We start from the raw sequence: 72,089 nt of genomic DNA on the forward strand, positions 1-72,089 counted from the left end.
TTAAGGAACCTTCATACTGTTCTCCATAGTAGCTGCACAAATTTACATTCCCACCAACAGTGCAGGAGGGGAACTTCTCTTTTTTGACCTGAAGGCTTAGAGGCCTTCAAATGTCAGATTCATCACCTGAATATGGGAGCAAGGAGAGAAGCAGAAGTGTCAATCAACCCTAGCATTTTACTCATTTGCTGATTACTGGTGCACATGAACATGTTCAAACTGTAGTCTATGGATGATTAGAATACAGATTATTTGCTGATTACTGGTGCACATGAACATGTTCAAACTGTAGTCTATGGATGATTAGAATACAGATTTGCAAAGACACTTGGAATTAAGTCCAGACTCACCCTCTTTTCAGGAATGCCCTCTATGTGATCCTTCATAGATGAATCTTGCATTAGTCAGTGTTTCTGTAGTGATAATCCCAAAACATATGTTTCATATTCATTTTGATGTTGGTGCCTCTGGCTCTGCACATGTCTTCTCATTGCAGGACTGAGGCTGAAAAAGTTCCCAAATTCAGGACACGCTGGCTTTGTGGCCAAGGGGAAAAAGCAAGAGAGACACAGGAAACTCATAATGCCTCTTCAAGGTGAGGTGCTGCATAAAGCCTTGCTACTCAAAGTTTGGTCTGACTACCAGCAGCTGTGACGTCACTTGGGTGTTCGTTAGAAATACAGTATCTCAGAACCCCTCTAGACCTACTGAATATAAACCTTCATTTTGACAGGATCTTCAGGATCTTCACCTATTTTTAGACACATTAAAGTGTGAGAAATACTGGGGTGCATCACACCCCCTCACAATCATTGACAAAACCTCAACGTAGATCAGGGAAGTGCACACCCACAAGAAGATACTGCTGGTCACATGGCAGTGAACAGGGATAAATAATCTTTCAGGAAGCAAAAACTTGAAAAATAAGACAGTCTACAGTCCTTAAAGCAGCCATGTAAAACCAGTGAGACTTACTATTTCTTGAGGCAGCCCATTTCAACAGCTGAATGTGTCTACTCATCTGGTTTTCATCCATTGATTCTGCTCTTGTCCTCTGCAATGAAGAAAGCACCTACTCCCTATTCTGTATAACTTTAATTCAATGAGTTAAATGCACTGCCTGTGTCTTGCCCTCTCCTGAGTATCATCCAGTGGAAACAGACCTCCTCTCCTCAGCATTTTCCTTGGGTTGTCCAGCCCACTATCCTGGGATCCCTGTTTGGTAGCCAAGCTATTCAGGTCAGGAAACTAGAATTGAATCTGATCCTTTAGTATCTGCCCAACACATAGAAGAGTGAGGCTACTTAATCCTTTTTTATCAGGACATAATATTTCTATAATATGAGTTTGCATTAGGTTTACAGTGGTTGTGTCATTCTTGTGGACTCCTAGTGTGTTTATGCCACCATCTTAGAGGTTTTCATATCTCTTTCCTTTTCCATTCTGCATCCAAGCAATTGATTATTTGTAGTTAATACCAGGACATTGCCTTAATTCTGAAAAATTAATCTTGGGATGTTGACTCATTCTTTTAGAGCCTGAAGATTTAAAAATTCCTGATTCCATCATACTGTAAATTAAATAGCCTACCCAGTTTCAATTTATCTATGGATTTATTAAGCTAGCATGCATGTGGCGTTGAAACACATCCTGGTTTGGGGATCCTGAAGCTTAATATAATTCTAGGAATTCTTTTTAAAGAAAAAGAACGCTAAAATACATTAGTTTTCCTAATTTCACAAAATGAATGCTAGGGCTCCTCCAAAGGCTTTGAAAATGACCTATGGGAGTGAGCGCCTCTAAAAGTTAAGCATCATTAATTTCACAGTAATTCTGCCACTGAACTTGGGATATGATGTATGAAAAATTGAACAGTTGAAGTGTCACACAGTGTCAATATGCTTATTTAAAAAGGTATTGATAGCTCTAGAATGGTAATACAGAAAGAAGAAAAAGAATATGGGTAGAGAGGATTGAAAAATAGTTATCTATAAGCTGAAATCAGGAGCTTGAATGAAATGAGCGGTTAAAGCTGGATTAATACCCTGTCTTTCCTTCCTTCTATATCTTACAGATTATTAATAAAAATCATAAACCAGACAGGGCCATTAGAAAATTCAATAAAGTGCTAATTAAGAAAACCAATAAAAATGTATTTGTGTGAATGTGTGTATATATATATATTATATATATATAATATATATATTATATATATATATATATATATATATATATATATATATATTATTCCCTCTTCTCTTTTATCCATTTAGGGTTCTCTAATTGAGGCCAATAAATTTCCTGTGGATCATGTATTAATTGTACTTTATGTGATACAATCCATCCCTTGACAAAAGTCCATCATTCTGATGCCATATATTTTTATCAAAGACACACATACAGTTGACCCTCAAGCAACAGGAGTTTGAAATATGCAAGGTCCACATAACCATGGAATTTTTTTCAATAATTACATACCACAGTACTACACAATCTGCAGTTGGTTGAATCCAAGGATGTGGAACCACGGAAACAGAGGACTGACTCTAAAATTGTATGCGAAGGGTTGGCACCCCTAACCCCTGTATTGTTTGAGGGTCAACTGTATTCTATTTTTACTTCATTATAATATAATTTTTCTTTTTTTTACTGTATTTGTCAGGGCTCTCCCCAGAGGAATAGAGTGAATAGGATTTGAATATATAGAGAGTTTTTTTTTTTTAAGGAATTGCCTTACAGGATTATGGAGGCTGTCAAGTCCAAAATCTGCAAAGTAGTCTGGCAGGTTAGAGACCCAAGGAAGAGCCATTGCTGCAGTTCAAGTCCAAAGGCTGTACGCTTGCAGAATTCTTTGCTCAGGGGAGGTCAGTTTTTGTTGTATTCAGGCCTTCAACTGATTGGATAAACTCCACCTACATTATGGAGGGCAATCTGTTTTAGTCAAAGTCCATCCACCAATTTAAATGTTAATCTTACCTAAAATACATCCTCACAGAAATATCCAGTATAATATTTGGCCAAATATTTGGGCACCATGGCCCAGACAAGTTGACACATAAAATTAACCATCTCATTTACTATCATCACCATCAACTGGAAGAAGACTTGAAAAATCTTATTTGTGCCCCCAATTGTTGTTTGCCACTCATGTCTTTGAAGTCTTGAGAATTATGTTCCTTGTCCCTTACAAGATTTTCCCATTTCCTCATTATGGAAATGAACCCAAGCTGTCCCAGAGAGTTTGACAAGACTCCTGAAGCCCATATCATGAACCATTTCTATTGATTCATGAAGGTACAATTTTATTGCCTGAAGGAACCAAAAATTCTTTGCTGATACAGAAATCTGAAAAGAGATGAGGCTGATGAACCAAGAGATGAGCTTTATGAGTTTTGTCAAACTCCGGGACAGTTTGGGTTCATTCTTTTAATAGGGGGAAGAGGCGTCTGGGAGAATCTTTTCTAGGAGCTCAGACCACCCTACATAGAAAACCATGTAAGGAATGGGAGAGACCCTGAGCACTGAGGCTACTGTGGTATAACATAGCAATCCTTTGTCCCTATTGTTTTGAGAGGTTGAAGCATCAGTGTGTGAGGTTACCAAGGTGGGTGGGAAGAGCTACAAGAATAGACTTCAAAAGAACACTTGCAAAGTCTGAAAGGCATAAAATTCCATAAAATACAGAGAATAAGACACAAATTATTTTTAGACTACGTAGTGGGTAGGAAAAGGAACAATAGAAAGATTTTAACTCACGTTTTGTTCTCCACCTTGAATTTTATGGAATCTCCTGACCATTTGATTTTTAAAAATCTATGTGTATCCACCAATAAAGTTTGCATAACATCTGAATACCTTCGTTATAATTTCCACACGCCCTTTTTAAAAAAATAGATTTATTTTTTAGAGTAGTTTTCAGTTCACAGCAAAACTGAGCATAAAGTACCTTTGCCCCCTGTCCCCACACATGCACAGCCTCCCCCATCAGCAGTTCCCTGATTTCATATTTTTTTAAATATAAAAATGTGCCACTCTCCAAGAACAGTAAAACAGCCACCCTCGTGAGCAGCGAGGTTCCTCATGGATGGTCCCAGGGCGCTCCCTCGCTGCCAGGTAAGTTTTCCACTGAACTTTGAGTCTACAATTAGTCAATGAATCTTCCCAATTCTGTGAAGGAGACTGTCATCCATGGGCATTGTTGAGCATCAGGGGGACGGTTTGAGACTTCACTGCAAGTAGCCTCTCCTTTTGCCAATATTCACATCCATAAGAGTCTAGGAGGTGTCAAGACATTGGTCCATACACAGCCATTTGAGGTAAACAGGAATCACTTTGCTTCCTCCAAGACGATGTCTCAGGAAGATGGCGCACTTCATAGTTACCCCTCTGGAGAGTTTCTAACTACCTTGATTTTGCTCTTCCTTCCAGGAGTGGCAATGGGACGCTCCAGCTAGTGCCTAGGTGTTTCATTAAACACTGTTTCCTAATAATTTTTCAGAAGGGGGATATTTACCCTCCATGGGTCAAGACTCATACTTGTTTTTAATTTGTGATCGTTTTTCTTCAGAATCCCATTCTTTTACTCTCTAACTTCTTTGCACAGCCTGTGATTCCCTCCACTCCCACAAAATCATTTTCTTCCTGGTTTCCTTCTCTCAACTGGCAGGTCCTCATGGTTCTGTGGTGCACATGATAATCGATGATGTAATTATTATTACTAATTATTGGGCTGGATTATAGTAAGTGTACATAGATGTACATACAATTTACTAGGTGTTTACTCTGTGCGAGGCACTGTACAAAGGACCTATGAAATGTTATCTCACTATCTCATTTAAATCCTTACATCAACCCTGAGGAGTAGGTACTATTATCTCCCTTGACAGATGAGGCAACCAAGGCACACAGAAGCTTTGTAAAAATTTAGTGATTTTAACAACAATAAAAGACACAACACACAACATAAGAAAAAAAATCTTTTCATGATGACTGGACAGCATCATTTGGTCTCCTCACTGTAATATCTTATTTTTGACATGACTGCACAGGTACATGTCATGAGAGGAATACCCATGTCTCCAGCCGATGTGTACCTGCTTCAAGGCCACCCATACTGCTCTGTGAAGGGACTTCTGGTTACTGCCCCGGCCCGGATTTCAGACCTCGAAGGTGACAATTTCTGTACAACAATGAATTACATATCGAAGAGAGCTGCTCTGTTTAACAGCCCCAAATCACTTTCTTTCAACTGCAGGGGACAGTCTCCATTCAAAGAGAAGCTTCAGAGAGTTCACATTGCTTTAGACGGGGTGGAAAATGCAGTTGGATGGAAATGCTCACATGGTGCCCTCCTTTCTGTCACTGCTTGGTTTAGTCTCTGAAGATGCCCACTGGGAAGGACTGGTCTCTGTCGTGGGGCTTCGGTGGGTGGGCTCTTGAGTTAGTCCGGCTCACCCTGTACATCATCACTGCCCATGAAACGTGAGCAGATTGCTGAAGCTGGGTCTCAGTGTCGTCCTCTGTCAAGTGGGTTTCATGACTGACCGACCTGGTAAAATTGTTATATGGACTAAATAAAATATGTAAAGCATTTAGTGCAGTGCCTGGCACACAGGAAGCACTCAGTCTATATAAGAAGCTATCATCAACAGTATTATTAATAACTATTACGTTAGTGAACAACAATAGTATTAATAATAATAAATCTATGTCTACACTCCTTTATATGCAACCCAGTAGTTAAGAGTCTGGGCTCTAGAGCTGGGTCCACATTTGCTAGCTGTGTGTTCCGAGGAAAGCTCCTTCACCACCTGACCCTCAGCTTCCTCACCTGTATAATGGAGATAATAAGAGCACATACTTTATAAGGGAGTGAGAAATTATTTGAATCAATAATATACATAAAGCACTTGCTTAAAAACTGAATTGCTATTGTCATTCTTATCATGAAGCTGTCCTTTTTGGATTTACCTACCTGTGATGGTTTCCTCAGGTAAATATAGAAAATAGGGACTTCCCTGGCAGTCCAGTGGTTAGGACTTTGCCTTCCAATGCAGGGGGTGCGGGTTCAATCCCTGGTCAGGGAGCTAAGATCCCACATGCCTCGCGGTCACAAAACCAAAACATAAAACAGAAGCAATATTGTAACAAATTCAATAAAGACTTTAAAAATGGTCCACATCAAAAAAATCTTTAAAAATATATAGAAAATATATTAAATATATATATACATACATGTGTACATACACACACACACACACACACACATACATATATATATATATATATATATCTCATTCATTTCATCAAATAGCACATGCTGAGTGGCATGGCTTATCTTGTTTTGGATTATCCTTCCCCCATTGAGGATGTAAGTCCCTGCCCAAAAGGTTCATGTTAACATTGCCATGCACACAAACTGACCCACACATACCTCCATTTAATCCATATTTGCATCTGATTGACTGCAGGGTGCATATACCCTATGAATGCTCAGGGAGATCAAGTTATTTTGAGTGATTTGCAAATCATTCATTATTTTAACACACATATTGAGAATCCACTGTGCGCTAGCACTGTTGTAGGTTCTGGGGCTACCACAGTACATAAAGGGGATCCCTTTCAAAGAAGGGGGTTTTGTGTATCTCACTCTGTGGCAATTTGGGGTTGAGAGCATACTGGTGAAATATGAACGTGGAAAGAGGCGGCTGGAAAATGTTTGGTGACAAGACGCTGAGACGGATCGTATGGGAAGTGGAGATGTTGATGATGTTGCAGGGATGCCTGAGGGTCGTCCTCCTGAGTCATAACTGCTGCCCGGACTCCCTTTGCAGCGCGGTTTCTGCTTCCCTGTCTTGTTGCTGCAGTTCCGCCCCAGCCCCTGCCTGGGTCCCTGTCCATTTCTCATGACATGGCACTTGCTGGAATTCTCACTGACTCAGATGTTTGCTAAATTGTGTCTCTCCTCTGATATTTGTCTGATATTTTCATGTGGGACAGAGAGAGAGGACACCATTCTTAAGGCTCGTAATTACTGATTAATCTATAAAAGAAAGGAGAGGCTAAGATAATCAAATCCACTTTCTATGCTGTTTTTGTTTATATAATAACCATCTGACTAGTTTATAAGGATTAATCTGTGCTTAAAGTGCCCAGTAAAGCGCCCAGGACTACATGTAGATCATTTGTATTCTCTTGTTTTGTAGGGAATGGGGGTGGAGAGGAGAGACTACAAGGTAATGAGAGATTCATCTGAGAGCAGATATGTACTTAAGCTTCTGGCAAGTCAGGGAGTAAAGAGGACTTTTCTTCTTGTTGCAGTTATAAGAAACCCAGGATCAGCGAAAAGCCTGCGCAGAGATGCTCTGTTTTACTCATAAGATTTTTGGGTAAACTATGGTCTATCATCCTCCGATCTTATCATATTCATTCCCTCATCCAGCAGCGTCTGTTTCCCAAATTATTTTTCATTCATTTCTTTATACCCTAGAGCACTGGGATACAATGTTAAAAGATACACTTAATACTTAATGGGATAGTTAATAGTGCTGAATGGCATTTCTGTTTGTTACTCAGATATGTTTAATGGCAGAGACAATAATACTGGGTCAGAGTTTTTTCTCAATTCTGACCTATTCAGCCCCTGTACTTCCTACTGACCCATCACAAAAGGGATAAATCTCAAAAAGGCTTCTCTGTTTTTCCTAATCAATCTCCACTCCTTCTGAACCTGAATAATATTCTAAAAGGAAAAATCCAATGTTTTTATGTATGTGTATCTTTCTTGCCTCAATGTAAGCCCTCCTAATTGAATATGGTACCATTTCCAAATATACAACATGTCTTCATAAAGTTAACTCTGCCTTATCTATAATCTTGAAATTGTTCCATGCAACTCACAGAAATCTCACAGGAAGTAATCAAGCCAAGCAGCTTAATTTAACAACAAAAATAAAATAAAAATGCAGTTGAGTGACTGTATATTAAACATATACTACAGCCAAGTCTAGCCTGCTGTCAGTCATCAGATATTTTCAGCATGGCCAAGTCTACCAGTTCTGAAAGTTTTGTAAAAAAAAAAATTCAATAAACTTAAGGTCTTGGGCTTGGGGTTGGATGGAGTGGGTGCAATCTTGGGAAGTACAGGATTCTTCCCTTGTTCTATTGCTGGCTTTGAGGGGTCAAGGCTGGAGATGTTCCATCAGAACTGTAAAAACACAGTTGGTTCTCAGATTAAGATTTTGAGGGATCAAATTACTCAGCAAAATGATTTATTTGGGGCCTTGGCTGAGCGAATTGGTTGATAACAAAAATATCTGTCTAAAAACTGATTTTTAAAACCTTCACTTGTGACTAATATTTGTATATTTTTATGTTACTTTTAGGGCCATGGTTGAGAACTTTTTTTTTAATATTAGAGGACATAAGTTTTAAAAGCAGAAATTTAAGTGGAACTTCAAGCTATCAGCAAAGCACTGTTCTGCCTGATGTTTGGTCTCCACCGCTTCACCCCAGGGATCTGTAGACATGGTTTGAAAGCCACTGTACTAGGACTTAAATTTCTAACAGCCTACGTAGACCAGTGGTCAAGAGGACAGGTTCTGAAGACAGATGAATTTAGGGTCTAATTTTAGCCCTGAGATTTATTAGTCTTGTGAACTTGGGAAAGTCATTCGACTTTCCATGCTTCACTTTCCTTAGTTCTAAAATAAAGATGATAATATTATCAATGTCATAAGGTTATAAGAATTAAATGAGACATTTTAGGGGTCCTTAACCTTTTAGGTGCCATGGAACCCTTTGGTGTAATTGAAGATAACATTTTTCAATTCATAAAGTAAAATACATAGAATTAAAAGAAAACAAATCATTTTGAAATACAGTTATCAAACTATTAAAAATTGTGTGCCACACTAGTATACATGGTTCTTTACACATGAAATAATAAGATCTGAGGACAAGTCAAATAACTCATAATTTCAATGTAGTAATAAGCATAAACAAGTATTTCAAGGTGTCTGTCGTAAGTGTAATGTGTGATGAAAATATTTGTGATTTCTATTAAAAGAAATGCTAAATTTCTGTTGAAAGAAGTGCTAAATTTATGTTAAAGGCTAGGGAAAATTAAGATGTATTTTTTCCCTTTCAAATTTATGGATCCCTGGATTTTATTGGATTTTTACTCAAGAACCCTTGTATTAGAAGGTTCTAGCACAGTATCTTATAGATTAGGGGTTTAAGGTATATTTGTTGTTACAGTTAGTACCACCATCATCATTGTCACCATTGTCATCCTTTCAGAAGGCAGGAATATGTATTTGGAATTATTAATTTAGCAATAATGTTTGAAGCTTCTTAGGAGCTACTAAAAAATAGACTAAAAGTTGAATATTCACTAACAATATGGAATAAAATATGACAGTATCAATTTGGATATTTTCTTAAAACCAAAACGCAGGGGCTTAGAAATGTCAATAATTAGGTGCCTTGCTATCTCTAAAGTTTTTTCCATTTATATCTGTTGGAAAAGTTTTCTTTCTTTTCAATTATAATGCTATGTTGTTCCCATCTCATCACTAATTTCCACGTTGTCACATTGAATAGATAAATAATTTGGCTTTAAAAACCATTGAAATTCATATAAATCTCTTCAGAAGCTTCTTTTTTTGGGGGGGGATGTATTTGAAGCATGTATTTATTCAACACTACAATTTTTCCGTGGTTTATGTGCATTAAATCATCAGAACACTGAGGTACAGACTCCCACCTCACCTCATCAGTAGGTGCACTCTCCACTCTGAGGTTTACAGTTTGCCATAGCCCTCTAGGCGCTTATCCCTATTTTTAAAGCTCACAGCCTGAGAATGTACTGTTTTCCCAGAACCATTTTTACTCCACAGGAAGCCTTCTCTTTGTTCACTAAACTTTGAGTTTATGATTCATCACTCAAACTCCACAATACATTCTTTGCCACCTTCTTTTATAAGACAGCTACTGATAAAGTATTTAATCTGAATACCATGAGCCATTATTTATTTCCAGGATAAATGCACAGTGTGTATTTATCTTAGAAATTCGCACTGTGTATTTCTAAGAGGAGACTAGATGCTCCATGTTCATATGAGACACAGTAATCCATCTAGGAAAACCGGAAGTTGCCCTGAGATCAGGACTCACTCACTGGTCCCAAGAGGACAGAAGCTTCTTGAAGGGGCAGCAGTGGGAGAATTCTATGACCGATATCCAGTAAACCTTCCTAAAATTTTTTCTTAACCATCTTAACCCTCAAAGACCCATTTATGGGTGTTGCTCTCACCAGTGATCCTTTCTTCCTGTGGTTCACATGTCATAAGCATACAGCTCAATAAATTCTTACAAACTGAACTCACTGGCACCTGGATCAAGACATAAAACCTTATCAGGAAAACCCCTCATGCTCTCCTGAGGTACTGCAAGCCTCCAAAAGGGTAGCATGACCTGACCCTTAACATCTTACATTAATTTTGCCTGTTGTGCTTTTAGAAACACACAGAACTCTTTGAGTCTGGTTTAATTCAGTCAACATCACTTTTCTGAGATCCATCCATACTAACTCATGTAGTTGAATTTATTAGTTGCTGAATAACATTTCATTGTGTGAACATACCACAGTTTGTCCATTTTTCTGTATAGGCATTTGGATATTTTATAGGCATTTTGGATTAAGAATAGTCCTAATATGAATATAACACCCCTGGGCCTTAGCTGAACATCTGAATGACTTCTGTTTGGCATTCATCTATGAGTGTAGTTATCGTGTCTGATTGTATAAATTAACACACAGGAAGGAATTATCAAATCAGACTCACATGAGCCACAGAGATCTTATCCCTCAGCAAGCTTTACTAAATAATTTCAATTTGAAGGCGATTGACAATTTCAGAAAGAGCAGAGAGGGTTCAGGGCATCAAGGGTGGCTTCCCCGGTCTTGTCTTTCCTTGCCCAACATGTCCTGCTGGCCCAGAATAATAGATGAGATCTCTATTACATTTGCGGGGTCGCCTCACAAGTCAGGAGCATTTAAATACGTGAAGCCACGGAGCTGTGTAGCTTAGGTGAGGTTCTCCAGAGGGCCATTTCTCACGTATCCTGGGTTCTTTTTCTATGGGTAATCCTTAACTAGGACATCCTGCCAAGGGCATTTCAGATTTAAGGTCACTTCTCCCAAATATCATTAGTCTGTTTATCTGGAGGTCTAGTTATAGAGCAGATTACACTGGATGACCCCAAGAGCCTTTCTCCCAAGAGCTCCCCTTGGTAAGGGCAGTGAATGGATCAAAACCCAGTTGCTTTAACTCCCTCCTCCCAGCACGGGCAGTTTTAATAGAGAATGCCAACGAGATTGACAAAGTGGTTATACAAATTTACACTTGCAACAGTATTGTCCGAACATTCCGGTTTCTCTACTTCCCCACCAATGCTTATTTTCCACTATCATTTGCTTGTTTATTTTCCTTTTCACCATCATTGTAGGTGTGTGGTGAAATCTATTTGTGGTTTTTTTTTTTAAACATCTTTATTGAAGTATAATTGCCTTACAATGGTGTGTTAGCTTCTGCTTTATAACAAAGTGAATCAGTTATACACATACAATATGTTCCCATATCTCTTCCCTCTTGCATCTCCCTCCCTCCCACCCTCCCCATCCCACCCCTCTAGGTGGTCACAAAGCACCGAGCTGAGCTCCCTGTGCTATGTGGCTGCTTCCCACTAGCTATCTATTTTACATTTGGTAGTGTATATATGTCCAGGACACTCTCTTACCCTGTCACATCTCACCCCACCCCCTCCTCATATCCTCAAGTCCATTCTCTAGTAGGTCTGTGTCTTTATTCCCGTCTTGCCACTAGGTTCTTCATGGCCTTTTTTTTTTTTTCCCTTAGATTCTGTATATATGTGTTAGCATACTGTATTTGTTTTTCTCTTTCTGACTTACTTCACTCTGTATGACAGACTCTAACTCCATCCACCTCATTACAAATACCTCCATTTCATTTCTTTTTATGGCTGAGTAATATTCCATTGTATATATGTGCCACATCTTCTTTATCCATTCATCTGTTGATGGACATTTAGGTTGCTTCCATGTCCTGGCTACTGTAAATAGAGCTGCAATGAACATTTTGGTACATGACTCTTTTTGAACTATGGTTTTCTCAGGGTATATGCCCAGTAGTGGGATTGCTGGGTTGTATGGTAGTTCTATTTGTAGTTTTTTAAGGAACCTCCATACCGTTCTCCATAGTGGCTGTATCAATTTACATTCCCACCAAGAGTGCAAGAGTGTTCCCTTTCCTCCACACCCTCTCCAGCATTTATTGTTTCTAGATTTTTTGATGACGGCCATTCTGACCGGTGTGAGGTGATATCTCATTGTAGTTTTGATTTGCATTTCTCTAATGATTAATGATGTTGAGCATTCTTTCATGTGTCTGTTGGCAACCTGTATATCTTCTTTGGAGAAATGTCTATTTAGGTCTTCTGCCCATTTTTGGATTGGGTTGTTCGTTTTTTTGTTATTGAGCTGCATGAGCTGCTTGTAGATCTTGGAGATTAATCCTTTGTCAGTTGCTTCATTTGCAAATATTTTCTCCCATTCTGAGGGTTGTCTTTTGGTCTTGTTTATGGTTTCCTTTGCTGTGCAAAAGCTTTTAAGTTTCATTAGGTCCCATTTGTTTATTTGTGTTCTTATTTCCATTTCTCTGGGAGCTGGGTCAAAAAGAATCTTGCTGTGATGTATGTCATAGAGTGTTCTGCCGATGTTTTCCTCTAAAAGTTTGATAGTGTCTGGCCTTACACTTAGGTCTTTAATCCATTTTGAGTTTATTTTTGTGCATGGTGTCAGGGAGTGTTCTAATTTCATACTTTTACATATATCTGTCCAATTTTCCCAGCACCACTTATTGAAGAGGCTGTCTTTTCTCCACTGTATATGCTTGCCTCCTTTATCAAAGATAAGGTGACCATATGTGTGTGGGTTTATCTCTGGGCTTTCTATCCTGTTCCATTGATCTATATTTCTGTTTTTGTGCCAGTACCAAACTGTCTTGATTACTGAAGCTTTGTAATATAGTCTGAAGTCAGGGAGCCTGATTCCCCCAGCTCCATTTTTCGTTCTCAAGATTGCTTTGGCTATTCGGGGTCTTTTGTGTTTCCATACAAATTGTGAAATTTTTTGTTCTAGTTCTGTGAAAAATGCCAGTGGTAGTTTGATAGGGATTGCATTGAATCTGTAGATTGCTTTGGGTAGTAGAGTCATTTTCACAATGTTGATTCTTCCAATCCAGGAACATGGTATATCTCTCCATCTATTTGTATCATCTTTAATTTCTTTCATCAGTGTCTTATAATTTTCTGCATACAGGTCTTTTGTCTCCTTAGGTAGGTTTATTCCTAGATATTTTATTCTTTTTGTTGCAATGGTAAACGGGAGTGTTTTCTTAATTTCACTTTCAGATTTTTTGTCATTAATGTATAGAAATGCAAGAGATTTCTGTGCATTAATTTTGTATCCTGCTACTTTACCAAATTCATTGATTAGCTCTAGGAGTTTTCTGGTAGCATCTTTAGGATTCTCTATGTATAGTATCATGTCATCTGCAAATAGTGACAGCTTTACTTCTTCTTTTCTGATTTGGATTCCTTTTATTTCTTTGTCTTCTCTGATTGCTGTGGCTAACACTTCCAAAACTATGTTGAATAATAGTGGTGAGAGTGGGCAACCTTGTCTTGTTCCTGATCTTAGTGGAAATGGTTTCAGTTTTTCACCATTGAGGACAATGTTGGCTGTGGGTTTGTCATATATGGCCTTTATTATGTTGAGGAAAGTTCCGTCTATTCCTACTTTCTGCAGGGCTTTTATCATAAATGGGTGCTGAATTTTGTCGAAAGCTTTCTCTGCATCTATTGAGATGATCATATGCTTTTTCTCCTTCAATTTGTTAATATGGTGTATCACATTGATTGATTTGCGTTTATTGAAGAATCCTTGCATTCCTGGGATAAACCCCACTTGATCATGGTGTATGATCCTTTTAATGTGCTGCTGAATTCTGTTTGCTAGTATTTTGTTCAGGATTTTTGCATCTATGTTCATCAGTGATATTGGCCTGTAGTTTTCTTTCTTTGTGACATCTTTGTCTGGTTTTGGTATCAGGGTGATGGTGGCCTCGTAGAATGAGTTTGGGAGTGTTCCTCCCTCTGCAATACTTTGGAAGAGTTTGAGAAGGATAGGTGTTAGCTCTTCTCTAAATGTTTGATAGAATTCTCCTGTGAAGCCATCTGGTCCTGGGCTTTTGTTTGTTGGAAGGTTTTTAATCACAGTTTCAATTTCAGTGCTTGTGATTGGTCTGTTCATATTTTCTATTTCTTCCTGGTTCAGTCTCGGCAGTTTGTGCATTTCTAAGAATCTGTCCATTTCTTCCAGGTTGTCCATTTTATTGGCATAGAGTTGCTTGTAGTAATCTCTCATGATCTTTTGTATTTCTGCAGTGTCAGTGGTTACTTCTCCTTTTTCATTTCTAATTCTATTGATCTGAGTCTTCTCCCTTTTTCTCTTGATGAGTCTGGCTAATGGTTTATCAATTTTGTTTATCTTCTCAAAGAACCAGCTTTTAGTTTCATTGATTTTTGCTATTGTTTCCTTCCTTTCTTTTTCATTTATTTCTGACCTGATCTTTATAATTTCTTTCCTTCTGCTGGCTTTGGGGTTTTTTTGTTCTTCTTTCTCTAATTGCTTTAGGTGCAAGGTTAGGTTGTTTATTCGAGATGTTTCCTGTTTCTTGAGGTAGGCTTGTATTGCTATAAACTTCCCTCTTAGCACTGCTTTTGCTGCGTCCCATAGGTTTTGGGTCGTCGTATCTCCATTGTCATTTGTTTCTAGGTATATTTTGATTTCCCCTTTGATTTCTTCAGTAATCACTTCGTTATTAAGTAATGTATTGTGTAGCCTCCATGTGTTTGTATTTTTTACAGATCTTTTCCTGTAATTGATATCTAGTCTCATAGCATTGTGGTCAGAAAAGATACTTGATATGATTTCAATTTTCTTAAATTTACCAAGGCTTGATTTGTGACCCAAGATATGATCTATCCTGGAGAATGTTCCATGAGCACTTGAGAAAAATGTGTATTCTGTTGTTTTTGGGTGGAATGTCCTATAAATATCAATTAAGTCCATCTTGTTTAATGTATCATTTAAAGCTTGTGTTTCCTTATTTATTTTCATTTTGGATGATCTGTCCATTGGTGAAAGTGGGGTGTTAAAGTCCCCTACTATGGTTGTGTTGCTGTCGATTTCCCCTTTTATGGCTGTTAGTATTTGCCTTATGTATTGAGGTGCTCCTATGTTGGGTGCATAAATATTTACAATTGTTATACCTTCCTCTTGGATCGATCCCTTGATCATTATATAGTGTCCTTCTTTGTCTCTTGTAATAGTCTTTATTTTAAAATCTGTTTTGTCTGATATGAGAATTGCTACTCCAGCTTCCTTTTGATTTCCATTTGCATGGAATATCTTTTTCCATCCCCTCACTTTCAGTCTGTATGTGTCTCTAGGTCTGAAGTGGGTCTCTTGTAGACAGCATATATATGGGTCTTGTTTTTGTATCCATTCAGCCAGCCTGTGTCTTTTGGTGGGAGCATTTAATCCATTTACATTTAAGGTAATTATCGATATGTATGTTCCTATTCCCATTTTCTTAGATATTTTGTGTTTGTTATTGTAGGTGTTTTCCATCTCTTGTGTTTCTTGCCTAGAGAAGTTCCTTTAGCATTTGTTGTAAAGCTGGTTTGGTGGTGCTGAACTCTCTCAGCTTTTGCTTGTCTGTAAAGGTTTTAATTTCTCCATCACATCTGAATGAGATCCTTGCTGGGTAGAGTAATCTTGTTGTAGGTTTTTCTCCTCCATCACTTTAAGAATATCCTGCCACTCCCTTCTGGCTTGCAGAGTTTCTGCTGAAAGATCAGATGTTAACCTTATGGGGATTCCCTTGTGTGTTATTTTTTGTTTTTCCCTTGCTGCCTTTAATATGTTTTCCTTATATTTAATTTTTGACAGTTTGATTAATATGTGTCTTGGCGTGTTTCTCCTTTGGTTTATCCTGTATGGGACTCTCTGTGCTTCCAGGACTTGATTAACTATTTCCTTTCCCATATTAGGGAAGTTTTCAAGTATAATCTCTTCAAATATTTTCTCAGTCCCTTTCTTTTTCTCTTCTTCTTCTGGGACCCCTATAATTCGAATGTTGGTGCATTTAATGTTGTCCTAGAGGTCTCTGAGACTGTCCTCAGTTCTTTTCATTCTTTTTTCTTTATCCTGCTCTGTAGTAGTTATTTCCACCATTTTATCTTCCAGGTCACTTATCCTTTCTTCTGCCTCAGTTATTCTGCTATTGATCCCATCTAGAGTATTTTTAATTTCATTTATTGTGTTTTTCATCATTGCTTGGTTCCTCTTTAGTTCTTCTACGTCCTTGTTAAATGTTTCTTGCATTTTGTCTATTCTATTTCCAAGATTTTGGATCATCCTTACTATCATTATTCTGAATTCTTTTTCAGGTAGACTGCCTATTTCCTCTTCATTTGTTTGGTCGGGTGGGTTTTTACCTTGCTTCTTCATCTGCTGTGTGTTTCTCTGTCTTCTCAATTTGCTTAACTTACTGTTTTGGGGGTCTCCTTTTCGCAGGCTGCAGGTTCATAGTTCCCGTTGTTTTTGGTGTCTGCCCCCAGTGGCTAAGGTTGGTTCAGTGAGTTTTGTAGGCTTCCTGGTGGAGGGGACTAGTGCCTGTGTTCTGGTGGATGAGGCTGGATCTTGTCTTTCTGGTGGGCAGGTCCACGTCTGGTGGTGTGCTTTGGGGTGTCTGTGTCCTTATTATGATTTTGGCAGCTTCTCTGCTAATGGATGGGGCTGTGTTCCTGTCTTGCTAGTTGTTTGGCATAGGGTGTCCAGCCCTGTAGCTTGCTGGTCATTGAGTGAAGCTGGGTCTTGATGTTGAGATGGAGATCTCTGAGAGATTTTTGCTGTTTGGTATTACGTGGAGCTGGGAGGTCTCTTGTGGACCAGTGTCCTGAAGTTGGCTCTCCCACCTCAGAGGCACGGCCCTGATGCCTGGCTGGAGCACCAAGAGCCTTTCGTCCACACGGCTCAGAGTAAAAGGGAGAAAAAATAGAATGAAAGAAAGAAAGAGGCTATAATATAGTGAAGTAAAATAAAGCTATTATAAAGCAAAGCTATACAGACAAAATCTCACCCAGAAGCATATACATATACACTCACAAAAAAAAGGAAAAGGGGAAAAATTAATATATCCTGCTCCCAAAGTCCACCTCCTGAATTTGGGATGATTCATTGTCTATTCGGGTATTCAACAGATGCAGGTACATCAAGTTGTTTGTGGAGCTTTAATCCGCTGCTTCTGAGGCTGCTGGGAGAGATTTCCCCTTCTCTTCCCTGTTCGCACAGCTCCTGGGGTTCAGCTTTGGATTTGGACCCACCTCTGCGTGTAGGTCGCCTGAGGGCGTCTGTTCCCCGCCCAGACAGGACGGGGTTAAAGGAGCAGCTGCTTCGGGGGCTCTGGCTCACCCAGGCCGCGGGGAGGGAGCGGTACGGAGGAGGCGGGGCGAGCCTGCGGCGGCCGAGGCCGGCGTGACGTTGCACCAGCCTGAGACGCGCAGTGCGTTCTCCCGGGGAAGTTGTCCCCGGATCCCGGGACCCTGGCAGTGGCGGGCTGCACAGGCTACCGGGAGGGGCGGTGTGGAGAGTGACCTGTGCTCGCACACAGGCTTTTTGGAGGTGGCAGCAGCAGCCCCAGCGTCTCACACCCGTCTCTGGGGTCCACGCTGATAGCCGCGGCTCTCGCCCTTCTCTGGAGTTCGTTTAGGCGGCGCTCTGAATCCCCTCTCCTTGCCCGCCGCGAAACAAAGAGGCAAGAAAAAGTCTCTTGCCTCTTCGGCAGCTGCAGACCTTTTCACGGTCTCCCTCCCAGCCAGCTGTGGTGCGCTAACCCCTTCAGGCTGTGTTCACGCCACCAGCCCCAGTCCTCTCCCTGCAATCTGACCGAAGCCGAGCCTCAGCTCCCAGCCCCGCCCGCCCCGGTGGGTGAGCAGACAAGCCTCTCGGGCTGGTGAGCGCTGCTCGGCGCCGAGCCTCTGTGCGGGAATCTCTCCGCTTTTTCCTCTGCGCCCCTGTTGCTGTGGGGTCTGCGCTGATAGCTGCGGCTCGCGCCCGTCTCTGAAGTTCGTTTAGGCGGCGCTCTGAATCCCCTCTCCTCGCGCACCAGGAAACAAAGAGGGAAGAAAAAGTCTCTTGCCTCTTTGGCAGCTGCAGACTTTTTCCCCCGGACTCCCTCCCAGCTAGCTGTGGTGCACTAACCCCTTCAGGCTGTGTTCACGCCGCCAACCCCAGTCCTCTCCCTGCGATCCGACCAAAGCCCGAGCCTCAGCTCTCATCCCCGCCCGCCCCGGCGGGGGAGCAGACAAGCCTCTCGGGCTGGTGAGTGCTGGTCGGCACCGCTCCTCCGTGCAGGAATCTCTCCGCTTTGCCCTCCACACCCCTGTGGCTGCGCTCTCCTCTGTGGCTCCGAAGCTTCCCCCCTCCGCCACCCGCAGTCTCTGCCCGCGAAGGGGCTTCCTAGTGCGTGGAAACCTTTCCTCCTTCACAGCTCCCTCCCACTGGTGCAGGTGCCGTCCCTATTCTTTTGTCTCTGTTATTTCTTTTTTCTTTTGCCCTACCCAAGTACGGGGGGAGTTTCTTGCCTTTTTGGAGGTCAGACGTTTTCTGCCAGCGTTCAGTGGGTGTTCTGTAGGAGCAGTTCCACGTGTAGATGTATTTCTACTGTATCTGTGGGAAGGAAGGTGATCTCCGCGTCTTACTCTTCCGCCATCTTCTCTCCTCCCCTGTGGTTTTAACTTGTGTTTCTGTGATGACTGAAGAAGTTGAACACCTTTTCATACATTCATTGGCTTTTTGGATATACCCTTTTGTAAAATATTTGTTTGGGAATTTTTGTCCATTTTCGATTGGGTTTGTGTGTTCTTTCCCTATTGAACTGTAGGAGTTCTTTGTACATTCAGGATAGATTTCTTGAGATATACGTGTTATGAATATCTTTTTCCACTGCATGTGCTGCCTTTATACTCTCTTATTAGTGTTTTTTGATGAACAGAAATTCTTAATTTTATTATCCAGTTTTCCATGTCTTTTAAAAATGTAAAGCCACCTGCTAATGACCTTCCCGTTTTCTCTGCCTATCAGTACTAATTTGGGAAATAAAGGAACCAGGGAATTCTGAACAAAGATGACGCCTTAGGAGGGAAGGGAACAGGGAAGATGAGTTTTGCTACTTTGTACATTTCACACAACCATGTAATTCATGTTGTCACATCTTATGCTCTGAATGGCTGGCCCTGTTGCTGTCTGACAGCTTTGGTGTTAGCAAGCCTGAGAATTTTGGCTTGTTTTGTGGCTCAGCAGTATCTATTTGCTATTTTTGGCTCAAAAAATATTACCTAATCCCCACTTTCCACATCAGACATTCAGACATGCAGAAACTCTGTGTATGTGTGTCCTCTACCCGACACTATAACTAAGTACATTCCATATCTGCTTTTGTTCCCAAGATACAAAGGATTTTCGAAAGCCTTCAGAGGAAAATGGACTTTATCACCAAGCACTTTCTTCAGCCCCTTCTTAATGATTCACTCGTTTGAACAGGGCAATTGTAAGAAATTTGTCTATAGTTTCTTAAATCTAAATATGTAACTTTGTGCATTTGCTATTGTCAGGTTTTTGGATTTTATCCATTCTAATAGTAGTGATATATCACTGTTGTTCTAATTTGCAATTTTCTAATAACAAATGATGTTGAGCATGTTTTCATATGCTTATTTGTCATCTGTATATCTCCTTTAGTGAGGTGTCCAGATCTTTTGCCCATTTTCCAAATGGGTTGTTTGTGTTCTTATTGTTGAGTTTTAAGAGTTCTTTGTATATTGTAGATACCAGTCCTTTAGCAGACATGTGTTTTGCCAGTATTATCACCCAGTCTGCAGCTTGTCTTTTCATTCTCTTAGTAGTGTCTTCCACAGAGCAGAAGTTTTAAATTTTAATAGAGTCCAACATTTTTCTTTCATGGATGTGCTTTTGTACTGCATTTAAAAATTCTTGTCAAACACAAGAACGCCTAGATTTTCTTCTCTGTTTCCTTCTAGAATTCTTATAGTTTTGCACTTTACATTTAGGTCTATGATCCCTTTTAGTATGATTTTTGTGAAAGGTACAAAGACTGTGTCTAGATGCATTTTTTCAAATGTGGATGTCTAGTTGTTCCAGTACGATTTGTTGAAAAGACTCTCCTTTCTCCATTGAATTGCCTTTACTCCTTTGTCAAAGATCATTTGACTATATCTGTGTAGGTATATTTCTGGGCCCCCTATTCTATTCCATTGATCTACATTCTTTCACCAATAACTACACTGTTCTGATTACTGTAGATTATATGTCTTGAATCAGATAGTGTCAGACCTTCAACTTTATTCTTCTTCAGTGGTATATTGGTTACTCCAGGTCTTTTGCATTTCCATATAAACATTAGAATCAAATCAGTTATACATAAAATAGCTAGCTGGGATATTGATGAGGATTACTTTGAATCTATAGGTCAAGTTGGGAAGAATTAACATCTTAACAATATTGAGTTTTCCAATCAATGACTATGAAATACCTCTTCATTTATATAGATATTCCTTTTATTTTATCTTATTTTTTTATTGAAGTATAGTTGATTTACAATGTTGTGTTAGTTTCAGGTGTATAGCAAAGTAATTTAGTTATATATCTATATATATATAAAAGTTATATATATTCTTTTTCAAATTCTTTTCCATTATAGGTTATTACAAGATATTGAATATAGTTCCCTCTGCTATACAGTAGGTTTGTCTATTTTCTTTTATTTTATTTAAAATTTTAAAATTTTAAAATTTATTTTGGTTTTGCTGGGTCTTAGTGGCAGCACACAATATCTTCGTTGCCGCATGCGGGATATTTTTAGCTGCAGCATGCGGACTTCTTAGCTGTGGCATGTGGACTCTTAGTTGTGGTATGCATGTGGGATCAAGTTCCCCAACAAGGGATCAAACCCTGGCTCCCTGCATTGGGAGCATGGAGTCTTACCCACTGGACCACCAGGGAAGTCCCTATCTATTTTATATATAGTAGTGTGTATCTGTTAATCTGAAACTCCAGATTTATCCCCTGTCCCCTTCCTCTTTGGTAATCATAAGTTTTCTATGTCTGTGAGTCTGTTTCTGTTTTGTACGTAAGTTTATTTGTATCATTTTTTTAGATTTCACATATAAATGATATCATATGATATTTGTCTTTGTCTGCCATACTTCACTTAGTATGATAACCTCTGAGTCCATCCATACTGTTGCAAATGGCATTATTTCATTCGTTTTTATGGCTGAATAATATTCCATTGTATATATAGACCACATCTTCTTTATCCATTCATCTGTCAATGGACACTTAGGTTGCTTCCATGTCTTAACTATTGTAAATAGTACTGCTATGAACATTGGGGAGCGTGTATAATTTTGAATTTGTTTTCCTCTTTTCTGGATATATGCCCAGGAGTGGGATTGCTGGATCATATGACAACTCTATTTTTAGTTTTTTAAGGAACCTCCGTACTGTTCTCCATAGTGGCTGCACCAGTTTACATTCCCACCAACAGTGTAGGAAGGTTTTCTTTTCTCCACACCCTTTCCAGCATCAATTATTTGTAGATTTTTTTTTTTTTTTTTTTAAAGATTTATTTTTTTATTGATTAATTGATTGATTGATTGCTATGTTGGGTCTTCGTTTCTGTGCTAGGGCTTTCTCCAGTTGCGGCAAGTGGGGGCCACTCTTCATCGCGGTGCGGGGACCGCTCTTCATCGCGGTGCGCGGGCCTTTCACTATCGCGGCCCCTCCCGTTGCGGGGCACAGGCTCCAGACGCGCAGGCTCAGTAATTGTGGCTCACGGGCCCAGCCGCTCTGCGGCATGTGGGATCTTCCCAGACCAGGGCTCGAACCCGTGTCCCCTGCATTATTGGCAGGCAGATTCTCAACCACTGCGCCACCAGGGAAGCCCTATTTGTAGATTTTTTGATGCTGACCATTCTAACCAGTGTGAGGTGATACCTCATTGTAGTTTTGATTTGCATTTCTCTGACAATATACAAATTCTGTTTTGCTAGATTTAGTCTTATGTACTTCATTTTTTTTGGTGCTATTGTAAATGGTAGTATTGTATTTTTAATTTCAAATTACAATTGTTCATGTCTGATATATAGGAAAGCAATCAACTTTCATTGATAAATCTTGTATCCAGCAACCTTTCTATAATTACATATATTAGTTCCAAGGGTTCTGTTTTCAATTATTTGGGATTTTCTACATAGACAATCATGTCATTTGAAAAAAAGGCAGTGTTTTTCTCCCTTCCTGGTCTGTATACATTGTATTTCCTTGTCTTGTCTTATTCATTGGCTAGGACTTTCAGCACAGTGTTGAATAGGAATGGTGAGAGAGGACATCCTTTCCTTCTCCCCAGTTTAGGGAAATGGCATCCAATTTCTCACTGTAAGTAACGATGTTACCTGTAGGGTTTTTTGGTAGGCGTTTTTAATTTGAGTTGAAGAAATTCCCCTCTATTCTTAGTTTGTCGAGAGTTTTTATTGTGACTGAGTGTTGGATTTTGTCATATGCATTTTTGCTTCAGTTGATATGATCTTATGTTTTTTCTTCCTTAACCTGTTCATGTGGTAGATTATATCGATTGATGTTTGAATGTTGACCCAGTCATGCCTGCCTGGAATAAATCTCACTTGGTCCACGGTGTATAATTCTTTTTATACATTGTTGGATGTTATTTGCTAATGTTTTGTTTTGGATTTTTGCATCTATGTTCATGGAAGATACTGGTTTGCAGTTTTCCTTTCTTTTAATGACTATCTGGTTTTGGTTTTAGAGTAATGCTGGCCTTATAGAATGAGTTAGGAAGTATTTCTTCTGCTTCTATTTTCTGGAAGAGACTGTGGTGAATTAGTATTATTTCTTCCTTAAATGTTTATAAAATTTATCAGTGAAACCATCTGGGTCTGGTATTTGATACAACTTCTTTAATAGATATGGAACTATTGAGGTTTTTCTCTTTCTCCTTATGTGTTCTGCTAATTTGTATCTTTCAAGGAATTGGTCTATTTCATCTGAGTTATCAAATTTAGGGGCATGGTGTTGTTCACAATATTTTATTATCACTTTAATGTCCATGAGATCAGTAGTGATGAGCCTTTTTTATTTATATTATTAGTAATTTATGTCTTTTCTCTTTCTCTTCTTGGCTACCCTGGCTAGAGGCTTATTAATTTTATTGCGTTTCCAAAGAACCAGCTTTTGATTTTGATTTTGAAAACTAATTTTTCTGCTTTAAGTTTTACCAATTTCTACTCTAATTATTTCTTTTCTTCTGCATGTTTTTGGTTTAAATTCTTCTTCTCTCTCTCTCTCTCACCCAAGTTTCCTAAGATTATAAATTTTTAGATCATTCTTCTTTTCTAATATTTACATTTATTACAATAAATTTTCCTCTAAACACTCTTTTGCTGCATTTCACAAATTTTGAGGTTGTATTTTGTCATTTAAATTCAAAATATTTTAAAATTTATTTTGAGACTTTTCTTTGCCCTATATGTTATTTATAAGTGTATTATTTAATCTACAAACATTTTTAAGCTGCCTTTCTATTATTGATTTCTAATTTGATTACATTGAGGTCTGAGAACATATCTGTATGATTTCTATTCTTTTAAATTTCTTAAGGTATTTTTATGGCCCAGAACATCGTCTGTCTTGGGCCATATTTCATGTCAGCTTGAGAAGAATGTATATTCTTGTTGGATGGAATATTCTATAAATGCCAATTACATCTATAGATAGAAAGTGCTATTCAGTTCAACTATATCCCTACTGATTTTTTGCCTGCTTGATCTATTGATTACTGAAATCTCCAATTGTAATAGTTGATTTGTCTATTTTTCCTTGAAGTTCTATTAGGTATTTTCTCATGTATTTTGATGCTCTGTTGTTAGGTTCATCCACATTTAGGATCATTAGGTCTTCCTAAAAATTAACCCCCTTATTATTATGTTATGCCCCTCTATATTCCTGATAATTTTCCTTGTCTGAGGTTTGCTTAGTCTGAAGTTAACATAGCTACTCAACCTTTCTTTTGACTAGTGTTAGCATGGTTTATCTATTACTTTACTTTCAACCTATTGCTTTATATAAGTGGTTTTCTTGTAGACAACATATAGTTGGGTCATTTTTAAAAGGTCTGCTCTGCCAGTCTCTGTCTTTTAATTGGTATATTTAGACTATTCACATTTTATGTTTAGACAGATCACACTTTGATTATTGGTATAATTAAATCAATATTTACCATATTTGTAACTGTTTTCTATTTGTTATACTAGTTTTCTTTCTTTCTTTCTTTCTTTCCTTCTTTTCTGCCTTATCTCGTTTGGATTGAGCATTTTATATGATTCCATTTTTCTCCTCTCTTACCACATCAATTACATTTCTTTTTTTAAAAAAATTTATTGGTTGCCCTACAGTTTGCAATATACATATACAACTAATCTAAGTCAACTCTCACTTAAAACTGTATCACCTCAATTAGCACAGGTACCTTATAACAGAATATTCCCAACTTCTCCCTCCCACCCCATATTACATTGTTGTCCATTTCACTTACCCATATGCTATCATCACCCAATACTATTATTTTGAACAGTTACCTATTAGATCAATTAAGAATAAGAAAAATAAAAAATCTAAAAGATTTTTACCATCTTTGATGCTCTTCCTTTCTTTATGTAGATCCCTATTTCTGACCTATATCATTTTCTTCATCCAGGAAGAACTTCTTTTAACATTTTTCACAGGCAGTTTTTATTTGTTTCAGAAAGGCTTTATTTCTCTTTCACTTTTTAAGGATAAATTCACTGGTACACAATTCTAGGTTAGTGATTTTTTTCCTTCAACCCTGTAAATATTTCATTCTACTTTCCTCTTGCTTGAATATTTTCTGATAAGAAGTTCAATATAATTCATATCCTTGCTTCACTATGGTTAAGTATTTCACCCAACATCCTGACTTTTGACTTGTTTCAAGATTTTCTCTTTGTCTTTGGTTTCCTGCAGTTTGAATATGATAAATCTACGTTTGTTTATTTTACTTTGTTTCATGTTCTCTGAGCTTGCTGGATGTGTGGTTTGGTGTTTGTTATTAATTTTGGAAAATTCTCAGCTATTGGTACCTTAAATATTTCCTCTGCTTCTTTCTTTTCCTTCTGGTATTCCAAGTTAGTGTATGTTACACCTTTTGAAATTGTCCCACAGTTCTTGAATATTCTGTTCTGTTTTTTAATTCTTTTTTATCTTTGTATTTCAGTTTTGGAAGTTTCTATTGACATATTTTCAAGCTCACAGATTCTTTCCTCTGCTGTATACAATCTACCGATGAGTCCATTAAAAGCATTCTTCATTCCTATTACAGAGCTTCTGATTTTTGGTATTTCCTTTTGATAAATTCTTAGAGTTTCCATCTCCCTGCTTATATTGCCTGTGTGTTCTTGCATATTTTCTATTATTTTTCTAGTAGAGCCCTTAACATAGTAATTATCCTGACTTTAAATAACTTATCTGATATCCCAAAATCTGTCATATTTGAGTTTGCTTCTGATCTTTGTCTCTTCAGACTGTGGGTTTTTTTTTTTTTTTTTTTTTTTTGCCTTTTAGCATGCCTTGTAATTTTTTGCTGACAGTCAAATATGATGTATCAGGTAACTTACTATGAGGTTTTATGTTACCTGGGGCTTTGTTTAATATTTGCTATAGTTGTAGGTGCCAAAGTCTTCGGTTTCCTCTAGTGTCCTTGTTTTTGCTCCTCCCCCTCCCTCTTTTGGCTGTTTCCCTAAGAAATTCTCTTAAATAGAGTCTGTTGCTAGCAGCACTTTCAGCTGTGGTCCACTGTTTGCTGGAGCTCTGCCGTGCTGGTAGGTGTGGGAGAGGTGAGAGGGTCTATAATATTGTGATTAAACCTCAGTCTTTCACTGGGCTCACGACCCTGAACTATGACTTTCACAAGTGTTCTTGAGCCTTTTTTTCTCCCCTTAAGTGAGACAGGAGAGTAGAGGAGGCTGGAGTTGGGTAGTTGCCCTTCTCCCAAGTAGGATAAGGAGCTTATAAAGTCTTTTTCTTGGAAAGTAGCCCTTCATTATAGGGAAAAACTCAGAATGTATTTCAGAATGGTTACTTTCCTCCTCCCCCTCCCAGAAATGTAAGGGGTTTCTCCTGGAATCTTCCCTGTGAGAACCTGGTGGGGTTCCTGGAAGTAAAGTTCATGAAAATGTGTCAGGTATCCTCCTTCTCAAGTTAGTCCACACTCAGCCTCCAGCAATTCACCAAAATTACCATTTAACTGCTTCTACCAGTTTATGGCTCCAGCTGCTTCTGTTCCAAGTAAACTGGTCTCCTCTGTGATTCTCTGTATTCTCTTATCTCTCCAGAGATATCTCACCACCTTATCTCTCCAGATCTTGAGGTGGTGGTTTGCCCTGTGACCTCAAGTCTCTAATGGGTCCAAGAAAAGTCAGATTTTCAGTTTGTTTGACTTTTTTTCTTGTAAGAATCAGAGCAACAACTTCCAAGCTCTTTACATGTCAGAGCTGAAACTGGAAGTTGAATATCTTTTTTATAAATAAAAATATATGAAACTTTGTATTTTTTTCAACCGTAGGACCAATATAAAATTTTCACAGAGTTTCTTAGTTAAGATAATTTTAAAATAAATAAAATTGAATATACTTAAAATTAAAGTAGTCAAATCTCAGTTATCCAAAGGCTGGTTGTACTTACAGATTGTCAGTAGCTATGCCTTCTCACATTTCGCCCAAGCGTCTCTGATTTGGAGCAATGCTCTTACTCAAATAAGACTTCCTAAAGTGGTTGGGAGTGGGGAAAAAAGAGGAAGGAAAAAATCCAAGACCATTTTTTCTCTGTTAGAAACATCAGGGTAAGAAGTGAGGGATGAGATTGAGACTAATAGATAAAGTGAAGTGTCAGGATCGTGGAAATGAGTTAGACTCTACCCCAGGCCTGCGTTATTATACCTAATTGAGTAGATAATATAGAATATAGGACTGGAAAGAGTTTGGTGAATGTTATTAAGGGAAGACCTTGCAAAGTATGAGATTCATCCTCTTCACCTTGTAAAATTTTTCACTCCGTTCACAGTGGCTAGCAGAGTTTTCAAAGCCTTTAAATCATTTTCATCATCAGAGAAGGTTATCCTATTCAAGATTTGACAGTCTTCTAAAGACCCACTTCTGTGACAATATGCCTCCACCAAAGAAGAAGGGTTATACATTAGCATTTGTGATGTGATCTGTCAGTTCCTATGAGTTATATCATGAGGTCTTTAAATTTTTTCCTGCAGATGATCAGGTGACATCCTTGGAGCTTTATTTCTGAAGAGCATAGTATAAACTATGTTGGAAGGCAAATAAAATGCTTCTACAAGCATTAACACTTAATTGGCAAAGTATAGCCCTATGAATTGTATTTAGAAGTTAGTTTCTTATTGCTACTTTCAAAAACACCCCAAAATTTAGTGACATAAAATGACAATAATTGTTACCAAGCCCAAGCTCATACTGATCGCCGCACGACAGGCCAATAAATCGAGAGACGAGTTGTCGGGACAAGGAATAGAGACTTTATTCAGAAAACCACCAAACGGAGAAGATGGTGGACCCGTGCCCCAAAGAAACATCTTGCCTGAGTTAGAATTCGGGTTTCTTTTGTACTGAAAGGGGAGGGTGTAAAGTCAAACATTTCTTAGTTCCTGTCAGACTCCAGAGGGGATGTGTTAGTATCTTCCTTCCTGCAGCCATTCACAGGTGGGCCTGGTCAGGATGTTTCCTGTGGGCTAAACAAAGGTATTTTAGCTGAATGCTCATCACCTGTGAGGCAGGGTTCTCAGAGATGGGCCATTGTGTACACCTTAAGGTTATAGGCAACTTTCCTTCAGTGATGAACTTGTAATAGAACACAAAGATTCTTCCCTATTATGTAATTGTTTATCTTTCATTGTTTTTGTAGGTCAGTGGTTTGGGAAGGGCTTGCCGGGGCAGGTCCTCTCTGGAGGGTCTCAAGCAGTTGCCGTCAGATGTCAGCAGAAGCTGCAGCATCATCAAAGTATGCCTGGGGCTGGGGCCCCTGCTGTAAGGTGGCTCACTTAGCTGGCAGTTTAATGCTGGCTTCTGGCACCCAGGTCTCTCCAGTGGGTAGCTTGAGTGTCCTCACTGCACAACCACTGGCTTCCCCCAGAGTAAGCAACCATCTGAGAACCCAAACGTCCAAGGTGGAAGTTGCGGTGTTTGTTATAACCTCACCTTGAAATTTACAGCCACTCCCGCTGTGTTAATGGTCACCAGTAGTGTGATTCATCATGGGAGGGTGCTGAGTGGAGCATAAATAGCAAAAGGTATGGCTCCTTAGGATGTCTTGGAGGCTTGCTGCTGCTCAAACTTCCATTTCTTATTTTTAGAAATATGTAATAATTGATTTTATTACTTCCCCGCAACAACTGGTCCTTAGAAGCAAACCCATCATTATTATTCAATTTTCTTATACTTCTACAATTATTTCATTTTTATATCATTGCAATAGCCTAATGGACTAAATATTCTTCTTTTTCTCTCTTCAATATTATTCTTAAAAACTGAAGTAGAAAAATATTTCTCTATAATAGCAATATGAAAAACTAGTCAGAGCCATCAACTAAAATCCAGTTCTGTGTCTACAAGAAATCAGCCCATATCTGTATTTCCCAAGAGGTATTCTGTGTGCAATAAGTTTCAATGTTAGATACAATTGTGATATTCTGGGTTTTGCAAAGTTAAACATGCCTTGTTTTTTTTTTTTTTTCTAGCTGGATTCTTTCACAGCACTAGCCTTTAATATGCTATATTCACTGCAGATTTCTAAGAGGGGGATATAATATGCAACACTTCCCAAAGTTCCTGGATCATGGAACAGTTTCCCCTTAGGACATTTTGCATTGGTGTTTTATGAAATATATTTTAGGAAGTGCTTAAATATCTTATTTCACCCACGTGTTCCTCCAGTTTAAAACTTAACATTGCCAGCAGTATTTGGGTTTAAACCCCTCCCCATGCTTTCCTGCAATTCATTTCCCCTTGCTACAGCCAGCATGTTCTTTTAAAATGCAACTATCACCCAGCTGCATCCAAAAAGTCAAATGATATTCCAGTTTTTCTTATGATTAAGCCCAATCTCCTTCACAAGAGCTTGCACGGTCTGGCTCCTCCACGTGCACACCCCCTCTCTGCACTGAGTCACACTGACCTCACCTCAGTGTTTACTGTTTGCTGTGCTTTTCCCATCACAGGACTTTTCATTGCCTGTATCTTCTACCTAGAACCTTCTTACCAACCCTGCCTATCTGATTAATTCCAGCTGATCCTCCAGATCTATGCTCAAGGTTTAATTGAAATTTCTCTCACTAATCTTACTCTGTCAAGGCTCCCAGCATGTTCTACCCTTTGAAGTACTTATAGTATTTACAATTTTGTAATCATTTGTGTTATTATTTGATTACAGTCTGTCTCCCACAATAAATTATAAGCCCTCTTAGGGCAAAGACTTTTGACCACCGTATTTGATATTCCAAAAATATTTGTAAGTAACTAAATTGACTGCCTTCAGGAATTCCCCTGTCCTTTCTCACCATTACCATGCTGGTTCAGACCTTTATCATGCCATCCTTAAATTGCTATTGTCACCTGCTAGTAGATTTCCTTCATTCCAGTTTATCTACGTTCTGGTTCTTATTGAACACCGCAGCCAGGCTCCTCTTCTGAAACTACTAATTCCCATATGTTACTCTTTTATGAAAATGCTTTAAATGGTGCTCTGCTCTTCAGAGCAGGATTTGCAAACCCAAAAGCCATCAGGTGAGGTCAAGTGGAAAACATTTGCTGCTGTTAAAGCCCATGGACCACCAGTTTATGACCCTGATTTATAAGTATCTAAATATGATGTCTAAATTCCTTAGCTTTGTACTCAGGACTCAGATTTGGATTTAACCTGAGTTTCCAGTTCTAATCTGTTCAACTATTACATCAATCACAGTTTCAGTCAAAATGGCCTCTCTGGGCTTCCCTGGTGGCTCAGTGGTTAAGAACCCGCCTAAGATTCCCTCCACTGTCACTGAACTGCCCCGGAATCCAAGGGGAGGGCGGCCTCACTGAGGCTGCTGGCTCTGGAGGGGCCCCAGCAGCCGAAGCCACGACAGTCCTGGGGACTGTGGGCTGGTTGTTTCAACAAGTAACTTAAAGACACAATGGAAAAACAAGGAGGTTTGTGCCTGAGATCATGTTGATGTGAAACCAGGGATGGCCACCTTGTGCCACCCGTGTGGATGACAGGCTCTTGGTGCTCCAGCCAGGTGTCAGGGCTGTGCCTCTGAGGTGGGAGAGCCAAGTTCAGGACACTGGTCCACAAGAGACCTCCCAGCTCCACGTAATATCAAACGGCAAAAATCTCCCAGAGATTTCCATCTCAAAGCCAAGACCCAGCTCCACTCAATGAGCAGCAAGCTACAGTGCTGGACACCCTATGCCAAACAACTAGAAGGACAGGAACACAACCCCATCCATTGGCAGAGAGGCTGCCTAAAATCATAAAAAGGCCACAGACACCCCGAAACACACCACCAGACTTGGATCTGCCCACCAGAAAGACAAGATCCAGCCTCATTCACCAGAACACAGGCACTCGTCCCCTCCACCAGGAAGCCTACACAACCCACTGAAACAACCTTAGCCACTGGAGACAAACAAAAACACTGGGAACTACGAACCTGCAGCCTGCAAAAAGGAGAACCCAAACACAGTAAGTTAAGCAAAATGAGAAGACAGAGAAACACACAGCAGATGAAGCAGCAAGGCAAAAACCCACCAGACCTAACAAATGAAGAGGAAATAGGCAGTCTACCTGAAAAATAATTCAGAATAATGAGAGTAAAGATGACCCAAAATCTTGGAAATAGAATGGAGAAAATACAAGAAACGTTTAACAAGGACCTAAAAGAACTAAAGAGCAAACAAACAGTGATGAACAACACAATAAATGAAATTAAAAATTCTCTAGAAGGGATCAATAGCAGAATAACTGAGGCAGAAGAACAGCTAAGTGACCTGGAAGATAAAATAGTGGAAATAACTACTGCAGAGCAGAATAAAGAGAAAAGAATGAAAAGAAGAGAGAACAGTCTGAGAGACTGCTGGGACAATTTTAAACCCATCAATATTCAAATTATAGGGGTCCCAGAAGAAGAAGAGAAAAAGAAAGGGACTGAGAAAATATTTGAAGAGATTATAGTTGAAAACTTGCCTAATATGGGAAAGGAAATAGTTAATCAAGTCCAGGAAGCACAGAGAGTCCCCTACAGGATAAATCCAAGAAGAAACACGCCAAGACACATATTAATCAAACTATCAAAAACTAAATACAAAGAACAAATATTAAAAGCAGCAAGGGAAAAACAACAAATAACACACAAGGTAATCCCCATAAGGTTAAAAGCTGATCTTTCAGCAGAAACTCTAGAAGCCAGAAGGGAGTGGCAGGACATATTTAAAGTGATGAAAGGGAAAAAGCTACAACCAAGATTACTCTACCCAGCAAGGATCTCATTCAGATTTGATGGAGAAATTAAAACTTTTACAGACAAGCAAAAGCTAAGAGAATTCAGCACCACCAAACCAGCTTTACAACAAATGCTAAAGGAAATTCTGTAGGCAGGAAACACAAGAAAAGGAAAAGACCTAAAATAACAACCCAAAACAGTTAAGAAAATGGTGATAGAAACATACATATTGATAACTACCTTAAATGTAAATAGATTAATTGCTCCAACCAAAACACATAGACTGGCTGAATGGAAAAAAAAAAACAAGACCCATATATATGCTCTCTATAAGAGACCCACTTCAGACCTAGGGACACATACAGACTGAAAGTGAGGGGATGGAAAAAGATATTCCATGCAAATGGAAATCAAAAGAACACTGGAGTAGCAATACTCATATCAGATAAAATAGACTTTAAAATAAAGAATGTTACAAGAGACAAGGAAGGACACTACATAATGATCAAAGGCTCAATCCAAGAAGAAGATATAACAATTATAAATATATATGCACCCAACATCAGAGAACCACAATACATTAAAAAAATGCTAACAGCTATAAAAGAGGAAATCGACAGTAACACAAAAATAGTGGGAGACTTTAACCCCACAGTTACACCAATGGACAGATATCCAGAGAGAAAATTAATAAGGAAACACAAGCTTTAAATGACACAATACACCAGATAGATTTAATTGATATTTATAGGACATTCCATCCAAAAACAGCAGATTACACTTTCTTCTCCCATGCACATGGAACATTCTCCAGGACAGATCACATCTTGGGTCACAAATCAAGCCTTGATAAATTTAAGGAAATTGAAATCATATCAAGCATCTTTTCCAACCACAATGCTATGAGATTAGAAATAAATTACAGGGAAATAAACTTTAAAAACACAAACACATGGAGACTAAACAATACGGTACATAATAACCAACAAATCACTGAAGAAATCAAAGAGGAAATAAAAAAAATACCTAGAAACAAAAGACAATGAAAACACGATGACCCAAAACCTATGGGATGCAGCAAAAGCAGTTCTAAGAGGGAACTTTATAGCAATACAATCGTGCCTTAAGAAACAAGAAACATCTCAAATAAACAAGCTAACCTTACACGTAAAGCAATTAGAGAAAGAACAAAAACCCCCAAAGTTAGCAGAAGGAAAGAAATCATAAAGATAAGATCAGAAATAAATGAAAAAGAAATGAAGGAAACTATAGCAAAGATCAATAAAACTAAAAGCTGGTTCTTTGAGAAGATAAACCAAATTGATAAACCATTAGCCAGACTCATCAAGAAAAAAAGGGAGAAGACGCAAATCAATAGAATTAGAAATGAAAAAGGAGAAGTAACAACTGACACTGCAGAAATACAAAGGATCATGAGAGATTACTACAAGCAACTCTTTGACAATAAAATGGACAACCTGGAAGAAATGGACAAATTCTTAGAAATGCACAACCTTCTGAGACTGAACCAGGAAGAAATAGAAAATATGAACAGACCAATCACAAGCACTGAAATTGAAACTGTGATTTAAAATCTTCCAACAAACAAAAGCCCAGGACCAGATGGCTTCACAGGCAAATTCTATCAAACATTTAGAGAAGAGCTAAATCTATCCTTCTCAAACTCTTCCAAAATATTGCGGAGGGAGGAACACTCCCAAACTCATTCTACGAGGCTACTATCACCCTGATAGCAAAACCAGACAAAGATGTCACAAAGAAAGAAAACTACAGGCCAATATCACTGATGAACATAGATGCAAAAATCCTCAACAAAATACTAGCAAACAGAATCCAACAGCACGTTAAAAGGATCATACACCATGATCAAGTGGGGTTTATCCCAGGAGTGCAAGGATTCTTCAATATATGCAAATCAATCAATGTGATACACCATATTAACAAATTGAAAGAGGAAAACGATATGATCTTCTCAATAGATGCAGAGAAAGCTTTTGACAAAATACAACAACCATTTATGATAAAAACCCTCCAGATAGTAGGCATAGAGGGAACTTTATTGAACATAATAAAGGCCATATATGACAAACCCACAGCCGACACTGTCCTCAATGGTGAAAAACTGAAACCATTTCCACTAAGATCAGGAACAAGACAATGTCGCCCACTCTCACCACTATTATTCAACATAGTTTTGGAAGATTTAGCCACTGCAATCAGAGAAGAACAAGAAATAAAAGGAATCCAAATGGAAAAAGAAGAAGTAAAACTGTCACTCTTTGCAGATGACATGATACTATACATAGAGAATCCTAAAGAGGCTACCAGAAAACTCCTAGAGCTAATCAATGAATTTGGTAAAGTTGCAGGATACAAAATTAATGCACAGAAATCTCTTGCATTCCTATACACTAATGATGAAAAATCTGAAAGTGAAATTAAGAAAACACTCCCATTTACCATTGGAACAAAAAGAATAAAATATCTAGGAATAAACCTACCTAAGGAGACAAAAGACCTGTATGCAGAAAATTTTAAGACACTGATGAAAGAAATTAAAGGTGATACAGATAGATGGAGAGATATACCATGTTCTTGGATTGGAAGAATCAACATTGTGAAAATGACTCTACTACCCAAAGCAATCTACAGTTTCAATGCAATCCCTATCAAACTACCACTCGCATTTTTCACAGAACTAGAACAAAAAATTTCACAATTTGTATGGAAACACAAAAGACCCCGAATAGCCAAAGAAATCTTGAGAATGAAAAATGGAGCTGAAGGAATCAGGCTCCCTGACTTCAGACTATATTACAAAACTATAGTAATCAAGACAGTTTGGTACTGGCACAAAAACAGAAATATAGATCAAAGGAACAGGATAGAAAGCCCAGAGATAAACCCACATACATATGGTCACCTTATCTTTGATAAAGGAGGCAAGAATATACAGTGGAGAAAAGACGTCCTCTTCAATAGTGGTGCTGGGAAAACTGGACAGCTACATGCACAAGAATGAAATTAGAACACTCCCTAACAGCATACACAAAAATAAACTCAAAATGGATTAAAAACCTAAATGTAAGGCCAGACACTATAAAACTCTTAGAGGAAAACATAGGCAGAACACTCTATGACATAAATCACAGCAAGATCCTTTTTGACCCACCTCCTAGAGAAATGGAAAGAAAAACAAAAATAAACAAATGGGACCTAATGAAACTTAAAAGCTTTTGCACAGCAAAGGAAACCATAAACAAGACCAAAAGACAACCCTCAGAATGGGAGAAAATATTTGCAAATTAAGCAACTAACAAACGATTAATCTCTAAAATTTACAAGCAGCTCATGCAGCTCAATATCGAAAAACCAAACAATCCCATCCAAAAATGGGCAGAAGACCTAAATAGACATTTCTCCATAGAAGATATACAGATTGCCAGCAAACACATGAAAGGATGCTCAACATCAGTAATCATTAGAGCAAAGCAAATCAAAACTACAATGAGATATCATCTCACACTGGTCAGAATGTCCATCATCAAAAAATCTACAAACAGTAAATGCTGGAGAGGGTGTGGAGAAAAGGGAACCCTCTTGCACTGTTGGTGGGAATGTAAATTGATACAGCCACTATGGAGAACAGTATGGAGGTTCCTTAAAAAACTACAAATAGAAGTACCATACGACCCAGCAATCCCACTACTGGGCATATACCCTGAGAAAACCATAATTCAAAAAGAGTCATGTACCAAAATGTTCATTGCAGCTCTATTTACAATAGCCAGGACATGGAAGCAACCTAAGTGCCCATCAACAGATGAATGGATAAAGAAGATGTGGCACATATATACAATGGAATATTACTCAGCCATAAAAAGAAATGAAACTGAGTTATCTGTAGTGAGGTGGATGGACCTAGAGACTGTCATACAGAGTGAAGTAAGTCAGAAAGAGAAAAACAAATACCATATGCTAACACATATATATGGAATCTAAAAAAAAAAAAATGGTCGTGAAGAACCTAGTGGCAAGATGGGAATTAAAAGCAGACCTACTAGAGAATGGACTTGAGGATACGGTGAGGGGGAAGGGTAAGCTGGGACAAAGTGAGAGAGTGGCATGGACATATATACACTACCAAACGTAAAATAGATAGCTAGTGTGAAGCAGCCACATAGCACAGGGAGATCAGCTCAGTGCTTTGTGACCGAGGGATGGGATGGGGAGGGTGGGAAGGAGGGAGACGCAAGAAGGAAGAGATATGGGGACATATGTGTATGTATAACTGATTCACTTTGTTATAAAGCAGAAACTAACACACCATTGTAAAGCAATTATACTCCAATAAAGATGTTTAAAAAAAAAAAAGAATCCGCTTGCCAATGCACGGGACACGGGTTTGAGCCCTGGTCCAGGAAGATCCTACATGCCGCGGAGCTACTAAGCCCATGCGCCACAACTACTTAGCCTGCAATCTAGAGCCCTCGTGCCACAACTACTGAAACCCGTGCGCCTAGAGCCTGTGCTTCCCAGCAAGAGAAGCCCTCGCTCTCTGCAACTAGAGAAAGCCCACGCACAGCTACGAAGACCCAACACAGAAAAATAAATAAATTAAATAAATAAATAAATAAATTTATATTAAAAAAAATGACCTCTCTGCTTATTAACTCCCGAACAACTTTCACCCTAACTTCCAGGCAAGTCTCTGGTCACCACATTCCATTGACTTAGAATCCTCTTCTTCCAGGTCTATACTTTTTAGATCCCCCAAAGGCAGGAATGTTTCCTATATCCCAAATCAGTGCCCCAGCCGGGATTGATCTCTATCCCCTAGTGGTTAGTTAGCACTAAGATATTAAGGTGCCATGTTATCTTCTTTATATTTAAAATTTACAACAAAATATTACTATTATTTGCATTTCCTTATCCAAAATGTTCTTCTTATTTAGTAAATGCGTAATAAACGTTTATCAATTGCTTTTTAAAAACAATCGTCAGCAGCTGTTGTCAACAGGTGAAAATGTAGCAAAAGCTCCTTGAAGCATTACTTGTTAGGCTGAGAACTTATCATTTTCATTTATCTCCTTCAGTAAAGCCATCAAAGCAAGTTTCTTCAATTTCCCCATTATTAACACCAATATGTATTCATTCAACTATGCAGAAGAAATTATACGTGTTATAAAAATAAAATAGCTTTTTAGGAAGAAAGTACAGCAGTAGCTTCTGCCATCCTATCCCTTAGAAATCAATGGAGAAATTTAAGTTAAATTATTTTTGCTGGTCCCACGAAAAAGAATGTATGAAATAAATTTGAGATAGAGCATTGTGATTGATGATGGTTTGGAAGGTGTAGAAAATATTGAACAGAGCCACAAACCTACTTTCAAGGAAAGTGCCACGAGAATCCTGGAAATAATCCAGTAGTAAGGCATTTTTGAGCTGGGTTGGCAGTTCCATCGGTGACTGAGGGGAATCTGAAAGAACCTGTGTGGTGGTGTGGAAGAAATGCAGCCATTGCAGAAAGTAATAGCAAGTCAGGACTTTGATGTTACTGTTAGATCCTAGAATTACTGAACTATTAAGCTTGCCATGAAGAAATGACTAATATATATTGTCCACTTTCATTTAATATGCTCTCCTTGTGCTTTATTTTGAACAATCACAATCTCTTCACTTAAAGCAGAATCAAATATTGTCTTATGAATAGAGACACCAAGTTCTTGGAATTTATCTCTGGCTGGGCACGTGACATTGAGCCAGTCATTATGAATCTTTGTTTCCCACCTGGAAGTAAGCCCATTAAAAAATCTCACCAGAGAAGGTTCTTAAAATTCTGTGAGATTTTGAAATGGAAATTTTATATATCACTTCTGTAAATGGTGAGATAGCATATATATTTTATAAAGGACCTGTTAAGTCTAGCACTCTGTTTGCATAGTTCATGTAAGATTTATCTATGATACTATTCAAATTATCATGTGTAATTAATGTTATTGTTTTTAATGTAAGTATGCTACTTTATTGATTTTGTGCCCAAAGGCAACCTCTCTATTTTCTTGCACTGATGTAGCCTAAATTATGACTAATTTCCACTACCTTTTCTCTCCACTAACCCCTAGTTATTATTGCATTCCTGTGGCACATTAACCGGATTGGTACACAGTACCATTCCATCCCCTGCTATACTACAGAAACTAGCTGGCTACAAATCACACCTGGAGACTCCCTTGCAGCTGGGCTTCTGCACGTCTTTGGGTGCCTCCAAGCAGATACATCCACAGAAAACTGGAGGCAGAAATGAGCGATCAGAAGGGAGTGGCACCACAGAGAGAGAGGGGTTCTTCCGGGAATACGTTTGGGAAAAACTGTAAGGCCCATATGCTGGAGCAGAACAGCTGAGGGGAGTGTCTCAGGGAACAGAATTGCAGAATTGGCGATCACATCCTGCAGGTCCTTGTAAGAGATTTTAAAGCCTTTGGTTTTACATTGAGCGAGATTGGAAACAACTGGAAGAGCCTGAACAGAGAGACATCATCTGACTTCGGTTTAAAGGGAGTGCTCTGGCTGATGTTGAAAAGAGATTGTAATGCTGCAGGGGTGGAAACAGAACGACCAGTTAGGAGGTCATCACAAACATCCAAGAGGGAGGTGATGGTGGCTCCAGTTGGGTGTCAGCAGTGGAGGTGGAAGAACAGTCAGATCCTGGGTGTATTCTGAAAGAATGCCTAGGGGTTTCCTGGGTTTTCTCATCCCAGGTGACAGATGACTCTTCCACTGGAGAGTGGAGTTGCCAAGTGTATCCAGGAGGGGGCGCACTCACCCACGTCAAATGCTGCCCATAGACTGAGGAGGGGGAGGATTGAGAGATGAAAACTGGTAACGTGGTTGTTATAGGTGACCGAGACAAGAGTGATTTTGGTGAGGCTGGGCATAAAAGACACATTGGAATGTATTAAGAGAGAATAGGAGGGCGGTTGGAGACAGTGTAGATAGTGCTTTCAAGGAATTTTGCTCTAGGAAAGCAAAGCAATATAGTGCTACCTGGCAGCAGAGAGACAAAGGAAAGTTTGTTTGTTTGTTTGTTTGTTTTTTATAGTACCGGAGAAATAACAGTGCATTTTCGTGGTAATAGACTAGCAGAGAAAATAAATGTGTTGATGTGGGAGAGATAGAAGAGAATTGCTAGAACGATGCCCTTAAGGAGGAAAGAAGAGATGGGGTCCTATGTTTATGTGGATGGCCTGGTTTCAGATAGATGCAGCGGTAGTTCACTCTTAGTTACAAATAAGAAGGCAGAGCATGTAGGTGGAGATGCAGGTAGGGGTCTGGAAGTTCTCTTCTAGTTGCTTCAATTTTATCAGTGAAAGAGGACTCAAGGGTAACAGCTGCACGTGAGCTCGAGATGATTATTGGGTCAATTAATGAGTAGTCAGGTGAGTGGTGATGTATCACTCTCAGGTTAATTCAGGGTTAATCACATCTTTGCCCAGTGCCTTGGCATGGCTGGATGGAGAGTAGGGGGAGGTGAGTAAGAGAATGGAGTCTGAACTTTGTTAGGAGGAAACTAGGCAGGAAGTGGGGCAGGGCATCCGGGCCCAATTCAAGAAAACTTGGGGCTCAGAAGAGGTACTGACTGCAGCAGGGGGTAGGATCTGGGAAACACTCTGAAAGTCAAGGCAAACGGTGAGGAGGTACAGCATCGTGTGTACGGGATGGGGAGAACACCTTGGGTGCACGGGGTGCACAGACCCCATCCCAGGGACAGCTAGATCCTAGCAGAAACCCTGGCTCCTATCCCACTTCTAACAGGCTGTTCAGGTGCTAGGACGGCTGAACTGACACATGGAAGCCCTTTGTCGCCTGGAGCTTGAGAATCCTGTTGAAACAAACAGAAAATTGCAGAATTCAGTTTATTTTTGGTCTATCTACGTAATGGTGGAATCCTATCCATTGCATTAACGTTTTGTCCACACAAGCGTGTAAATTTAAGCAAATAGTTGAACACTGGGCTTGTTCCAACACCGTCTCTGATATCTCAGAATAAGAGTAATTTCTAAGTGAAGCAGATTGTAAAATGTATGTTCCCTTTAAGCAATTCAAATGTTCGTATACACTGTAACATGTTATTCTGAGAGGCATACAACACTGTGAATGAGAAAGCTGTGTGTTAGAGAGCAAAACATCCAAGATCACAAGTGGTGATTGACAGGTCCCGACCCCCAATTCTGATTTTGATTCAATGAACACTCACTAAGTTGCTATGTGCCAGACACCCTGCTGGGTGGTTTGTTTCAGCCTCTTTATTTCCAGCCCTCTGCTTTTTGCTCCCCCCCCCCCCCCACCAAATAACATCATCTCAAGAAAGCTGCATCACCAAAAGGACTATTGTTTTTAGACTAAATAATGTGAAATAATGGTCACATCTTGTATTGATCAATATCCTCCCATTATTTTCACTAATAAGTGATTTCAACTTAAATCTGCAATTATTTTCACAAGGAGGAGCTATAGCCATTTCTCCTGCAGAATTGTAATTGCCCATGTTCCAATATTTTGTTGTTGTTGTTTAAAATATCATCTTCTGAAAGAATCTTATAAAATGAAGACTATTTTCAATTTGTTAGTCAAGGGAGAAAAGTGTTGGTGTTTTTGGTGGTAAGGCAATTAATGGCACTGAGTTCATGTCCTGCCATTTCTCCAATGAATACTGTTTTTGACTTCAGACTAGTGTGCATAACAGAAAAATAAGAGGCAGTAAGAAAACTGTGGCTCTCTTGCACCTGTATTCATCTTGGAGGCAGGTGTTTATAGCTACTTTAAATGGGTGTTCAGATAATATGGTGAATTTTGTCATCACTATGCCAGAGCAAGTAATCAGACTCAAGAAAGAGATCTATATGCTTAAAGAAATCTGTCTAAGCGGACAGAGTTGATCTCTATAAAGAGCTAATGGATTTGGCTGTTCAAGTGCTTGCCTGGGAGAGCATTATGAAGACAAAACTAACAATGCCACTGGCAGTGCAGGCTAACGCTTCAATTATTTACTGTACTGGTATTTTAAGATCAATATTCCTTTAATTTATACAGTTTGGAGACAGGATAGGACTTTATGTCTCAGAATTTCACTCTACCATCCAGGGGAGGTTGTTTTTTAAGAACATACGCAACTATTTGAAAATTCCAACATGATGTGTGAGACTTGGCACGCCTGATAATAAAATACATATATTATAGCTACTTTATTTATTTATTTCTTTCTTTATTTTTGGCTGTGTTGGGTCTTCAGTTCTTGCGAGGGCTTTCTCTAGTTATGGCAAGTGGGGGCCACTCTTCATCGCGGTGCACGGACCGCTCTTCATCGCGGTGCGCGGGCCTCTCACTATCGCGGCCCCTCCCGTTGCGGGGCACAGGCTCCAGACGCGCAGGCTCAGTAGTTGTGGCTCACGGGCCCAGCTGCTCCGTGGCATGTGGGATCTTCCCAGACCAGGGCTCGAACCCGTGTCCCCTGCATTAGCAGGCAGATTCTCAACCACTGCGCCACCAGGGAAGCCCTAAAATACATATATTAAAGGTCTTTCTTTAGGAAACACGGGGCCAGAAATTGGTACACTTGTTATGTTCTAAGTGTATTGATTAAGTTCTCTGATTTTCCTCTGCCTAACCTTGTTGCTTATCTGAAACAGGAATGGGCTTCTTAATAGAGCAGTGCAAATAGAAATGGGGCATAGTTACTTTAATAAAGAGCTAACACATTAGAGAAAATCCCAAAGGAATTTTCAGAAACCTGTATTTAAAAGCTGATCTTTCAAAAATCTAAACAAACTAGAATTGAGTGACCACTTGGTTCTCTTTTTAAAGAAAATAATTTTTATTGTTTAAAAAAATCTAGTACTTTCCCTAGGGCTGTTCACACCATTCCTACCACGTTCCTTTAAATTTTTTATACTATTTTTTACCTTAACTTTATTTAGGTTTTGAATGAATAATACTTTCATATGTTTCAAAAATAAAAATAATATAAAAATATATACACAGAGAAGTTTTGCTACCACCCCTGTTTTCCTCCATCTCCAATAAGGAAGAGCTGTGAAGAAACATTTATTTATTTTCTTGATACTATTTGTTGAGAATCTCTAAGCTCTCTGGGGATGCAGCTGTCCTTCTCAAAGCAAGATCCATCCCAAGCGAAGCCAAGTGAAGTGTACTCTTGATCGTTGTTTCACTGAATAAATACTATGCAGACAAAAAAACTATAGAAACATCAGTTTCTCTTTCCCCTTTTGGTCTGCATAAACACATGGGCATATCATCCCTAAATGTGGATAAGTCCATCCCTCCATGGGTTGTAAGTACAACAAAATCACAATATATACACGGTACATAGGAAATGATTCACTAGTTCAAAAGGAGAAGTCAAGGCAGACAAAATGGCCCCTGAGGAACTGACTTCTTCAAGAAAAAGGACCAAGTTTTAAAAAAATCTAATGTGTCTACTCGACAGGACTCAAGTGCTCTTGCATTTATATAAACAGAAGAATCAGAAACTGGGACACTTTTATTTCAGGTGACTTGTGAGTACTGAATTTGAAAAATCAGTCATTGAACAGCAAAGTAGATACCACAGAAAACTGGATCAGTGAACTAGGAAAGCAGCTCAAGAAAGTCTCAGAGAAGATAAAGGAAAAAAAATAAAGGACTAAGGTACAAAGGACACAGAGGATAGATGCAGAAAAGTCAAATATAGGCATAAAGAAAAATACAAAAACGTTTCCCTAATGTTTATGAGTGTGATAGCCACCTGGACACATTTAAAATGCTGCGTCCTGAGCCCCATCCTCAGAGATGCTAGTTGAGTATGTTGGGGATTCGACTAAGGTTTACCTATTTTTCAAAATATGAACATGGAGTGATTTTAATGATATGAAAATTTGGGAAAACACTGCCGCAAATGAAGAAAAAGTACCCAGACAAACAAGCCAAAAAATTTAAAATATTCATAGATATAATATTATTTCCAGGAGTTTTAAAAAGATTTGGTCTTCTTAATAAAGGGGTCATAAAATCCAAATAAAATTAATGATGAGACATAGTCTACTAAATTGAATTTCAGAAGCAAAGGGGAAATCGTTCAAATATCTAGTCAGAAAATCTTATAGAAGGCAAAAAATCCATTTTGTCATACTTCTATGAGACTAAACACTAAAAGAGGAGGAAGAAATGTCAGCAGTTGTGGCATAAAAGCTATACTGCCTGAAAAGCCATTGTTCACTGCAGTAGCAGGAAAGACATTTGCAGATAAACAACAGCTCAAAAAATGCTTTATTTGCTTACCTCTCCTGAAGTTATTGCACATAGAGGAATGTTAATCATAAATTAGAAATGGAAAAAGTGTAAGTCTAAAATTGTTAACATAGCTTAAAATGCCAAAAACATAATGTATTGAATTAGAATATATGTACCATCTGAAAAGAAAAAAAATAATCATGATAATCTGGAGGTTTCTTTTTATTTATTTTTTAAAAAACATTTTATTTTCAAATAATTTCCAACTCTCAAGTGTTGCATGAATAACATGACAAATTCCTGAATATCCTTGTCCCAAATTCAAGTTTTGCCCATTGTCAATGCCCTCATAACAAAAGATCTAATTCAGGACCAGACATTGTACCCAATTGTCATATCTCCCTGGCTTCCTTCAGTCTAGAAGAATCCCTCAGTCTAATTGACTTTAATGACCTTGACATTTTTGAAGGTCAGTTATTCTGTAGAAACTTTCTAAATTTCTGTTTGATATTTTCTCTTGTGTATAACCAGGTTATGATTTTATTTGCTGAAATAATAGAGAAGTGATGCTGTATTCTTCTCATTGTTGGATTTTTCTTTTTTTAGAGACAGATTATTTCAACAAAAACTTGGCGATGGGAAGAAGAGGAGGTAGAAATATACTAACCTTTCACGTTATGTGTGGCTATCAATAAGCGTAGTTTATTTTATTTTATTTTATTTTATTATTATTTTTTTTCACACACACACACTGTATTTTATTTTTACAAAAGATAAATAGACTGACACCAAGCATTGTACATGGATGACCACAACAAAAGCAACAATGATTGCAATTACCAAACATGAAACACACTCATACTATGTCATAATATTGACATTCAGTCCAGTAATCCTCCACTGTAACAGCTCCTTTACTTTGCAGTGAAAATTGATTTGTATATTCTTTGCCTCTGAGTCCTTGTGGAATTTTTTTTTTTTTAATTCAGACACAAAGTCACAAAAATTATACTCATCCTCATCAGTTCACTCAGTCCCATGTAATTAATTTTTTTTTTCATCTTGATCTTTTGTTAGCACTTTTATGAGTTCATCAGTTTTTCATTAGAGTTCTGAAAATGCTTATTCATTCAGTTCAGCAGTACAGTCAGTTATCAGAAACCTGTACTTGTCAGAGTCTTTTCCATGACTTTCTTGAAGATGAAACCCTTTTATAGGAACATATTTGCAAAATCATCAGACTACACCCAGAACTGTCTGTAAATGACAAAAGACTTAAAAATGACCACGGTTAAAGATTTGATGAAAGTTCATAATAATGCAGTTGACAAGAAAATTAGTTATTTCTGAGATATACATTTTAAAGTAATAACTAGGATTATTACTTATAACATTATACCAGAACATATAAGATTTTTAGAAATTTCATGTAATGTCTGAAACATTTATATTAACATATTTCCATACATATTTCCATACAAATACAAATATAAGATTTTTAGAAATTTCATGTAATGTCTGAAACATTTATATTAACATATTTCCATACAAATAGCCCAATGAAAGTTTAGTATTAGTTGTTTTGTTTGTTTTTTTATACTGCAGGTTCTTATTAGGCATCAATTTTATACACATCAGTGTATACATTTCAATCCCAATCGCCCAATTCAGCACACCACCATCCCCACCCCACCGCAGTTTTCCCCCCCTTGGTGTCCATATGTCCGTTCTCTACATCTGTGTCTCAACTTCTGCCCTGCAAACTGGCTCATCCGTACCATTTTTCTAGGTTCCACATACATGCATTAATATACGATATTTGTTTTTCTCTTTCTGACTTACTTCACTCTGTATGACAGTCTCTAGATCCATCCACGTCTCAACAAATGACTCAATTTCGTTCCTTTTTATGGCTGAGTAATATTCCATTGTATATATGTGCCACAACTTCTTGATCCATTCGTCTGTTGATGGGCATTTAGGTTGCTTCCATTACCTGGCTATTGTAAATAGTGCTGCAATGAACATTCGGGTGCATGTGTCTTTTTGAATTACGGTTTTCTCTGGGTATATGCCCAGTAGTGGGATTGCTGGGTTATATGGTAATTCTATTTTTAGGTTTTAAGGAACCTCCATATTGTTCTCCATAGTGGCTGTATCAATTTACATTCCCACCAACAGTGCAAGAGGTTTCCCTTTTCTCCACACCCTCTCCAGCATTTGTTGTTTGTAGATTTTCTGATGATGCCCATTCTAACAGGAGTGAGGTGATACCTCATTGTAGTTTTGATTTGCATTTCTCTAATAGTTAGTGATGTTGAGCATCTTTTCATGTGCTTCGTGGCCGTCTGTATGTCTTCTTTGGAGAAATGTCTATTTAGGTCTTCTGCCCATTTTTGGATTGGGGTGTTTGTTTCTTTAATATTGAGCTGAATGACCTGTTTATATATTTTGGAGATTAAACCTTTGTCCGTTGATTAATTTGCAAATATTTTCTCCCATTCTGAGGGTTGTCTTTTCGTCTTGTTTATGGTTTCCTTTGCTGTGCAAAAGCTTTGAAGTTTCATTAGGTCCCACTTGTTTATTTTTGTTTTTATTTCCATTACTCTAGGAGGTGGATCAAAAAAGATCTTGCTGTGATTTATGTCAAAGAGTGTTCTTCCTATGTTTTCCTCTAAGAGTTTTATAGTGTCCAGTCTTATATTTAGGTCTCTAATCCATTTTGAGTTTATTTTTGTGTATGGTGTTAGGGAGTATTCTAATTTCATTCTTTTACATGTAGCTGTCCAGTTTTCCCAGCACCACTTATTGAAGAGCCTGTCTTTTCTCCATTGTATATCTTTGCCTCCTTTGTCATAGATTAGTTGACCATAGGTGCGTGGGTTAATCTCTGGGCTTTCTATCTTGTTCCATTGATCTATGTTTCTGTTTTTGTGCCAGTACCATATTGTCTTGATTACTGTAGCTTTGTAGTATAGTCTGAAGTCAGGGAGTCTGATTCCTCCAGCTCCATTTTTTTCCCTCAAGACTGCTTTGGCTATTCGGGATCTTTTGTGTCTCCACACAAATTTTAAGATGATTTGTTCTAGCTCCGTAAAAAATGCCATTGGTAATTTGATAGGGATTGCATTGAATCTGTAGATTGCTTTGGGTAGTATACTCATTTTCACAATGTTGATTCTTCCAATCCAAGAACATGGTATATCTCTCTATCTGTTGGTATCATCTTTAATTTCTTTCATCAGTGTCTTATAGTTTTCTGCATACAGGTCTTTTGTCTCCCTAGGTAGGTTTATTCCTAGGTATTTTATTCTTTTTGTTGCAATGGTAAATGGGAGTGTTTCCATAATTTCTCTTTCAGATTTTTCATCATTAGTGTATAGGAATGCAAGAGATTTCTGTGCATTAATTTTGTATCCTGCAACTTTACCATATTCATTAATTAACTCTAGCAGTTTTCTGGTGGCAGTTTTAGGATTCTCTATATATAGTATCATGTCATCCGCAAACAGTGACAGTTTTACTTCTTCTTTTCCAATTTGTATTCCTTTTATTTCTTTTTCTTCTCTGATTGCCGTGGCTAGGACTTCCAGAACTATGTTGAATAATAGTGGTGAAAGTGGACATCCTTGTCTCGTTCCTGATCTTAGAGGAAATGCTTTCAGTTTTTCACCATTGAGAATGATGTTTGCTGTGGGTTTGTCATATATGGCCTTTAGTATGTTGAGGTAGGTTCCCTCTATGCCCACTTTCTGGAGAGTTTTTATCAGAAATGGGTGTTGAATTTTGTCAAAAGCTTTTTCTGCATCTATTGAGATGATCATATGGTTTTTCTTCTTCAATTTGTTAATATGGTGTATCACATTGATTGATTTGCGTATATTGAAGAATCCTTGCATCCCTGGGATAAATCCCACTTGATCGTGGTGTATGATCCTTTTAATGTGTTGTTGGATTCTGTTTGCTAGTATTTTGTTGAGGATTTTTGCATCTATATTCATCAGTGATATTGGTCTGTAATTTTCTTTTTTTGTAGTGTCTTTGTCTGGTTTTGGTATCAGGGTGATGGTGGCCTCATAGAATGAGTTTGGGAGTGTTCCTTCCTCTGCAATTTTTTGGAAGAGTTTGAGAAGGATGGGTGTTAGCTCTTCTCTAAATGTTTGATAGAATTCACCTGTGAAGCCATCTGGTCCTGGACTTTTGTTTGTTGGAAGATTTTTAATCACAGTTTCAATTTCATTACTTGTGGTTGGTCTGTTCATATTTTCTGTTTCTTCCTGATTCAGTCTTGGAAGGTTATACCTTTCTAAGAATTTGTCCATTTCTTCCAGGTTGTCCATTTTATTGGCATAAAGTTGCTTGTAGTAGTCTCTTAGGATGCTTTGTATTTCTGCGGTGTCTGTTGTAACTTCTCCTTTTTCATTTCTGATTTTATTGATTTGAGTCCTCTCCCTCTTTTTCTTGATGAGTGTGGCTAATGGTTTATCAATTTTGTTTATCTTCTCAAAGAACCAACTTTTAGTTTTATTGATCTTTGCTATTGTTTTCTTTGTTTCTATTTCATTTATTTCTGCTCTGATCTTTATGATTTCTTTCCTTCTGCTAACTTTGGGTTTTGTTTGTTCTTCTTTCTCTAGTTTCTTTAGGTGTAAGGTTAGATTGTTTACTTGAGATTTTTCTTGTTTCTTTAGGTAGGCTTGTATAGCTATAAACTTCCCTCTTAGAACTGCTTTTGCTGCATCCCATAGGTTTTGGGTTGTCGTGTTTTCATTGTCATTTGTCTCTAGGTATTTTTTTATTTCCTGTTTGATTTCTTCAGTGATCTCTTGGTTATTTAGTAACGTATTGTTTAGCCTCCATGTGTTTGTCTTTTTTACGTTTTTTTCCCTGTAATTCATTTCTAATCTCATAGCGTTGTGGTCAGAAAAGATGCTTGATATGATTTCAATTTTCTTAAATTTACTGAGGCTTGATTTGTGACCCAAGATGTGGTCTATCCTGGAGAATGTTCCGTGCACACTTGAGAAGAACGTGTAATCTGCTGTTTCTGGATGGAATGTCCTATATATATCAATTAAATCTATCTGGTATATTGTGTCATTTAAAGCTTCTGTTTCCTTATTTATTTTCATTTTGGATGATCTGTCCATTGGTGTAAGTGAGATGTTAAAGTCCCCCACTATGATTGTGTTACTGTCGATTTCCTCTTTTATAGCTGTTAGCAGTTGCCTTATGTATTGAGGTGCTCCTATGTTGGGTGCATATATATTTATAATTGTTATATCTTCTTCTTGGATTGATCCCTGGATCATTATGTAGTGTCCTTCCTTGTCTCTTGTAACATTCTTTATTTTAAAGTCTATTTTATCTGATATGAGTATAGCTACTCCAGCTTTCTTTTGATTTCCATTTTCATGGAATATCTTTTTCCATCCCCTCACTTTCAGTCTGTATGTGTCCCTAGGTCTGAAGTGGGTCTCTTGTAGGCAGCATATATATGGGTCTTGTTTTTGAGTCCATTCAGCAAGCCTGTGTCTTTTGGTTGGAGCATTTAATCCATTCACGTTTAAGGTAATTATCGATACGTATGTTCCTATGACCATTTTCTTAATTGTTTTGGGTTTGTTTTTGTATGTCTTCTTCTTCTCTTGTGTTTCCCACTTAGAGAAGTTCTTTAGCATTTTTTGTAGAGCTGGTTTGGTGGTGCTGAATTCTCTTAGCTTTTGCTTGTCTGTAAAGCTTTTGATTTCTCCATCAAATCTATATGAGATCCTTGCTGGGTAGAGTAATCTTGGTTGTAGGTTCTTCCCTTTCATCACTTTCAGTATATCATGCCACTCCCTTCTGGCTTGCAGAGTTTCTGCTGAGAAATCAGCTGTTAACCTTATGGGAGTTCCCTTGTATGTTATTTGTCGTTTTTCCCTTGCTGCTTTCAATAATTTTTCTTTGTCTTTAATTTTTGCCACTTTGATTACTATGTGTCTCGGCGTGTTTCTCCTTGGGTTTATTCTGTATGGGACTCTCTGTGCTTCTTGGACTTGGGTGGCTATTTCCTTTCCCATGTTAGGGAAGTTTTCGACTATAATCTCTTCAAATATTTTCTTGGGTCCTTTCTCTCTCTCTTCTCCTTCTGGGACGGCTATAATGCGAATGTTGTTGCGTTTAATGTTGTCCCAGAGGTCTCTTAGGCTGTCTTCATTTCTTTTCATTCTTTTTTCTTTAGTCTGTTCCACAGCAGTGAATTCCAGCATTCTGTCTTCTAGGTCACTTATCCGTTCTTCTGCCTCAGTTAATCTGCTATTGATTCCTTCTAGTGTAGTTTTCATTTCAGTTATTGTATTGGTCATCTCTGTTTGTTTGTTCTTTAATTCTTCTAGGTCTTTGTTAATCATTTCTTGCATCTTCTCAATCTTTGCCTCCATTCTTATTCTGAGGTCCTGGATCATCTTCACTATCATTATTCTGAATTCTTTTTCTGGAAGGTTGCCTATCTCCACTTCATTTAGTTGTTTTTCTGGGTTTTTTTCTTGTTCCTTCATCTGGTACATAGCCCTCTGCCTTTTCATCTTCTCTATTTTCCTGTAACTGTGGTTTTTGGTCCACAGGCTGCAGAATTGTAGTTTTTCTTGCTTCTGCTGTCTGCCCTCTGGTGGTTGAAGCTATCTAAGAGGCTTGATGGGAGGCTCTGGTGGTGGGTAGAGCTGACTGTTGCTGTGGCAGTCAGAGCTCAGTAAAACCTTAATCCACTTGACTGTTGATGGGTGGGGCTGGGTTCCCTCCCTGTTGGTTGTTTTGCCTGAGGCAACCCAACACTGGAGCCTACCCGTGCTCTTTGGTGGGGTTAATGGCAGACTCTGGGAGGGCTCACGCCAAGGAGAACTTCACAGCACCTCTGCTGCCAGTGTCCTTATCCCCACGGTGAAACAGAGCCACCACCCGCCTCAGCAGGAGACCCCCCAACACCAGCAGGTAGGTCTGGTTCAGTCTCCCCCAGGGTCACTGCTCCTTCCCCTGGGTCCCGATGCACACATTACTTTGTGTGTGCCCTCCAAGAGTGGGGTCTCTGTTTCCCCCAGTCCTGTCAAAGTCCTGCAATCAATTCCCACTAGGCTTCAAAGTCTGATTCTCTAGGAATTCCTCCTCCCGTTGCCGGACCCCCAGGTTGGGAAGCCTGACGTGGGGCTCAGAACCTTCACTCCAGTGGGTGGACTTCTGTGGTATAAGTGTTCACCTGTCTGTGAGTCACCCACCCAGCAGTTATGGGATTTGATTTTACTCTGCTTGCGCCCCTCCTACCATCTCACTGTGGCTTCTCCTCTGTCCTTGGACGTGGGGTATCCTCCTTGGTGAAGTCCAGGGTCTTCCTGTCAATGATTGTCCAGCAGCCACTTGTGATTCTGGTGCTCTTGCAAGAGGGAGTGAGAGCACGTCCTTCTACTCCGCCATCTTGGTTAATCTCCAACGTAGTTTATTTTTTACCTTGATAGACTAATATATGTTAAAATGTAATTAAAATGTGAATGTATGGCACCAGAAACAGAGACTACATTTCCCATGCTTCCTGGCAAGTAGCTGTGGCCATGGCGCCAGGAAGTGAGGGGAAGAAATTCCAGAAAAGAAAGAGACACAAGGGGGAGCCCCCAAATCTGTGTACTAACTTCTCAAATCCTTCCACATGTGTGGAAGATGCCAGGATGCCCCAGGGGAAAACAGCAGCTGGAAGGCTGAAAAAAAGAAGTGGTACAGAGATTTTAGCAGCTACCCTGATGCTGGAGAGATAGAGTTTGGAGTTTGATTCCCATCAATGTTTGGGAAACACCCCAGGCTTTCCATGGAATCCAGAAGGCCATGGTTTAGGAATGAGACCCATGTCTCAGGAGAAAGGGCAGAACTGAAATGCACCAGCTTTATTTAACAAAGCCTGAAACCACACCTCCACACTCTCAATGTGATCTGCCAACAATTTAATTATTTGCAGGAACAAAACTCAATACTTTTCAGAGGAAGTTAACACAGTTTTTTACTGGAAGCCAAGTGCACAAATAGATCAGTAGGATGGAATAGCTCAGAAACAAACCCAGATAAACATAATGTATTAGGTAGTACTAGGTTCAATTGCATTTAATTGAGAACAAAAACAAAACAAAACGGAACCCTCAGATAACTCTTGCTTAAAAACCTCCACGATGTACCATCTACAAGGCTTAGTATACAATTAAAAAAATTTCTAGGTATATGATAAAACAGAAAATGTAATTCATAGTCAAGAGGAAAATATGGTTAACAGAAACAGAATAGCAGATCACTCAGATGATAAAATTAGCATGTTTAATATGTTAACAAATCTACAGAAACATATGGAAGCAATGGGAAGAAATTAAGAAATTTCAGTAAAAAGAATCAAATGGAAATCCTAGAACTAAAAATTTACAATATCTGAAATAAAAACTTAATTGTATGATATTAATAGATCGTATAACTACAGCATACTTGGACTTAACATTTTAATTCTAAAAAATCTATCCAGAGGAAAGAAATATGTGAAGACAGATATTCAATGATATACATATGCGTATGTTTATAATAAAAAATAAACATTCTGGTCTGTTGACATTTAAAGTGGTTATTGACAGGTGTATAGTTATTGCCATTTTGTTACTTGTTTTCCTAGTTATTTTCTGTTCTTTTCTTCTTTTTGTTTCATTCCTTGTGGTTTGATGATTTCCTTTAGTGGTATGTTTGTGTTCCTTTCTCTCTAGTTTTTGTGTGTCTATTTGTAGGCTTTTGATTTGTGGTTACCATGGGGTCCCTACATGTTATCTTATAACTATATCTACTTGTTTTAAACTAATAGTCATTTAAGTTCAAACACATTCTGCAGATCTACGTTTTTTATTCTCATTTCCCACGTTTTTCTTTTTCTTTTTTTTAATTTAATTTTATTATTTTTTTAATACAGCAGGTTATTATTAGTTATCTATTTTATACATATTAGTGTATATATGTCAATCCCAATCTCCCAATTCATCCCACCACCAGCCCCCCGCCCCACTTTCCCTCCTGGGTGTCCATACATTTGTTCTCTACATCTGTGTCTCTATTTCTGCCCTGCAAACCAGTTCATCTGTACCATTTTTCTAGGTTCCACATATATGCATTAATGTACGATATTTGTTTTTCTCTTTCTGACTTACTTCACTCTGTATGACAGTCTCTAGGTCCACCCACATCTCTACAAATGACCCAATTTCGTTCCTTTTTATGGCTGAGTAATATTCCATTGTATACATGTACCATATCTTCTTTATCCATTCATCTGTCGATGGGCATTTAGTTTGTTTCCATGACCTGGCTATTGTAAATAGTGCTGCAGTGAATATTGGGATGCATGTGTCTTTTTGAATTACGGTTTTCTCTGGGTATATGTCCAGTAGTGGGATTGCTGGGTCATATGGTAATTCTATTTTTAGTTTTTTAAGGAACCTCCATATTGTTCACCATAGTGGCTGTATCAATTTACATTCGCACCAACAGTGCAAGAGGGTTCCCTTTTCTCCACACCCTCTCCAGCATTTGTTGTTTGTAGATTTTCTGATGATGCCCATTCTAACCAGTATGAGGTGATACCTCATTGTAGTTTTGATTTGCATTTCTCTAATAGTTAGTGATGTTGAGCATCTTTTCATATGCCTCTTGGCCATCTGTATGTCTTCTTTGGAGAAATGTCTACTTAGGTCTTTTGCCCATTTTTGGATTGGGTTGTTTGTTTTTTTAATGTTGAGCTGCATGAGCTGTTTGTATATTTTGGAGATTAATCCTTTGTCTGTTGATTCATTTGCAAATATTTTCTCCCATTCTGAGGGTTGTCTTTTTGTATTGTTTATAGTTTCCTTTGCTGTGCAAAAACTTTTAAGTTTCATTAGGTCCCATTTGTTTATTTTTGTTTTTATTTTCATTACTCTAGGAGGTGGGTCAAAAAATCTTGCTGTGATTCATGTCAAAGAGTGTTCTTCCTATGTTTTCCTCGAGAATTTTAGAGTGTCCAGTCTTACATTTAGGTCTTTAACCCATTTTAAGTTTATTTTTGTGTATGGTGTTACGGAGTGATCTAATTTCATTCTTTTACATGTAGCTGTCCGGTTTTCCCAGCACCACTTATTGAAGAGGCTGTCTTTTCTCCATTGTATATTCTTGCCTCCTTTGTCATAGATTAGTTGACCATAGGTGTGTGGGTTTATCTCTGGGCTTTCTATCCTTTTCCATTGATCTACATTTCTGTTTTTGTGCCAGTACCATATTGTCTTCATTATTGTAGCTTTGCAGTATAGTCGGAAGTCAGGGAGTCTGATTCCTCCAGATCCATTTATTTCCCTCAAGATTGCTTTGGCTATTTGGGATCTTTTTTGTCTCTATACAAATTTTAAGAATTTTTTTGTTCTAGTTCTGTAAAAAATGCCATTGGTAATTTGATAGGGATTGCATTGGGTAGTATAGTCATTTTCACAATATTGATTCTTCCAATCCAAGAACATGTTATATCTCTCCATCTGTTTGTGTCATCTTTGATTTCTTTCATCAGTGTCTTATATTTTTCTGAGTATAGGTCTTTTACCTCCTTAGGTAAGTTTATTACTAGGTATTTATTCTTTTTGTTGCAATGGTGAATGGGATTGTTTCCTTAATTTCTCTTTCTGATATTTCGTTGTTAGTGTATATGAATGCAAGAGATTTCTGTGCATTAATTTTGTATCCTGCAACTTTACCAAATTCATTGATTAGCTCTAGTAGTTAGGTGGCATCTTTAGGATTCTCTATGTATAGTATCATGTCATCTGCAAACAGTGACAGTTTTACTTCTTCTTTTCCAATTTGGATTCCTTTTATTTCTTTATCTTCTCTGATTGCCATGGCTAGGACTTCCAGATGCTATCGGCTTTTCACCATTGAGAATATTTGCTGTGGGTTTGTCGTATATGGCCTTTATTATGTTGAGGTAGGTTCCCTCTATGCCCACTTTCTGGAGAGTTTTTATCATAAATGGGTGTTGAATTTTGTCAAAAGCTTTTTCTGCATCTATTGAGATGATCATGTGGTTTTTAATCTTCAATTTGTTAATATGGCATATCACATTGATTGATTTTTGTATATTGAAGAATCCTTGCATCCCTGGAATAAACCCCATTTGATCAAGGTGTATGATCCTTTTAATGTGTTGTTGGATTCTGTTTGCTAGTATTCTGTTGAGGTTTTTTGCATTTTTATTCATCAGTGATATTGTTCTGTAATAATCTTTTTCTGTAGTATCTTTTTCTTGTTTTGGTATCAGGGTGATGGTTGCCTAGTAGAATGAGTTTGGGAGTGTTCCTCCCTCTGCTATATTTTGGAAGAGTTTGAGAAGGATGGGTCTTAGCTGTTCTCTAAATGTTTGATAGAATTCACCTGTGATGATTGGGATTGACATGTATACAATGATGTGTATAAAATTGATGACTGATTAAAAAAAAAAAAGGAATTCGCCTGTGAAGCCATCTGGTCCTGGGCTTTTATCTTTTGGAAGATTTTTAATCATAGTTTCAATTTCAGTGCTTGTGATTGGTCTGTTCATATTTTCTATTTCTTCCTGGTTCAGTCTTGGGAGGTTATACCTTTCTAAGAATTTGTCCATTTCTTCCAGGTTGTCCATTTTATTGGCATAGAGTTGCTTGTAGTAGTCTGTTAGGATGTTTTGTATTTCTGAGGTGTCCGTTGTAGCTTCTCCTCTTTCATTTCTAATTTTATTGATTTGAGTCCTCTCCCTCTTTTCCTTGATGAGTGTGACTAGTGGTTTATCAATTTTGTTTATCTTCTCAAAGAACCAGCTGTTGATTTGCTATTGTTTGCTAATAGTTTTGCTCTTATCTTTGCTCTTGTTTTCTTTGTTTCTATTTCATTTATTTCTTCTCTGATCTTTATGATTTCTTCCCTTCTACTAACTTTGGGTTTTGTTTGTTCTTCTTTCTCTGTTTCCTTTACGTGTAATGTTAGATTGTTTATTTGAGATTCTTCTTGTTTCTTGAGGTAGGATTGTATTGCTATAAACTTCCCTCTTAGAACTGCTTTTGCTGCATCCCATAGGTTTTGGATCTTTGTGTTTTCATTGTCCTTTGTTTCTAGGTATTTTTTGATTTCCTCTTTGATTTCTTTAGTGATCTCTTGATTATTTAGCACTGTATTGTTTAGTCTCCATGTGTTTGTGTTTTTTACATTTCTTTCCCTGTAATTGATTTCTAATCTCATAGCATTGTGGTTGGAAAAGATGCTTGATATGATTTCAATTTCCTTAAATTTACCAAGGCTTGATTTGTGACCCAAGATGTGACCTATCCTGGAGAATGTTCCATGTGCATGTGAGAAGAAAGTGTAATCTGCTGTTTTCAGATGGAATGTCCTATAAATATCAATTAAATCTATCTGGTCTATTGTGTCATTTAAAGCTTATGTTTCCTTATTAATTTTCTCTCTGGATATCTGTCCATTGGTGTAAGTGCGGTGTTAAAGTCCCCCACTATTTTTGTGTTACTGTTGATTTCCTCTTTTATAGCTGTTAGCATTTGTTTTATGTATTGTGGTGCTCCAATGTTGGGTGCATATATATTTATAATTGTTATATCTTCTTCTTGGATTGAACCCTTGATCATTATGTAGTGTCCTTCCTTGTCTCTTGTAACATTCTTTGTTTTAAAGTCTATTTTATCTGATATGAGTATTGCTACTCGAGTGTTCTTTTGATTTCCATTTGCATAGAATATCTTTTTCCATTCCCTCACTTTCAGGCTGTATGTGTCTCTAGGTCTGAAGTGGGTCTCTCTTTTTTTTTTTTTTTAAATTTATGTATTTATTTATTTACTTTTGGCTGTGTTGGGTCTTCGTTTCTGTGCGAGGGTTTTCTGTAGTTGCGGCAAGCGGGGGCCACTCTTCATCGCGGTGCACAGGCCTCTCACTATCGCGGCCTCTTGTTGTGGAGCACAGGCTCCAGATGCACAGGCTCAGTAGTTGTGGCTCACGGGCCTATAGTTGCTCCACGGCATGTGGGATCTTCCCAGACCAGGGCTCGAACCCATGTCCCCTGCATTGGCAGGCAGATTCTCAACCACTGCGCCACCAGGGAAGCCCCCGAAGTGGGTCTCTTGTAGACAGCAAATATATGGGTCTTGTTTTGGTATAGATTCAGCCAGTCTATGCCTTTTGGTTGGAGCATTTAATCCATTTACATTTAAGGTAGTTATTGATATGTATGTTCCTATTACCATTTTCTCAATTGTTTTGGGTTGTTATTGTAGGTCTTTTCCTTCTCTTGTGTTTCCTGCCTATAGAAGTTCCTTTAGCATTTGTTGTAAAGTTGGTTTGGTGGTGTGAATTCTCTTAGCTTTTGCTTGTCTGTTAAGGTTTTAATTTCTCTGTCAAATCTGAATGAGATCCTTTCTAGGTAGAGTAATTTTGGTTGTAGGTTCTTCCTTTTCATCACTTTAAATATATCATGCCATGCCCTTCTGGCTTGTAGAGTCTCTGCTGAGAAATCAGCTGTTAACCTTATGGGAGTTCCTTTGTATGTTATTTGTTGTTTTTCCCTTGTTGCTCTCAATAATTTTTCTTTGTCTTTAATTTTTGCCAATTTGATTACTATGTGTCTTGGCATGTTTCTCCTTGGGTTTATCCTGCCTGGGACTCTCTGCACTTCCTGGATTTGGGTGGCTATTTCCTTTCCCATTTTAGGGAAGTTTTCAACTATAATCTCTTCAAATATTTTCTTGGGTCCTTTCTCTCTCTCTTCTCCTTCTGGGACCCCTATAATGCGAGTGTTGGTGCATTTAATGTTGTCCCAGAGGTCTCTTAGGCTGTCTTCATTTCTTTTCGTTCTTTTTTCTTTATTCTGTTCCATGACAGTGAATTCCACCATTTTGTCTTCCAGGTCACTTATCTGTTCTTGTGTCTCAGTTATTCTGCTACTGATTCCTTCTGGTGTATTTTTCATTTCAGTTATTGTATTGTTCATCTCTGTTTGTTTGTTCTTTAATTCTTCTACGTGTTTGTTCTTTAATTCTTCTAGGTCTTTGTTAAACATTTCTTGCATCTTCTTGATCTTTGCCTCCATTCTTTTTCCAAGGTCCTGGATCATCTTCACTATCATTATTCTGGTTTCTTTTTCTGGAAGGTTGCCTATCTCCACTTCATTTAGTTGTTTTTCTGGGGTTTTATCTTGTTCCTTCATCTGGTACAAAGTTCTCTGCCTTTTCATTTTGTCTGTCTTTCTGTGAATGTCGTTTTTGTTCCACAGGCTGCAGGATTGTCGTTCTTGCTTCTGCTATCTGCCCCCTGGTGGATGTGGCTATCTAAGAGGCTTGTGCAAGTTTCCTGATGGGAGGGACTGGTGATGGGTAGAGCTTGGTGTTACTCTGGTGGGCAAAGCTCAGAAAAACTTTAATCCACTTGTCTGCTGATGGGTGTGGCTGAGTTCTCTCCATGTTGGTTGTTTGGCCTGAGGTGACTCAGCACTGGAGGCTACAGGCTCTTTGGTGGGTCTAATGACAGACTCTGGGGGGGCTCATGCCCAGGAGTACTTCCCAGAACTTCTGCTGCCAGTGTCCTTGTCCTCACGGTGAGCCACAGCTACCCCCTGCCTCTGCAGGAGACCCTCCAACACCAGCAGGTAGGTCTGGTTCAGTCCCCTATATGGTCACTGCTCCTTCCCCTTGGGTCCTGTTGCACTCACTACTTTGTTTGTGCCCTTCAAGAGTGGAGTCTCTGTTTCCCCTAGTCCTGTCAAAGTCCTGTAGTCAAGTCCACTAGCCTTCAAAGTCTGATTCTCTTGGAATTCCTCCTCCCACTGTTGGACCCCCAGGTTGGGAAGGGTGACGTGAGGCTCAGAACCTTCACTCCAGTGGGTGGACTTCTGTGGTATAATTGTTCTCCATTTTGTGAGTGACTCACCCAGTGGTTATGGGATTTGATTTTTTTGTGATTGCATCCCTCTTACCGTCTCATTGCAGTTTCTCCTCTGTCTTTGGATGTGGGGTATCTTTTTTCGTGAGTTCCAGTGTCTTCCTTTCAATGATTGTTCAGCAGTTAGTTGTGATTCTGGTGCTCTCACAAGAGGGAGTGAGCACACATCCTTCTACTTTGCTATCTTGAACCAATTTCCCCCAAGTTTTGTGTTTTTTATTTTATATTTTATACCATCATGTTTATCCCTTATCTGTTTATTGTAGTTATACAACTGTACTTGATTTTACAATTTTTGTCTTTTAACCTCTGTACTATCTTATTTAAGTGGTTTATCCATAGTCTTCACTATATATTTTCGTTTAGTAGGGGATTTTCCCTTTCCTATAACTTCTTACTTCTTGTTGTAACATTTTCTTTTCCACTTAGAGAAGACCCTTTAACATTTCTTTTAGGGTAGGTTTAGTAGAGTTGAACATTTTTAGCTTTTGCTTGTCTGAGAAGTTCTTCATCTCTCTTTCAATTCTGAATGATAATCTTGCTGGGTAGAGTGTCCTAGGTTGCAGGTGTTTCCCTTTCAGCACTTTGAATACACCACTCCCTTCAGGCCTGCAACATTTCTGTAGAAAAATCAGCTAATAACCTTATGAGGGTTCCCTTGTTCTCTTTGTTTTTCTCTTGCTGCCTTTAGAATTCTCTCTTTATCTTTAAGTTTTGCCATTTTAACTATGATATGTCTTGGTGTGCGTCTGTTTGGGTTTATCTTGTTTGGGACCCTCTGCGCTCCCTGTACCTGGATATATGTTTCCTTCTTCAGGTTTGGAGCATTTCAGCCATAATTTCCTCAAATGCATTTTTGATCCCTTCCTGTCTTCTCCTTCTGGGGCCCCTATAATGCAAATGTTGGTATGCTTGTTGTTGTCTCGGAGGTGCTTTAAACTGTTCTCATTTTTAAAAATTTGTTTTTCTTTTTGCTGTTCCGATTGAGTGATTTCCATTATTCTATCTTCCAGATCATGTATGCATTCTTTTGTATCACCTAGTCTGCTGTTAATGAGAAGGTCCTTTGCCAAGTTGTGCTTCACTGATAGAATATGTAAAGCCTTTAATAATTATCATGTAGATACATGTTTCTCACTATGATATCTGTAATATGTTAAGTGAGGAAAAGCAGGTTTCAAAGTAAAATTCATAGTATGATCATACATTTGTTAGAAATTAACATTACACACATTCATACACATGTGTATAGAAATAAGTCTCAGATAATAAGCATCAAAATATTAAGCATGGTTATCTATGGGTGGTCAAGTTACAAGTGATATTTTTATTGTTCATCTGGGTTTCCTAAGCAAAATAATACAAGTTAAAGACAGTTTCTGGGGACTTCCCTGGTGGTGCAGTGGTTAAGAATCTGCCTGCCAATGCAGGGGACATGGGTTTGAGCCCTGGTCTGGGAGGATCCCACATGCCACGGAGCAACTAAGCCTGTGCGCCACAACTACTGAGCCTGCACTCTAGAGCCCATGAGCCACAACTACTGAGCCCACGTGCCAAAACTACTGAAGCCCACATGCCTAGAGCCCATGGTCTGCAACAAGGCAAGCCACTTCAATGAGAAGCCCACACACTTCAGCAAAGAGTAGCCCCAGCTCACCACAACTAGAGAAAGCCCACACACAGCAATGAAGACCCAGTGCAGCCAAAAATTAATTAATTAATTAAAAATAAGTAAATAAATACAGTTTCTGTAGACTTTTTATACCCCTCCTGTGTTCTGGCTATATTCCTTGTCATCAGCTTATTGAGTAAAATAATCTTTAGAAAAATGAAGGGTTACTGCCATGTAACAATTAGCGTCTCTTTTGAAGGGCACTTTGGGTTAAATAGGTTTCTATGGGCTGGCATGTTCACTGTGTATAATGCTGACAGTAGGAGAAAATGAATCTGGGGTTCCAAATAACATTCTTAGGAATAAAAAATATTGCAGGATAAGAACTTCTCGTTCTTTTCTAGTCACTCTGTCCCTTTGGCAACCACTTGCTCTTTGGGCCATTGTGAGTCTCTGAATAAACAAGAGACAATCTGTGTTCATACTTTGAGTGGCAAGTTTAATTTAGACAATCTGAAAATTTGAGAAAAATATTCCATCCACTCTCTCTGAGCTTTTTTTCCCCTCAAGTTGGCTAAAGCTCTTCCCACTGTGGTTGGGCTCAAACTTGTGTACATGGAGCTCTCTTGGTGCAGTTCAGTGCCAGCATCCTGTGGAACTCAGTCCATTGTAAGCCATGAGAGCTCCTTTTAGAATCTCATCTTCCGTTTCCTGGGTTATGTAGACAACTGCATTCATGTGAGAGCAATACACAACTTTGTTACCAGGAGTGTAAGCTGCTTGAGTTCTGTAACAGGAAGGAAGAAAATCAGAACCTGTGCCACATTTAGATTAAGCTTTGGGGAAAAAATGTGGGGAATTATATTGGCAATATGCTATTTCATGCTGAAATAGTAAAATTGAATGTCCATAAGGACAGTATAGACAAAGCCCAATGAATAAATAAACATGTTTCCTGTTTCCCTAGTTTGGAAAACCATAGGTCCCTTTTAGCTATTGGTGTTGAAATTTTTAAAAATTATTACAGGTTGTCCTTACTTTGCACAGCTGTGAAGGAACATTAAATGGCTGTGCCAGCTGACACCAAGCATGGAGATCTGAATCATAATTGGGAAAATTTATGATCGTTCTGTGCTATTAGAAACTGTCATCAAAACACTTAAAACTCTCTTATCGTTGGTTTTAAGTATATAGGGAGATGTTTTTAAATACTAAAACTAATATTTATTTAACATACTGCTATTTAAAATATCAGAGGGAACTTCCCTGGTGGTCCAGTGGTTAAGACCCTGCCTTCCAATGCAAGGGGTGCAGGTTTGATCCCTGGTCAGGGAGTTAAGATCCCACATGCCTCGCAGCCAAAAAACCGAAAACATAAAACAGAAGCAATATTGTAACAAATTCAATAAAGAATTTAAAAATGGTCCACACCAAAAAAAAAAAAAATTAGAAACATTAATAATGAAAGTTTCATTTATTTGTAAAAAACTTACCAAGGGTAGCTTGAACAGTGATGCCCTTTTTGTTGTCATATAACTAACCGCCTTGGCTGATTACCACATTCCTTCGTAAATCTGGATCAGCTTCCCATATTGTATCCTCTTCCCTTTCAATGTTGTGAAATATCTCCAAGAATTTCTTTAGTGAGACATTTTTGCCAGCGTCACTTCCTCTAAGACATCGTCCTCCTTTTCCTCACCACCGTCTTCTTCCTGTCTGTCCACACCTGTCTGTCCACAGCCTCACCTCCACTAGGCCCTCCAGCTGTAGGTCTAGAGCCTCCCCAATGGTGGCTGTGCCAGTGTCCCCACAGTCAGCTGTGACTCCATGCAAGTTCCAGTGAAATATCTCTCCCAGTGTAATCTCCCCTCATTTCTTTGCTGCACTTGCATTTTTTTCCTTCACTTCTTTATTGGAGTATAATTGCTTTACAATGGTGTGTCTGTTTCTGCTGTATAACAAAGTGAATCAGCTATACATATACATATATCCCTATATCCCCTCCCTCTTGAGCCTCCCTCCCACCCTCCCTATCCCACCCCTCTAGGGGGTCACAAAGCATCGAGTTGATCTCCCTGTGCTATGCGGCTGCTTCCCACTAGCCATCCATTTTACATTTGGTACTGTATACATGTCAGTTCTACTCTCTTACTTCATCCCTGCTTCCCCTTCCCCCCTGTGTCCTCAAGTCAGCACTTTCATCTTTGTTGGCCACTTCCCTCTTTGATTATCCATTTTTGGAACAAGTCACTTGGAAGGAACCAGATGTCTTCAGGAACCACCTGGAGGCACCACCGGGAGAATAAAAGGGGTGCCATGATGTTACTACCCTGATGCATATACAGCATGAAATATCTTTTCATCTATAGGCTCATTAATCTCCTTAACAGCAGTAACGCTAATAATCTTCATAATTTGAGAACCATTTATATCCAAACGAGAAGTCTCAGTAGTGGAACCTACTACTAATTACCTAGAATGAGAGACAAGGAGGCAACACAAGCACGTGCTTTCCTACCTGTGAACGAAACGGGATCTGCAGTGACAGACTTTGAAAGAAGCCAGGTGTTTGGCCGTGATCCTGAAGCGCGTCTGTTATTTACCTGGTGATTTGCGGACAGCGGCTCGCAGCGAAGTGTGTACTTTATGCAACTGCTCACGGTGATGACCACATGGTAACTGAAATTTGAACTGTGTGGTTGGGGTCTGCTGCCTTTTAAACTAAGCTGTGGTGACTAGAGTTCTTGCAAAGTGAGGACAGCCAGTACTGGATCAGAATTACATCCTCAAAACTTAGGTGAGAGGAGACACAGTTCTGTGGGGAAAACTGGGGGCGCTTCTGAACTTCCAGTGGCACAACTCTTCCGAACTGTTGTATTGGAAGCTGTGGATTGAACAACAAATCACTTTGATGGCAACACAACCCTAAAGACTCAGTTGTGTGAATAGAGCTGACACATACGTGGGGTACAGCTGATGTGAACCAAAACTGACACTCAGAGTGAGCCTGTTGACAGAATTGTAGGGATAGAAAAGAGCTGTTCATCTCGGTGTAATCAGGAAATGAGGAAAGTTGGAAAAATCGTGGAGTGGTTCTAAACATCATAAGTAAAGTAGAGATACTCTGATTTCAACAAGGCAAGAATTTCCCACGGGGGCCCCTGGTTATTGAAGGAAGCTAATTATATTGATATTTTCTTCTTGTCTTTCTTCTGTGGTACAGTGAATTGTTTTTCCAGGGTCTTAATATCACACCAAAACAGAACATATTTTTAAAAAATTAAATGGCTAACATAGTGTCTGGATAACTAAAGTAAAATTTGAAAGAAGAAAAGTTTCTAATAAATAAGGCAAACATTGTGCAGTGAACAAGAAGATTTTTTAAAAGTATGTGGGTTGTGCTCATTAAATCAATTAGCAAAAATATTTAAAATTATTTTAGAGTAGGAAAGAATTTGTCAAAATAGCTTTCAGGAAAATAATCAGCATGCTCAAGAACATTAAAATAGAGTCAAAAGATCAATCTTTGTTTTGACGCATTTTGTGAATCAATTTTGGAGCTCATAAAAGGCAAGAATTCTATGCAGCCTAGAACTGTTATTTGCAGCTTCATGAAAGATAGGTAAACACGTGAACTTAATATTAGGCCAGATGATTGTAGAAAAATCTGTACATATAGGAGCAATAAGTAAAATAATTATGGAAACAGGTAAGAATAAATTCGATTTCATCTTCAGCTTTGATTCTTTCCCAACGGTATTACGTTAGTAAATACACAGAATGTGGCTCTGCGTCTGAGGTTTGCTGGAATAATTGATAGAGTGTCTTGTGAATTGGATTTATTTCCCAAACTGGGTTTAGCAGGCTTGGAGAAGGGCAGCTGGGAATATTGCAATCTGGCTGACAAACCAAACCCTGATGATGGATGTGAGTGGGTCCAGCTGGAGGTAGGAAAGAGCTGGTGGGGTGCCTCCCTAGTCACTACTAGATATGATCATAATTAGCACTTTTATTAGGGAATCTGAGTAAGGAGTAAATACCAAATTAATGGAAAGGCTGAAAAATGAACTAGGAGCATTAGTTTATAGCAGTGGGGAATGTCATAAAATACAGGTAGGGGAAACTGAAGAACTGCAGTGAGAAAAAAGAAAGAAAAGAAAAACAAAATAGAAAGCTAGTGAATCATTTCCACAAGGATTTTCATCTGAAACTTAATTATAAAGTGCTCTGAAATGGCATAATAATAACTAAAGTTGCCTGCACAGACAATCAACTTGGGCATTATACGTTGTGATCAGGGTTTTGTCATCGGCAATGAATTATTCTGCCCGCCTACACCCGTATCTCATCTGTAGCAAGAAAAGGCCAGGATGAAATGCCTGGATTGGAGTTTCTGTCGCCAGAACATCATACATACTGTCACACACACATACAAATTGTCTTTGGCAACAAAGCCCATAAATATTTCCATTGGTTATGAAATAACCCTGGACTGCCTTTTATAATCACAGATGTAGGACAGAACGTAGCTTCATCCTAAGGCAGATGGCAGGTCTGAGGCAGTGATCACCCCGTCAGGTTGAACCCTGAAGGAGGTGTCCTTTACAGGAGGAGCTACAGCTGGCAAGCTCCCAAGGAATTGTTCCTTGCATCTTGCTTCCCCCTTCTGTGTCCCTCTTCCTTTTTTTCCCCCCTCATACATCTGGATATCCAAAGAATATATATGATGCTGGCCATTTTTAATCTCTAAATTCCTTTTCATTACATTTTTCAATTCTCTGATTGATTAAGGGAGAACCTTCAGTGATAAATGGATTTCAGTGTCTACTTTAAGACTATAGATCTATCTTTCAATAAGAGCGTTTTTCTGAAGCTTTTGGTTGGCCAAGCAAGAACCAGCTGGTAGGAGTTGTTATTTAATATCAAATACAAATTCCAAAAATTTTTCTAGCATTTAACATTTATACAGTTGCTCCTGTGTTCATTTGGAAAGTTGAATGGGTGGATAACATTCTTAATTGAGCAGCAAATCTAATGTAGCCAATGAAAAGCAAACTGGAACCCGTAAATTCACTTGTGAAGGCTTCCTAGGTTACTGCCCTCCGAGGAAAAAAGAGCAGCAAACTGAATTAAGGCTGAATATTTTTCTGGTCTCTATGGAAAAAATTTTCTTCAAATTTTATTTTTTTACCTTTCTGCTCTTAAGTCAATTAAGATCACAGTTATAAAAGCAATTCCATCAACTTTGCCCTAACAGCCAAGGCCTTCAAATCCACTCAAATCCATTCTGTTCTAATGTAAGACTTGTTCTATCTTTTAACCTCAGACTATAAGTCCCCTCGGCAGCCTGTAAGATTCTTTCGTTGTCTCATTGTTGCCTCTAAACACACCGTGCCCTTTTTTCTTGAATAAACTTAGCATTTTATGAGCAAAATGGTATGAAAGCTCTCTCTCAAATCTTTACCTTTACACCTCTATTGAAATTAAAAAACAAAAATGAAAGCAAAAAAGTAAAACAAAACTAAATCCCAGGGTAACCAATACCAACAATCAACAACAACAACAGCAAAAACAATGACAAAACATCAGGAATTTTAAACTAAGGGCACATTCAAATCAAGGGAGAAAATTTAACACAAACCACAAAAACAAAACTAAAATCCTTTATTGCTTATTTATGAATGCTTTTTTATATAATTTCAACTAGCAGTTATTCTCCTAGTTAAGCCATATAGATAGTATACAAAGAAACAGATTATCTCATTTATTCTTATAACCTCATGAGAATACAGTATCATTGTTCCTACTTTGCAGACAAGGAACGGGAGGCACAGAGAAGTTCAGAACTTGCCCAGAGACACACAGTCTGAAAAAAAGGTGTTGAAGGACCCACACTCAGCCAGCTGTTTCCAGTCAGCTAGCTCCATTTATTTCTCATTTTTGGTAGCTCCATGCTTAAGAACTTAAAAAAGAAACATATCTCACTCATTTTAAGAAAGAAGTTCAATGATGCAAAAGGCCCAGTGGCAATTCAGAGTGGGATTCTTCACTGCTGGGTGAAGCAAAGTGTTCATTCTGTTTTCAACCTTCTAGTTCCAATTTAATCTCCTACAGCACCAGATGAGTGTTTATACTGAGCTGCCCAGGCCCTGCAGAGCAGGCAAATGATAGGAAAGCTTAGTGGAGATATTTATGCTAAAATATGATTGACAGGAAGGTTTCCTGCATTCTTTCTGATGGAGGGAAGAGGCAAGCTGATTATGGACCTTAATGATATCTGTAAAGTCTCTTTTACCAAATAAAGTAACATAATCCTGGGAATGAGATTCTGCTACATTAACGGTCTTGCCCATTCTCAAGGGGAGGGGATGATATAGAGTGTTTGCACAGAGAGGCAGGGATCTTGGAGACCAGCTTAGAATTCTGCCTACCACAGAGTAAGAGAAGCTTCTGTGAAATTTGTGTTGCCTCACATACAATAGAGGGAAAAAAACCCTGAATATTACATCTGTGCACTGATAAAGTCGAACTTTCCCCAAACCCTGGGACCCTGGAAAACAGCTATGGTTAAGAAATCCGCCCACCCTTTTGTGTTTGGGAAAACTGCTAAATGGAAAGACCCACTCTTCCCTGTATGACTGAGCTCAGGGCTACCCGCCTTGTTTACCTCTGATGAGGCCAGACAAGGACCCTCCAAATTCCCACTCTGCCTCGTAAATGATTAGCTAAACTGCTTTGTCTCTACTAATCAATTGCAGCAAAATACACATGAATCTGATATGACTGAACTTTAGTTAAGCTTCTCTCCTTCCCCCAGACTCCTGAACTTTGGTCCACCCTCAGCCTGCGTCAGCCCCTCCTAAGAGTCGGCTGACCCTGAGTGGTGCATTCTCTGACCTACTGTCTTGTCACTGCCATGTCCACCCCACGTTCACATCCGTCCACTGCCCTACAACAGGCGCCCTCTGGTTTCCAGATCTGACAGTCAGAGCATCTTCCCCATGGCTGTAGTTCTTAGTCCCCCCTCTTTTTTTAAAATTAATTAATTAATTTATTTATTTTTGGCTGTGTTGGGTCTTCGTTTCTGTGCGAGGGCTTTCTCTAGTTGCGGCAAGCGGGGGCCACTCTTCATCGTGGTGCGCGGGCCTCTCACTGTCGCAGCCTCTCTTGTTGGCGGAGCACAGGCTCCAGACGCGCAGGCTCAGTAGTTGTGGCTCACGGGCCTAGTTGCTCCGCGGCATGTGGGATCTTCCCAGAGCAGGGCTCGAACTAGTGTCCCCTGCATTGGCAGGTGGATTCTCAACCACTGTGCCACCAGGGAAGCCCCCCCCCCATATTGCAATAATCCTTCCGAATAAAGTCTCTCCCTAACCTAAGTCCCGGTTTGTGGTTTTTTTTAAACATACAGCTGTGCGTTTCAAAGCAATATTCTATTCAACTAATGTAATTTTTTAAACCATTGCTCTGAAAGCAGCGCAATTAATCCTCCATCTCAGCTGCTGTGTGCTGAGACAATGGCCCAAGTGAGTCCTGCAGAAATCTCCACGGAGTCATAGTTCCTTTCCTTGGAGCAGTTAATTAAAAATCACCCCTCTCAGACTCCAGTTTAATCCAGCTAGCTTAAATTAACACAACTAACATTAAAGTAAGTAAGAATTTCAAGGAAGAAAACTTCAAGGAAAGGTCACAACAGTTTTAAATGCATGAGATTGCCATAGATTTTGGCAGTGTGGGAAAACTATTTTTATTTAGAGGCTAAGTCAGGGTAAAAGTCATCCTAATCCCTTGACTTGGTTGTGTCCTGGGATCCATATGGAATAAAGTAAAACTCACCCGGTCCATGATCTTCAAATAAGGCCTTATAGTCCTGTCTAGGAACTATTAGTCACACTACATCTTCATTTGGAAGTTTTAGATTTCTGATGAGGACAATTTGAAGTTATAACTGATTTTTAATATTTTTTCATAAACCATAGTAATTGGCCATTATTACTTTATTTAATGATCAACTTTACTATGAGATACAAATAGAAGATGCCACAGTTAAAACTACAAGAACCAACTTATTCTTTGATGTTAGGTAGGTCCAGGTTTTCAAAACTTGAATTAAGAAAACTCTTTGGATTGCTGAGGAAATTTAGACCTTATCTTTCAAAGTCTAAACAGTTGGTTCAAATTTTAAAAGCTCCATTTCTACCGAGGACAGCCCACTTACCAGATCTAGAGATTTAAAAAGCAAAATGGGACTCAGAACTTAGAATTTATGGAGTCAAGCAAGTTTTAAAGTATCTACTGGGCTGAATTCTCAGTAATAAACACTAGACTTTTATATTTGAATAACATCATTTATCATACAACATCTACCATACTACATAGTTTAGAGGTGGAAAAGAAAGGAAAACAAATCAACTTAATGTATGTGTGATTTAAGACCTGATATATTTCTCTAGCCATTAGCAAAACAGAAAATCTGCTTTATTTAACATCCCCTTTTGCATGTTAGCATAAGCATACTGGTAATTTGATAAAGGATATAAAAAACCTGACTTAATGGCAATTAAGTGGGTCCATGTCAAGTCCTGTTATTATAATCTTCATCTATTTCTTCTTTCCTAGCCTATGTTTGAGAACACTGAATAACACTTAATCATATAAGCTGATATGATGGATTAATATGAAGTTCTTTGGAATTGGGGTACTTATATATTTGAACATTTCTACAATTCTCTGGATCTCATTAACTTTGTACTATCACATGAACATCTTATAGATCAAAACATGGAAATAGTAGCATAGTAGGATATTTGGCACACTAGGACAAAAAAGGGATAGTATTTGCTCCTCAAATGTAATTAGTTCAGGCACAATTTCAGAAGAAACAATAAAAGGAATCAACCTTGTCTAGATATTTCAAATATTTGAATACCAATACTATCTCTTAGTCTTAAGCCTACGGATAAATTACCGTTACCCAGCACGGTGCTATGATAATGTCAACATCATCACCAATTAAAGTCAGGACACAGCCAGTCCCACCACCAATTCATATGACTTGACTTTAGCGGGACCCACACCTGCGTTCAGTAACCGTTTCTTCCCCTTTAAATGATCACCGGATGCACTGCTCGTGGTACGGTGAGCATGGTGCATTTCTATTGTCCTCCAATTCCAATTCCATTCTTATCCTCTTTACTCTTTGTAGATGATTGCATATCAAGACAGGTCCACTACATAAGTTATTTACAAATTTTCTTTTCCATATCAAACTTTCTGCTTTTATTCATCATATTCTTCGCTTCCACCCCAGAACAAGAAGTTAATTCTTTATTCCATTCCCTCTCACCCCCTCAGGCACCTTGTGCATTTATTAAATCCTATTTCATCGGCTCCTATCCATCTGCCTATGGATATTTTCAAGCCACTAGTTTTCCCACTTTTTCCTTCAAGGCCCTTTTTCTCTAAGTTTGTGTATGTCCATTTCCTCACTAGTTATGCAAAACTCTGTCCTCGGCAGTCTGGCTATTTCCCAACCATTAGTGACATCTCTATTGATTGCCTAGTTATCAAAGCTTTGAGAAAGAAAAAAAGCGTAGCCCCTGAGATCCAAAAACACTCACGGAGGGGCCTTTCTTGTAAGCTGGTCTGAGTCTCACAGCAAGGCCATATTGCTCTCTTGTTGGACATAAACAATGTCAGAGAATATCAACATCAGAAAAAGTCGCTCTAAGACCATCATAAGTGGGACAAAAACAAGTCCACCGTGCAACATACAAAATAACAAACATCCTGTGACCGCGACTTCTTTACCAAATGCAGCTTTAGTTTATCTATATAAAGTTATCTATGTATAGAATTTTATTCTTGTTTGCCAGCCTTGTATGTAAGATTTATTGAGATACTCAATCACAGTGTGTGTGTGTGTGTGTGTGTGTGTGTGTGTGTGTGAATTACCTGGATCCAGTCACAGTGACCCATTTCCCTGAAAAAGACGTCATGTTTCCTCTCCACATTGAGAAAGCCCGATAGTGAGAAAGAAGAATGAAGCCAATAAGCAGAAAAGTGGGGTTAGAAAAGGAGTTGGTGTCCTGAGGTCTCTCTGCCAGTGCAGGAGTTTGTTCAGCTGTTCCTTAGATTCTGAGAATTCATTAGTTTATCTTATTTGCTAAGCTCCAGCTGGGTTTCTGTCACATGGAAATGAAATATTCCAAACTGATATACTTATTCACTTTCTTCTGCCGGTCTGCATCTCAGTCTTTGGGACCAGACCTTTAGAAAGAAGATGACCCATGTTTCTGGCTGGAAAACTGTAGAGGAGGATGTACTTCAAAGACAGACCCCACTGACTTTGATCAAGATGTGTAGTTTTGGTTTGTTATGCATAGATAAGACCTATACTAGATCTTTCTGTGATCCTCCAGACATTTTATAATTCTGGAAAAATATTCTAAATGAAAAATGACTTTTGTTGATATGCACCACCCTTAGAGGATTTGCATGGGGTGAACATGGTGGGAAAGTAAATGGTATATAAACTTTTGAAAAGAAGAAGAAGATACCAACATCTAGCTCAATAAATTATGTTCTGATTGGAATTTCCATTTTTTTTCCCTAAAGAAACACACATACATTTAGGTCACAGCTCTGCGATTTGCAGAGGTAATAAACTCTAGTCTTGGTAAATAAAAATGAATGAACTTCACTAACAGGTTTTATTTTGTTACCAGATTTCTCCCCCATCTGGAAAAAGATCCTTGGTGTTAGCTCTAACAAGTGACTCAACGTAGGGGAAGGGACAAGCCACGGTCTTCATATTTAGTTCTAGGCAACCTCTATTTGTTCTAGGCAACCTCTATTTGTGAAGTGTCAGGGTTTCTAGACAGACTTACCAGAGAGAAAGGAAAAGGGGACCAGAAGAAAAGATGCTTGATTTCTTGACGTTAAAATGGCAATGGATGTTTAATGTGGCCAGTGGAGTGTTACAATGAAAGAGTAATAACTATGCAAAAGAAACGTGGTTTCTTTTGATATTATATTCACATGTAACATGGTCCACTGGAAAGTTGTGAAGGACAGCATTGATTTCTTGAATCATCTATTCCGGAAGTTTTTGTTGAGCACCTGCCCTATGCCACGGGCGATTCTAGGTACTAGTGATACAGTGCTAAGCAAAACAAACAAAGTCCCTGCCCTCAAGGAGCTTACATTCTCTAGTGGACAGCAATATGTTGAGAATCCACCATATGGCTGGTCTTCATGTTTGTAGATGGTGCTTGTGAAGACGACCACCATCTTTTTACATGCATGAGAAAGTTGCATCGTCCAAATGGAATTGCAAAAGCAGGCGTCACTCAGCAAATTTTACAGCAGAATCAAGACCCTTTGGGTATGCATTTGTCCCTGAATACCTGTTTTGCCAACATACTGAGGCCTGGTCACAGGGGGTGAGGTCAACAGCCTTCTTCCTTCTATTTATATGGGAACTATATATAATTCATTTTCCAAACTAGGAGACCTTGGAAAGTAAAAGGAGGCACTAATAATAATTATGCCAGGACAACAGGCATCAAGTTAAGCCCTGTGCCCATCAGAACAGCGTTCTCCAGATCCCTTATTCCTGCTGGGGAGGTCTGAGGCTTTAAACAACAGCCATCCGGTGCCACCTAGCAAGACCCTCGAGCTTCAGAAAAAGCTGATTGACTCCGGGGATACATATGAGACTCCAGTTTTGACTTGCGTAGTTTGTAGAGCTAGACAAAACTGTCAGCAGGGAATCCTTGATATTTTGACAGCCTCATCCCCAGTTCTACAAGGAAGGAGATGTTCTCTCCAAAAAAAGACCAATCTTTCTTGCTTTATCAGCTTCAAAAAAGGCTAAAGTACAGGTTTGAATTTTGAGACTTCGGGGGCCTGTAAGTTAAGAGTGAACTGTGTAAGAGCTCCCTACAGCGCCTCTACTGGGTAATTGAGCACAATTACACAATTCTCTAGGCTGCCACCCCAGGGCAGAGGGGCAAGACGATGTGACTTATAAAGGCCATTCAGTTTCTAATTTTTATGATATAATTTGTAATGCTTCATAAAAGTGACACTTTTACTAGTCCAGGTCATAAAACATGTAATCGTTTTGCTTGACAAATGTTGGTGCAGGAGATTAACAGCTCTGGATTTGTTGTTACTGTTTATTATTATTTAACCTTGATTGAGCTCCACTAGTATTGCTATTTCATAAGACACAGTCTTTGTGCTTTAAGAAACATCTATTATGTTATTTAAAACTCATACACACGTATGTGAAATATTGGGGGCAGGGACAGAGTGGGAGAGATTTAGGGAGAAGCTTGCCTTATCTTGGGGTAACCAGT

This window comes from Balaenoptera acutorostrata, chromosome 14 (genome assembly GCF_949987535.1).
Source record: "Balaenoptera acutorostrata chromosome 14, mBalAcu1.1, whole genome shotgun sequence".
Taxonomy (NCBI): domain Eukaryota; kingdom Metazoa; phylum Chordata; class Mammalia; order Artiodactyla; family Balaenopteridae; genus Balaenoptera; species Balaenoptera acutorostrata.